Genomic DNA, 72089 nt, shown 5'->3' on the forward strand with positions numbered 1-72089 from the left:
AATAGAATCTTGACATTTGGGAGTTGTAGTTGCTGGGATTTGTAGTTCACCCAGAAACACAGAGCATTCTGAACCCCTCCAATGATAGAATTGAGCCAAACCTCCCACACAGAACCCCCATGACCATCAGAGTTGGCCACAGCAATGTGTGGCAGGGGACGGCTAGTATAGTAAATAAATCTATATAAATAAAAATGTAATGTTCGTTTGTGGTATTAACATAACTCAAAAACCACTGGACGAATTGACACTAAATTTGGACACAATACACCTATCAGGCCAACGAGTGACTATAAAACACTGAAAAACACAGAAGAGGCTTAAAAACCTTAAAAAAAATACATTACAAAGCATGCACAAAACCACATATATACACAAACCCACATATTTACATATACACAAATATATATACACATGTATGCATATATACACACACAAACACATATACACAGTCTGGGCCACAGTAATGCATGGCAGGGGACGGCTAGTAATAAATAAATCAATTTTGCCTTGAATGATCGTCTTCTTCTTTTTACTATTATTGCTATTATTTTTTGGATTGTTCACATTCCACATCTGAGAGCGGGAATGATATGATATGTAGTTAGTTAGCTAAGGATTAGAACTGAGCAGTATATGTTTAATTAGGCTTCAGAAAGCTTATGCCACTCTTAAAACCCACTATCAAACTTGATTGCACGCACCTACCGGAGTTTGAAAATCAACAATATTATGGAGTCTGTGTATTATAGCTAAAGGATGCTCCTAGATACAAATTTATAAGAGCAGGGCTTACATTTCAGGAGCAGGAGGTGGGAATTATTTACAGCTTTGAAACAGGTCATCTAATCTGTTTGCTTGAGAAGATTTGCCCGCCGCATATTCAGCCCGAACATTAGCTTCATGATGAGTCATTACCTCCCGAATCCTTGTCTCTTCACCCAGACAATCATATTGGAACCCAATTTTGTTTAAGCAAGTAACATTCAGTTTCCAAAAACCAAAGGCGATTGGCATGAGTATTAACAAAGATGAAGTCGAAACATTCCTGGATAACAACTTGGATTTTGCCAAGCAATATTTTGAGAAGAAACTGGGGGACAAAACCCTGTGTGCCACAGCAAACAGGATTTGCAATCAACGCTCAGAAGATTGTGCGGACTTTGAAGGGCTGGGCCAGAATGAGACCGAAACCCTATTTGAGTTGATCCAAGACATGCAAGAAAGCATCAACATGGAGAAAGTGGTCTTCAAGACCCTAAAAAGGATCAGTGCTCTCATACAAGCTGATTGCTGCAGCCTCTTCATGTACCGGCAGCGTAACGGCACCCCTGAGCTGGCAACTCGGCTGTTCAACATTCGTAAGGATAGCACAATGGAAGATTCCCTGGTAGCCCCAGACTGTGAAATTGTTTTCCCTTTGGATATGGGGATAGTGGGTTACGTGGCCCAGAATAAGAAGACTGTGAACATCCAAAATGTCGACGAGGTAAGGTGATCTAATTTCTTGCCCTACTGCTAAAAAATGAGATTGTAGCATTATTTATATCTCAGGCAAAGGTAAAGGTTTTCCCCTGACATTAAGTCCAGTTGTGTCCGACTCTGGGAGTTGGTGCTCATCTCCATTTCTAAGCCGAAGAGCCGGCGTTGTCCGTATACACCTCTAAGATCATGTGGTCAGCATGACTGCATGGAGCGCCATTACCTTCCTGCATGTATCTCAAACAGGTAATAAATTCATTTCACAGTGTTGAGTAATTCCACTGTTTTCTTATCCGACCCTCTCACTAGTTATACCACTTTCTATCTATCTCACCCACGGGTTTTTATCAGTTCTGCAGGCACAAGGGTTTAACCCACTGTGCCACCAGGGGCTCCATTGAACAAGTGGAAACCAGGACTAAGCAACATCAGGATGTGGTTGCGATGGCAAAAGTTATAAATGGGGAAGATCACAAGAGCTGGGGAAAGCTGCAGCAATTTGCTTTTGACTGAGCTTACTAGGAATTGTACACTAATAATTTATTTATTTATTTACAGTATTTATATTCTGCCGTTCTCACCCCGCAGGGGACTCGGGGCGGATTACAATGTACACATATATGGCAAACATTCAATGCCAAGACACACAACATAGGCAAGGAAGTCAGAGGCTATTTAACGTTTTCTGGGCACCAGGGGAGCTGTCGCTTTCATCGTCCATCTGCGACACTGATGAAGTACTTCCGCATTCCCTGCATGCTTTTGCTGGAGTGCATTGCTGGAGTCTTTTTATGGCCTCGTAAATTTTGTTAAATTAGCCTCCCCACACATAGGTGGTACCTAAATTTCCTACTTGACAGATGCAACTGTCTTTCGAGTTGCAAAGGTCGACAACAAGCTACACAATTGGTTGGAAGCTCACTCCGACCCGGGCTTGCTTCGAACTCATGACCTCCTCCTCTCCTTTCACTTAACTAATTGATGTTTGTATTTTGCATTTAATTTAAGTAGACTGAGGACAAAGGAGGAAAGTGAGAAGAAGAGAGAGAAACCGGGACATTTCTAAAAAAAAATCTGAATTATGGAAATGACAGGCAATTAACTGGGACTCTCCCCACCAAACTGAGACAATTGGAGGATTACCAAGTAAAGCAGTTTCTGTGTTGAGGGAAGAAAGAAAAACGCTAGACTAACTGTTGCTATTTATTCAACAAGGTGATCTGTTTTAAAGGTGCAATGCAGTTAACTCTGAATGTGTCTCTTTCTATATCAGTGTGACCATTTTAGCACTTTTGTTGACGAACTCACTGGCTACACGACAAGGAATGTCCTTGCCACCCCAATCATGAACGGCAAAGAGGTGGTTGCTGTAATCATGGCAGTGAATAAGACTGGAGCTCAATTTTTCAGCACTGCAGATGAAAATGTAAGTACAGGTGGCAGGCATGTAGCCGGGGGGGGGGGGACTCGGGGGGCTTAAGCCCCCCCCCCCCCGAAATTTTCATGGTGGTTCGCGAAAAGGCCTTACTGGTGCATTATTTAAACTGTTATGTTTATTCATATCATGATCTGATCACCATACTCAATATATTCCATATGCATGGGGGTATTGGGGTAACGATACAAAAGGTTTGCTAGGCTAGACCTTCTTTCACTCAGACTCAGCCCCCCCCGAAACTCAGCCCCCCCGAACCCCCCCCCCTGAAAAAAATTCACACCCCCCCCCCCTGAAACGAAATCCTGGCTACGGGCCTGACAGGTGGGATTGTTGAATGAAGAACTTCAGCCGTGGTGCTGGTGAATTCCATATCAATGAGGAGGTGAATTTAATCTAGCCTTTAAAGAAGCTCTCCAACGTGCTGAATCCTATTTCTAAATAAAAGTTCCTTGAAGGCTTGGCAAAACCTTTTGATTCACTGTCTTTCTGTCATGGGACCACCAGCTAGTGCTACCACTGGATTTCAGGCCATGTCTACACAGTCACATAATGTGCATAGGAAATGGATGACACTCCCATCTTATTCAGTTTAACCTGATTGTCCAGTTTTATTCTAGGTTAAAAAGTACTTGCAAAGGCCTGCATTTTCCTTGCTAAGCTCCATGTTGCTGGGAAATTTATTTATTTATTTATTTATTTATTTATTTATCATGTCACGAGCAAACCAAACAGTTGTATTGCATTTTTTAACAAACAAACATACAAAAAACAAAGTTTGCAAGCTTGGTAATTGATTAAATGTCCTTTGTCCAGTAGCTGGCCACTTGGAGTGCCTCTGGTGTTGCTGCAAGAAGGTCCTCCATTGTGCATGTAGCAGGGCTCAAGTTGCATTGCAGTAGGTGGTCAGTGGTTTGCTCTTCTCCACACTCGCATGTTGTGGATTCCACTTTGTAGCCTCATTTCTTAAAGTTGGCTCTGCATCTCATGGTGCCAGAGTGCAGTCTATTCAGCGCCTTCCAAGTCGCCCAGTTTTCTGTGTGCCCAGGGGGGAGTCTCTCATTTGGTATCAGTCATTGATTGAGGTTCTGGGTTTGAGCCTGCCACTTTGGACTCTCGCTTGCTGAGGTATTCCAGCGAGTGTCTCTGTAGATCTTAGAAAACTGGGAAATGATAGAACAGAATTGTGGAGAGAGAATGCCTCCCACCTCTGCAAAGCTCCATCACATCATTTCCCAACAACAATGAGCTCCGTAAAGCTTTAGCATCTGTAAGGAGGATGTTTCTGTTATTTGGGGGCACAATGGAGAGTATTTTGAATTGTCACAGGTAGGTATTTGGCCTCCTTCAACCATAAAGGTGGGGTCCATCCCCCCCCCCCCAACAGTCTGGCCACAAAATGCAACAGGAATCAGCATTTAAAATGCAGATTCTTGTCACATTTGGGACAGTGTAGACAGGCCCTCGGTTTGTATACTCTGCCTCTTATGTTGTTGAACTGAACAGAGCTTTCTTATGTTCTCAGCTTTTCCTGAAGTATCTTAATTTTGCTGCTTTGAATCTGAAAATATATCATCTGAGCTACCTTCACAATTGTGAAACGCGAAGAGGTCAGGTGAGGAAACTGTTTCTGGAAACAAATTGTTTTCTTTCCAGTTTTGTCCTTGATCAGTGTTGGAATCCAACTAAATATATAGTTGCCTAATTTGGTAGTAGCTTTTCAGAATTAGAATAAGATAGATGTCACAAGTGTGGATAACCCAAATAGTTTGAAAGCAGTGCCCAGACACAAATCAAGGAACATGAAAGGCACTGTAAACTAATTCAACCAGAGAAGTCAGCCATAGCAGAGCACTTGATGAACCAACCTGGACACAGCATATTATTTGAAAACACAGAAATGCTGGACCACTCTCACAACCACCATGTCAGGCTACACAGAGAAGCCTTTGAAATCTACAGGCATGTAGACAATTTCATCAGGAGGAAACCATGAAAATGAACTAAATCTGGCTAGGTAAAGGAAAAGGTTTTTCCCTGGCATTATGTCCAGTTGTGTCCGACTTTGGTTGGTGGTGCTCATCTCCATTTCTAAGCCAAAGAGCCAGCATTGCTCATAGACACCTCCAAGGTCATGTGGCCAGCATGACTGCATGGAGTGGCGTTACCTTCCCGCCAAATGGTACCTATTGATCTACTCACATTTGCGTGTTTTCGAACTGCTAGGTTGGCAGAAGCTGGGGCTAACAGCGGGAGCTCATGCCACTCCCTGGATTTGAACCTGCGAACTTTCAGTTAGCAAGTTCAGCAGCTCAGCTCCTTAACTCACTGCACCACCAGGGGCTCCAAATCTGGCTACCAGTTTTTTAAAAACTCTAAAATCAGGACAGTGAACAAAGAGCAACACTCAGAAAACAGGGGAATTCCAGACAGAAAACAATCAGGGCCAGCTAACATGTCCCAACAAAGGATTTCCCCAGGCAGCAACCAGCTAGGCTTTGAAGCTGCATTAATTGGATTATGTGAATCTCTGATGCTAGATTGCACGACAGTGTAGATCCACCCTGAATCTGCTAGAGTGCCTGGGCAAGTTACATTTCAGTTTTCCATCCTGTAGGTTTTGCTTTGGTCAGCGAATAAAGTGTTTGAGGAATTAACTGACATTGAGAGACAATTCCACAAAGCCTTTTACACCGTCAGAGCATATTTGAACTGCGACAGATATTCTGTAGGCCTTCTGGATATGAGCAAACAAAAGGTGAGTTCCTAATTATATCATGCCTTTCAATGGCCGCAAAGAAAAATCTATGAAAGGAAATGTTTTGCAAGCAAATAGGTTCAGTCCTCACTATCTCCTTATTTCGGTCTGATATCCTAGATGTAGTTTATATCCTGTCTTTATCCCAACTGGAACTTAAGGCATCTCACTTTGAGCTCACTTCTGAAATAAGCAATCAATCATATATTTTTTAAAATATAAATGCAAGGTTTTCATGAGATATGTTGTCTCCCCAACACATTTAATTATTACAATGTATGTATGCATCTGTATCTCTTATAATGGGTTGATTTAAAGCCATACTAAGAACAATTTGAAAACAATGTGGCAAAGATCTTTCTAAAAAACCATCAAATAGTTGTTCAAACAAAATAAAAAGACTACTTCTGATACCAATCTAAATCAGAGTCTGAATACAAATTCTGATTTCACAGTTATTACAAACACAAAATTTATTTCATCTCCTTCCAAACCGGTTCTACTTCCCAGAATCACTATGGGCCTGATCACACTGCACAATTCCAATGCTATGCTTCCACTTTAATTGCCATGACAACATCTTATAGAATCCTTGGGTTTGCAGTTTAAGGAGGTGCCTTTAGGATTCTCACCAACAAAAAATGCAACAAAAAGCCTGCCTTTTCTTTTAGAGAACACCTCTCTAAGTGTCTCCAATGGAGGTCCAAGAGACTCCTTGAGAGAACACATTAATTAAATCTGCAAAAAATCAAATAAAAAAATCAAATATAACAAAAATCCACAAAAGTTAAACTTGTCAAGATGGAGGGACGACTGTATGACTTTCTTCTTGTAAAGTGTGTTCTCTTCCATTGAGCAATGGCTCCTCAAGAATACCTCATCACATTACAGAAGCCAAGTCGTCAAATACAGTTACGATTCATCACCATCCTTCCGTATGCACAGGGTTATTGACTCACTCGTCAAATGCCATATTCCAAAGCCAGGTTTTTAGTAGCTTTCTAAATGACAGGAGGGAAGGGGCAGATCTAATTTCTAGTGGAAGGGAGTTCCAGAGCCGGGGAGCCACCACCGAGAAGGCCCTGTCCCTCGTCCCCACCAGACGCTATTGCGAAGGTGGTGGGACCAAGAGCAGGGCCCCTCCTGAAGATCTTAATAACCTTGATGGTTCATAGGGGAGAATCCGTTCGGACAGGTAAATTGGGCTGGAGTCGTTTAGGGCTTTATAGATCAAAACCAGCACTTTGAATTGTGCTCGGAAGCTAATTGGCAGCCAGTGGAGCTGGCGTAACAGAGGAGTTGTATGCTCCCAGTACCCCGCTCCTGTTAGCAATCTGGCTGCCACTCATTGGACTAACTGAAGCTTCAGGGCAGTCTTCAGAGGCAACCCCACGTAGAGAGTGTTGCAGTAGTCTAAACGGGATGTAACCAGAGAGTGGACCACCGTGGCCAAGTCAGACTTTCCAAGGTTAGCAAGTTCAGCAGCTCAGTGTTTTTACCCACTGCAGCACTGGGGGCTCTGTAATAATAATAATAATAATTATTATTATTATTATTATTATTACTATATTAATATAATATGGTATATAATATTAATATTAATATAATATAAACACTTTATTGATATTCCGCCCTTCTCCCCAAAGGAACTCAAAATGGATTACAGCATTTAAACAGACACAGGCAAACATTCAATTTCTTGTTACAATGACATACAATGAGACACAAATACACAGACAAAGGCAAAGGCATCTCCTTTCATTTACGGCTCTGGAGGCGGTGCTCATTTCCAGCTCTGGGGGAGATGCTCTTTCTCAGTTTCCAAGCTGATGAGCCTGCGTCTGTAGACACCTCCTGGTTGTGTGACCAGCATAACTGCTTACAGCATCTTTTTGCCTTTTACCACCGAAACGGTACCTATTGATCTACTCTGATCAAACTGCTAGCTTGTCAGGAGCTGGGGCTAACAGTGGGAGCTCACCCCATCCCACGGATTTGAACTGCCAACCTTCAGGTCAGCAGTTTAGCAGCACAAGGATTTAATGCATTGTGCTACCATAGCCCTTATGTGGTATTATGAAATGTCCTTTCTTTCCAGGAGTTTTTTGACTTGTGGCCAGTACTCATGGGTGAAGTTCCACCATATTCCGGTCCTCGAACTCCAGATGGAAGAGTAAGTAATTATACAGACAAGAAATATACACTTTCCTCAATTACTCACTTGTCACTAATGCTCTATTTTCGGTCTTTTCATAGGAGATTGCATTTTATAAAGTCATTGATTATATCTTACATGGAAAGGAAGACATTAAAGTTATCCCGTAAGTGGTAATTGCATGACTAATATTTTTTGTCTAACCTCATTCTCTCTCGTCTTTCAACGTCTTTTGGGATGGACATCCATTCCATATCATTTCACCGTCTTCCCCTATCTTTCCTCTACTTTACCCCATTTTTCTCTATCAGGAGTCAATTGACACCTGACTCCTGATAGTTGTCTTTAGGCTCAATTTCCATACACTTGGGACATGGAGCACATGGAGTCCCACTGGAAGTGTCCTTATGCCATTGACGAAGGTTTTCACGCCTGGAATCACTGGAGTGTTGTGTGTGATTTCCAGGTTGTATTGCCATGTTTTAGCAGCATTTTCTCCTGATGTTTTGCCTGCATCAAATCCTCTGAAGATGCCAGCCACATATGCAGACAATTAGGGAATATTGGAGGAATTGGGAGTTAAAAAACAATTTCCAAGGGTAGAAAACCCACAAAGGGCAAATGAATTCTTCTAATGACCTTTTTAAAAAATGTAAAGGGTCTTCTTTGTGCCCTATTAGATTTTTAACTTTATCAAAAGAGCTATGTAAAATGATGATAGAAATGCTGAAAATGCAACAATTGCTGTACTTCCTTAGAAAGTCACCTCTTCCTTTTACTTGTTTAGATTAATAGCAATATATTCAGCATTTAACTGTTCATTACTAATTTAAGTACAGTAAAACCATTTAATTTAATTTAGTTCATTGGTTGGCAAATCTAATCTGGTCATTTTCCTTTCCATTTAGTAATCCTAAACCAGAACACTGGGCCCTGCTTAGTGGACTCCCAACCTATGTAGCAGAAACTGGTTTTGTAAGTAATAATAATAATAATAATAATAATAATAACTTTATTTATACCCTGCTCTCTCTCTCTGGAGGGGCCAAGGGCTGTTTTCAAAGTATAACAAAAATGGCAAACATTCAATGCCAGGAGCAAATAAACAACAGTCATAATGAAACATGAAATAAAGTTAACTAAGTATAACATATAAACAACAAAACTTAAACCAAGGATAATCTAAATACCAGTTAAAACACAATACATTAATACATTAAAAACCTAATAAATTATATCACAACAGTGGGCTGAGGTAGATCTGGCCGGGGGGTCCATGCCTTGGTCACCTCTAGATTGGACTACTGTAATGCGCTATACGTGGGGCTGCCCTTGAAAACGGCTTGGAAATTCCAACTGGTCCAATGGTCGGCGGCCAGGCTGTTAACTGGCGCACCTTACAGAGAGAGGTCAACCCTCCTGTTTAAGGAGCTCCATTGGCTGCCGTTCATCTTCTGGTCGCAATTCAAGGTGCAGGTGCTTACCTACAAAGCCCTAAACGGTTTGAGACCCGCCTACCTGCATGATCACATCTCCATATATGAATCCACATCTGGAGAGGCCCTGCTCACAATCCCACCTGCGTCGCAAGCGCGTTTGGTGGGGCCTTCTCTGTGGTGCCCCCCCCGACTCTGGAACTCTCTCCCCAAGGACATCAGACAAGCCCCAACGTTGGCAGTCTTTAGGAAGAGCCTGAAGACCTGGCTGTTCCAGTGTGCCTTTCCAGATTAGGAAACTCCCGGCATCATGTCCCAAATGCACTTTATTAGAGACTAGGATTGTCCGCACATTGTACCTACCTCCAAAAACCTCTACATACCTCCTGTCAAGTTCAGCACTTTTACTTTTATCCATTACACTTGGCCCGGCCTTTAGGTTTTTAAATGTGTCATTGTGTCATTGTTTTTAGAGTTTTATTGTTTTGCTTGATCTTTTATTATTTGCTTATGAGTTTTACTGTTACATTTGTATGTTGTTGTTTGTTGGTGGCCTTGGCCATTGTAAGCCACATCAAGTCCCTCGGGAGATTTTGCGGGGTATAAATAAAGTTAATAATAATAATAATAATAATAATAATAATATCAGATATCTAGGCGAGGACATGTGTATAGCATACTAATCCTCCTCCTCTACATAAACTAGATTATACAGGTAAGTCTTTAAAAGCCTTTTAAAGGAGAGGAGAGAGGGGACCACCAGAGTCAGGGAGTGGCCACAAAGAAGGCCCCCTCTTTCGTTCCCACCAACAGTGCTTGAGATAGGGGTGGGACTGAGAGCAGGGCCTCCTCAGCTGACCGCAGTGCTTGTGCTGGTTTGTAAGTAGAGATGCAGTTTTTCAAAGAGTCTGGGCCTGAACCATTTAGGGCTTTATAGGTAATAACCAGCACTTTGTATTTAGCTCGGAAGCGGACCGGCAGCCACAACATGGGATTGGCTCTCTCCCTGTACAGTGCTCCAGTTAGTAACCTAGCTGCTGATTGTGAAGAACCCTTACCTTATTTACTGCCAGGATGCAGGGCCAGGAAAAGCCTGTAAGACTAGAAAGATAGAGAATGGGCAAGGCGAAGCATCAGCAGCCATTTTGGAGAAGGGAGACGCCATCTTGAGTGTAGTTCAGAGCAGGGGGGGGCATGTCCTAGGTATTAGACAGCAGAGAATGGCCAGGACTGGTGTAGAGAAAGGGGGCGGAGTTTTGGAGAAACTGAGAGGAAACAAGGAGCGTTTTAAAGAGGAGTTTGGAGTTTGGGGTTTGAAGAGAAAGGGAGTTTAGGAGTGGAGTGGTGTTAAGGGTTAGAAGAAAAGGCAAAGGCTTAGGCAGAAGTTTGCCAGCAGGGTAGCTAAAGCAAACTGACAGCTATTAAGAGAATAGCTGGGTAGTAGCAGGATAGAACTAGGATAAGTTTATCTGGGCTACTGAAGAATTTCTGACAGAGATTCAGTCCTGTTAGGATTTCTTGTTGTTGGAGGGAGAGAAGAATCTCTTAAGTAACAAAAACAGAACTATTCATGTAACCGTCACGCTTTTAAGACACAACTTTCTGAAACAGCCCAGATTTTAACTGCATTTGTTCCTGTTCTAATTAATAAACTTTGTTGATTATTGTTCATCAAAACCTGACTCAAGTGTCCCTCTATGCTTGAAGATTTCCAAAGCAACTTTAATCAGTTTTGAAGAAACTAATGGTGGCAGCATTGATTAGTGATCTCAATAGAGCTTTGTAATTTGGTCTCCAGCGACTGAGATCGATTTGTTAGATTCTTTATACCGATCTCGGAACTAATTGCAACTTATGAACTATCTTCAAAGGCAGCCCCACATAGACATTGTTGCAGTAGTCCAGGCAGGAAGTAACCAAGGTGTGGACTACCATGACCAGATCTGGCGTCTCAAGGTATGGCACAGCTGGCGCACAAGTTTTAGTTGTGCGAAAGTGCTCCTGGCCAACACCGACACCTGGAGTTCCAGGGTCGGTGATGAGTCTAGGATCAGCCTCAGACTGCAGGCCTATGTCTTCAGGGGGAATGTGACCCTGTCCAGCACAGGCTGTAATCCCACAACCTGATCCGCCTTCCAAATGACTAGGAGTATCTCTGCTTTGTCTGGATTTATCTCCAACTTATTAGCAAACTTATTATGTTTGTATATTTTCACAATAAACCAAGACAACATATCACTGCTTTGTCTGGATTTATCTCCAACTTATTAGCAAACATTATGTTTGTATATTTTCATAATAAACCAAGACAACATATATGACATATTCCACATGTGCCTTAGCGAGCTCTGGACATATTTTTCTCAGGTAGGAATCTCCCCATGAAAATTAGAGACATTTTAAAAGCATTTTGTAATATGGTATGGATGTGAATGGTCAGATGTTCAAAGAGGGAGATTTGCAAATGTACACAAAGACAATGCTTTAGCTATATTGCTAACTGCCAGTAACCTGTGCATGTAAACAAAACGTCTCTGTAATTTTTTTCCAGATTTGCAACATTATGAATGCAGCTTCAGATGAAATGTTTGCATTTCAGGTATTGTAATAGTGTGATCACAACTGTTCATTAGGTTTCCCCCATTTGTATGCCCTGGGAAAAGGAAATTAACTCAAATGTGTTTGGAACTGTTCTGCAGACAATATCCTAAGCTGTAGTGTAAATATGGTATTGAGCATACAATCTCTTAATTGCAGATTTACAATATGTAAACATATTATAGCTATTTCTATTGAAAGATCATCCATTTAAGCCTATGACGTGTTTCACGTCTCAATCATGCTTTTTTAAGGAAGGTCCTGTTGATGAATCAGGTTGGGTCATCAAAAACGTCCTCTCCATGCCAATAGTCAACAAAAAAGAGGAAATTGTTGGTGTGGCTACCTTTTACAACAGGAAAGACGGGAAACCCTTTGATGAACAGGATGAAATATTAATGGAGGTAGGTGTCTTCAGTCCAGCAGAGAACACAATACATGTTTTCCAAAAGATAGTGATTGCTAAATGCTCACAATATGCAATATGCTTATAGTATTGTAAGTTGATTAGTACTGCAAAGACTAATCCAACCCGTTCAACTCAGGCTGGATCTACACTGACATATAATGTAATTTCAGAATGCAGATTAACTGCATTGGACTGGATTATATGGCAGTGTAGATTTATATAATCCAGTTTTATGCAGTCACTCTGCATTCTGAAACCGTATTACTGTGTCCAATTCTGGACATTGTAATTAAAGGGAGATGTTGACAAGCTGGAATGTGTCCAGAGGAGGGCAACTAAAATGATCAAAGGTCAGGAGAACAAGCCCTATGAGGAGTGGCTTAAAGAGGTGGGCATGTTTAGCCTACAGCTCTTTAAGCCACTGCATGCCTGCTCTTCCCTCCCCACTTGGAGCCTCAGAAACAGCCATTACCTTGGCACAGTGAAGGAGGGCTTTTGGTGAGAGGATTCATCTTTTGTTTCCGAAAAGGAAGAGAAGAACAAGCAGAGAGATCTTCAGCCTTCTCTGCCAAAGGGTTCCTAAGACCATCAGCAATATTTGTTTTGATGGTGACCCCTCTGAAATCCCATCATGACCCCTCCCCCAGATGTCCCAATCCCTAGGTTGAGATATGCTGATCTACTTGCATTGCATGCTTTTGAACTGCTAGGTAGGCAGAAACTAGGGCTGACAGCTGGGAGTTCACCCCGACTCATGGCTTCAAACTGCTAACCCTCAGGTCAGCAGATTTCCTTCAGCTAGCAGTTTAGCCACTGTGCTATCGCAGCTCCTTGACACATTGTCATTTTGATCAAGATTAATAATATTTATCTGTTGTTTAGCTATACCAACAACTTTTGTTTTATTTCCCAAGTCTCTGACACAGTTTCTTGGGTGGTCTGTGCTCAATACCGATACTTACGATAAGATGAACAAACTGGAATATCGGAAAGACATCGCACAGGATATGGTGCTGTACCATATAAAATGTGACAAGCATGAAATTCAAACAATCCTGGTATGGCATTTAAAGTTTTCCCTCATGCTCTTTTATTCCTTTCGCTCTTCTTGGTTGATCTCATCTGTAAATAGATTAGAAAGCTTTCAACAACAGTAGACTCGGCCATTAGATAAGTGAAACATTTTGGAGTTACCTGAAAGGGGAGACATTTGACAAAATGTGTTTATATTATAATACTGGCTGGGAGTAGAATGTCAAATTTCTGCATTGCTTCATCTGAATGCCATAACTTTTGACTTGCGCTTGTCTCCACAGCCCACAAAAGAAAAGCTTGGAAAAGAAGTGTCTGAATGTGATGAGGAAGAGTTGGGGGCAATTCTGGTGAGTCTCCATAAGGCTTAGCGTGGAATAGGGATATAAAAAATATTTGTAAATGTCCTCATCTTCTATGACATGGCACAGTTTGACATGTGTAGCCCGAAGAAAATGGTCATAGAATCATATAGCTAGAAGGGATCCCATGACTCATCTAGTCCAGTCCTCTGCCATATAGCTAAGGGTGCATCTAGAACAGTGGTTCTCAACCTGGAGTCCCCAGATGTTTTTGGCCTTCAACTCCCAGAAATCCTATCAGCTGGTAAACTGGCTGGGATTTCTGGAAGTTGTAGGCCAAAAACATCTAGGGACCCCAGGTTGAGAACCACTGATCTAGAATGAGTGTAGTTTGACACCAGTTTAACTGTCATGGCTCATTTCTATGGAATCAAAGAAACTGTAGCTTTAAAAGGTCTTCAGCCATCTCTGCTAAGGAATACTGGTGCCTCACTAAACTATAACTCCCTTGATTCCACAGTGTTGACCCATGGCAATTAAAGTGGTGTTAAACAGTGTAGATGCACCCGAAATCATGAGAGATAGCAATCTGATTTCTGTTCCAGGACTTCCAAAGAAGACTTTCCCAACCTTTGGGACAGACTACCCAACTGTCAAATAGGGTAGAACATTTCACTAAATGTCTCATTGGAATATTTGTCTTGGAATTTGAAGCTCTTGGTCCTGTCTTTGGAGCAGCTGAAAGCAAGCTCCATCTTCTACATGCCATCTGTAACAAAGGATAGACTGCCAGCCCGTGCAGATATCCCACCAATGCTTTGGATATCCCACCGCGGGCACCATAAAATGTAAAAGGATGAATCAGTCAAGCTAGGGGTTTAAAATATCTTTGCCACCAAAAATATAAAGGATTCAGGTGTTCCCCGACTCCAACTATCAGAAAGAGAGAGAAAGTAAGGGAAAAGGCATGGTAAGTACGTGGGATGGTTGGCCATCCCAGAAGAAGGGGAAAAATGGAAGGGAATGGGTTAAGATGGTTCCCCCCACCTTTCACCACTTTTCCACACTCTCCCCTGTTCCATCTGGTGAAGTCCTGTATGACCACAAAGTCCTTCTCCTTGTTTGGGAGAATTCACAAGCTTAAGACTCTGCTTGAGCTTGCTGGAGCTCATACACCTAACACCAAACCATAGTTTAGCACAGGCATGGGTAAACGTTGGTCCTCCAGATGTTTTGGATTTCAACTCCCAGAAATCACAGCCAGCTATCTGGCTGTTAGGAATTGTTGGAGTTGAAGTCCAAAACATCTGGAGGGCTGAAGTTTGCCCATACCTGGTTTATCATGACACATAAAGAAAATGAATGACCATATGAACCCATTGTAATAAATAACATTGCAGGCACAGGTTACAGGAGCTTTATACATGCTTGTTGATTTGGCGATGAATCATCTACCATATGAACATGTTGTGTAATTCTTTTCCTGAAGAAAGCACAGCTCCCAGATCCTGAAGAATATGAAATCTATCACTTCCATTTTTCTGACTTGGAATGGACTGAATTTGACCTTGTGAAATGTGGCATCCAAATGTACTATGAACTTGGAGTGGTGAAAAAATTCCAGATTCCACAGGAAGTAAGTGACAACTTTAATCTGGAGGCGAATTCCTACAGTCATATATACTGAGAAGTGTGTTTCTTGAATGGTATGCCTTCTGGGAATTTCTACTCACCTATTTTTCAACAGAAAAATCTTTTTCAGACTCAAAAGCAACACATTCTTGTTTCCAAATGGCACAATGGTATTCTAGAGTGCTAAGTGGATGAATGTATTATGTTTATGCCAAATTGACATTTAAGGTAAATGTTTGTTGGAAAGAATGAAACACTGTTATTTTACTACATTTGCTCATTCTTGTTTCTCCTCAACTTTGAACAAAAAAGGAAAAAAGTTGCTTGATTTTTTGAAAACTTCTTTTCTCTTCTGTCCTACCAAAATCCCTTGTTTTAGTATCCTTTTGCTATCCCTTATAATCTGATTCCAACATTTGTTTTATTAATTCCCACATTAATATCAACAAAACGTCAAGAGTTAAGAGCTTCAAACTTCAATTTCTTAGATGCCTCTGTACACATATCCAGAGGTTACTTGGATTCAGACAGGAATTTAAAAAAAATTAAAATTAACTAATAGGACTTCCGACCTTTGAAGCAGTTTTGAACCATGCAGGAAAAATGGTGGTGGTGGAGGAATCCGAATATGAACCACTAAACTTTCCCCCCCGGAAATATTCCATAATGTTCAGATGTCTCCCAAGGTTATTTTAATTTTCAGAACCATTAAGCAACTTTGGTAAAGCCTAAAAAGTTTTAAAATCTCATGTTTTCCCTCCCCCAGCGATGCAAGGGAGGGATGAGGTGGGCATGGCTAAGCACAGCAATTGTAGTTTGTGAAGGCCAGGCCCCCAATGGTAAAGATTGCAAAAGGCCCTGCTGTTAGACTACATATCCCACACTGCCTTGCTGCTTATTAGCCAAAATGGCTGAAGGACCCCTATAGCTGTCTGTAGCAGTCTTCATCTAAATATAAAACAAAATGAGTGAATCTACAAAGAGGTCTAAAGAAGGCAGCAAAGCAATAAGCAACTGTTGCAAAGCCAAGAGTACATAAACTGCTTAAAAACCAATCATTTGACCTGATTGCCATGAACAAGGCATTGGGGAAGCCAAAATAAAATGATTGATTACATTTTCAAATAGGAATAAATAGATGGCTGTGTCTTGAGGGTCACCTCCAACTCAGTAGAGGAAGGAAATGAATGTCAGGAAAGTTTGTATGGTGCCTTTCTGCCCAGAAGTAGGGGGTCAGTCTAGATGTCCCTTGATGGGTCCTGTACTATGATTTCTGTTCTCCACCAATTTAACAGTTTGTGCCAGACAAACAAAGTTTCTATAGTAGAACAATTATTTTCAAAGTAAAGACCACCCAATGAAACAGGAACAGATTTTCTTTATTATTAAAAACATGTTTTTATAAAAACTTTGAAAATTCACCAAAAATACATGGATAAGTCAAAGGTTATGAACAGTGGTCCATGTGTTCTACCACTGTAGCAAGTTTCATCAGGATTGGCCTAAAAATGAGGGAGGAAGAATCCCCTGAAGTTTCCCCAGTGCTAGTGTGCTTTTTTTTCTACTGCACATGCGTGTCTGCCATTAATGAAGCAATTCGGAAGTTTTGGAAAGTTTTGAATTTAAAAAAAAATCGGAAGTGACTCTAGAATTGAACCATCAGTGCCCCATATATCCGAAATGAGTTTTGAACCATTTTTGGACCAATGAAGCCTATTAACTAATCTATCTAAGAGTGACCAAAATAAACAAAAATGCTTTGAACCTCATACCATCAACATTGTTTTATAAAACAAATAACTAGTGGAGGCTTGAAGAAAATTGCTATTTCCAACAATGCTCACTACCATTCTGTTTTCACAGGTGCTGGTGAGATTCATTTTTTCGGTCAGCAAGGGGTATAGAAAAATCACTTATCACAACTGGCGCCATGGCTTCAATGTTGCACAGACCATGTTCACACTTCTTATGGTATGTCTTTACTAATAAACAAATAAATGTTCCCCAAAAAATGTCACTGGGGTGAAAGTAAATGTTCCTCGCAATCAATCTGTCTTCCCTCCTCCATTGGCATATAAAATCCAGATTATCTGTTTTAAACTGGATTACATTATATGGCAGTTTGGGCTTATTTATTTATTTGCAGTATTTATATTCCATCCTTCTCGCACCGCAGGGGACTCAGGGACATATACATGGCAAACATTCAATGCAGGCATCCTTAGAGGTTATGAGGTGTGTTGGAAACTAGGAAAATTGGACAAAAAGTCAGGAGAGAATGCTTCTAGTACATAACCATACAGCCCGAAAAACCTACAACAACCCACTAATGTATTGTTTTAAAACATCCTAGAATGCCTGCCATTGATGTGGGTGAAACATCAGGAGAGAATGCTTTGGAACATGGCCATACAGCCTGGAAACTCACAGCAACCCAGTGATTCTAGCCATGAAAGCCTTTAACAACACGTCCTAGCATTATCTAGTATTTGTAAAATATTATCTAGTATTTGTAAAAAAAATAATTATATAGTAACAATTAGCATAACACTGAGGTTACTACTGGAAACACTACCTGGGTTCAAATTTGATTACTTGGAATTTTATTGCTCTTTGTTTACCATTCTCCATGTGGTCAATTAAACAAATAAAAAAGGTGGAATACATTTATTTTGCCTGCACTGATAATTTCTCCAGACCGCCTTAACTGACAACTAGAGTAATATCTTAAGACAAAATGTGAGCTGTGACTCTAATCGTCACTTCTGTTCTGTTTTTTAGTTGGTCTAATAAAGGCATGGGCTTCTTTGTGAATTTCGGATTTGTGTTCTATTTTGCTGCATGAATAACACCATGCTAGCCCTGAATAAGTTTACTAATTGCGGTGTGTGGTTCTGGCTTTCCTATGTAGACAGGCAATCTGAAGCAATACTACACCGATCTTGAAGCACTGGCTATGGTTACTGCAGCTCTGTGTCATGATATTGATCATCGAGGAACCAACAATCTTTATCAGATGAAGTAAGTACATCTCTATTCATAGCCATGCGGTTTTTACTTGATGCGGTGAACAGGAGTGTTGCTGCTTCTTTCCATCCAGGTGGCATTTCTTCTCTCCCACTAGCTGTTTTGTTCGATTCAATTGTTTATAACTTCTTTAAAACAGGACTACTTAAACTTTTTCCACTTGTGACCCCTTTTTGCATGAAAAGATTTTTTGAGACCTCAGGTAAATAAGTATATGAAATAGGTATAAATGTCAAATATTTACTGATAATTAATCAGCATTTGCAAGGCTTGCTAAACAAGCTGATTTTCCTTTTTTTATGAAGTACAGCTGGAGCATTTTCTGCAGAGTCTGCTTCGAACACTGCACATTGTTACTAACAGATGTGTGTAAATGTCTAAAACAGCCACTAATAGCAGCTAATAGTGACCCCAACATTGACCTAAAAGGGATCCCATTTCGGGTCCGGACCCACAGTTTAAGAAGCAGTGCTTTAAACTACATTGTGGAACACAACGTGCACACTAACCATGTTCAACTTTTCAAGAATACTTGTCTTTTTTATTGTCTCTTTCATCTTTTCTTCAACATAGAGATCTAAGTGCATCATCCAAACAGAATCTCCATTTGTTGGATGCAGAGGTACCCTGTTACTAGGTGTTATAACAGTGGTTCCCAACTTTTTTTTTGATCAGGGACCACTCTCTACCAAAAGAGTTACGAATCAGTTTTTGGTCAACTTTAGATTTGGTTTGATTACTTGGAGTGCTGATTCAGAAAATTGCATTGGATAGACCACATCAGCTCTAGTTTCTGATACAGAACACATGCCATCCAGTAGTCACCATCTGCTTGCCCACAAAAACCCATATTTAATCATCTAGAGTAGATGTGGTCTGTCTAATGCAATTTTCTGAATCAGCACCCCAAATAACCCCAGGAACAGGCCTAAAAATGAAGGTGCCACATGGAACGACTCGGGGATGGAGGAAGAGGAGAAGCAGCACTCAGAAGGCTTGTTGTCGTGCCTTTCATTGTCAGTCAGCCTCTTCCCCTCTTGACATCCCCGTTGCGTCAGCACTATAAGATGGTTTCACACAACCAGTCACTCTTGTTGCAACGATGTAGTAATGGTGAGGCTGCAGACCATATTTTAGTTCTTGGGGACCACTGGTGGTCCACGGATCACAGCCTGGGAACCACTGTGTTATAAGCTATGCAGAGAGGGGCAAAATAAGGATACTTTAACACCAAATAAGAATCTCCCATTATGAATTTTCCTTCTTGCAGTACAGAGATTTAAAATGTTAGCTGTGCATTTAGAAATCCAAATACAAGAGACAGACAAAGTTAGCAGGAAAAGATAAATATACCAAATACAGGAGATCTAGTTTGCAACAGTTTTCAATATCTTGCTTTCTGCAATTCTAAAAATTTAGGGACTGAAAGAAAGATTTCATGGGAGTGGGAATGATTAGAGGGGCAAAGCACCAATTCTGACCACCCTACTAGCTGCACCTCTGTATATAGTACATCTAATTGCTCAAGGATATAAGCATTTTGCACATTGCTTTATTGAAAAGTTATTTGTAGAAAAGGCTTACATTATGAGGATTTCTATTTTTTTTTTAAGTAAATGTTTGGTTGCTATTTCATTCTTCTAATCCCAACATAATGTTTTACATACATAGTATTTTTCAGAAATTGATCTTCTTCTAACTATTCCTTCTTTCATTCTCCTAAATATTTGCTAATAGATCTCAACATCCCTTAGCAAAACTTCACGGTTCATCAATTTTAGAGAGGCATCACTTGGAATTTGGCAAATTTCTGCTTTCAGAAGAGGTTTGTGAGTAGATGTATCCTTTTACGGTCATTGGTTGTCTTTATTTTATGCCATTAAAAAGACAATACAAGGCACTCCACTATTCATAGTTATCAATTTCAACACATTTATGGTGTGATCAGGATTTTTTTTAAAAAAATGTATTGTATCAGAAGCAACTTGAGAAATTGTATTAGAAATTAGATGTTTTAAGCGGTGTACATATCAAGGAGTTTTAATAGGTTGAACCTCCAACCTGTTCCTTTTTTAATGAGAGACTAGCCGTGATATCCAAGATGATACCAGCTTCCACTTTCATATGTTCTTTTGTCTTCTTTTAGTCCTTGAACATTTATCAGAATCTCAACAGGAGGCAGTTTGAGCATGTGAATAACTTGATGGATATTGCCATTATAGCTACAGACTTAGCACTGTATTTCAAGTAAGTGAGAAGTGGATTTGTTCAGTACATTCAGAATGATAATTTCTCTCCTTCAACCATTCTTAGGTGTTCCTGGGCAGAAGGAGTTCGTAGCATCTGTCTCATCATTTTTTCTCAAGGAAGTTGATTGTAACTCCAGCCTGTCTTCATTCCAAGCAGACGTTGGGGAAAAAGCAGCCAAATTCTGTTATTTCAGGGTCAAAATAGGCAAAATAATAAATCTATAGTGTCTAACTTCCAAAGATTTTTAAAACGTCCCAATTAAGTACCTGATTTCCCAGGCTGGGTAGGGTCCACTCTGCATAAATAAGGAAGTAGGAGTAAGGGTTTCCCCTTGACATTAATTGAAACTGACTCTGCGTTACGGTGCTCATCTCAATTTCTAAGCTGAAGAGCCAGCGTTGTCCATAGACGCCTCCTAGGTCATGTGACTGGCATGACTTCATGGAGCGCTGTTACCTTCCCATCAAAGTGGAACCTATTGATCTACACATATCTGCATGTTTTCGAACTGCTAGGTTGGCAGAAGCTGGGTCTAACAGTGGGAGCTCACCCTATCCCATAGATTTAAACTGTCAACCTTTGGGTCAGCACACTCTGCAACTAGGGATAACAATGAGAACTCACCCTCGCCCATGGCTTCGAACTGCTAACCTTCCGGTCAGCAAGATTTTCTACAGCTAGCAGTTTAATCCGCTGTGCTACTGTGGCCCCTAAGTACCCTTTCTAGAAAAGAGGGACATTAAATTATAGTATACCCTGCAATATTTCACAGATTAAAACCCGAATGCAAGGCCAAACACCATGAGAGTGGGTCAAAATGGCAGAGGTTATTAATGAGGAAGAACAGCCAAGCGTGGATAATAATAATCATAAATAAAACTTTATTTATATACCGCTCTATCTCCGCGAGGGGGACTCAGGGCGGTTTCCAAGTAACATCACCAAAACATATAGAGTAAACAGTATGACATAAAATTAACAAAACAACATAAGCATAAAATTTTCACAATAACACATATATATTAAAATAATCCTGCCTGTGCTGCATCAGTTTGTTTTTGCCTGAGTGTTCTGGGAAGGACAAGATTTTGCCCCTCTTCTCTTCTCCCCAAGGTAGAGTTAATGGAGTACAAACTACAAGCAGCCCATAAATTACAAACAACCGACTTACAAACGGCTCATAAGAACGGGGGTGAGACAAAAGAAAGCGAGATAAATTTACCTCTTGGAAATTCATTCCTGAAAGGTTATTATGGGGAAAAGGTGTCTCCACTGAAGCTTTAGCACTAATCCTTGCTCCCAAATTTTTCAAAATCCCAGGGACAGAAAGTGTGGCATGGAAAAACTTTATTGCTTTGATACAGATACACACTTTCCGTTCATGTTATTCATATTTTTCCACAGGAAAAGAACAATGTTTCAGAAAATTGTTGATGAATCCAAAACCTACCACAACGAGAAAGAGTGGGTTGAATATTTGTCTCTGGAAGCAACAAAAAAAGAGATTATCATGTAAGTGAAGTTTAATGAACAAATGCATGGTGATGATGGATGAGCCAAAACAGAATTGTACTTGAATACTTCATGCAAATATTTATCTTGAGACAAACTGTTTGGTAATTTTTTATTTGTGTCTTGAAGATTGGAAGTAGCTCTCTATAATTATTATTATTATTATTATTTATTTATTTATTTATTTATATTCTGCCCTATCTTCCCAAGGGGACTCAGAGCGGATTACAGCATATATACAAACATAAACACAGGCAAACATTGAATGCCTTGATACAATTAACAGCAATTCACAGAGATTCACAGACAAACATAAAGGCAAATGCTTCCCCTTTCGTCTCTGGCTTCTGGAAGCAGTGTTCAACTTCTGGCTCACTTAGCTAGTTTTATATTGCACCCTATGTATTTAAATTTGGGTATGAAAGCTATGCTGCTACTACGTCTTTTCTAAAGAGTATCAATCCAGGATTAAAAGAGATTTGAGCACAAGATCAAATGTGATGGTTATATTACCTGTCTATATTACAGACTGACACATGCAGTTCTGACTAATTCACATTAAATTCAGAGAGAAATATTTGAAGGAATGATTCCAAATTCTGACATACAACCTAATGGACTGAGGTCTCCAAACTTCCTGCAGACAAGTGACTCATCTTTTACATTAGCATTTCACTGTTTTCCCTCTTCCCTGAAAATTTTGATCCATTTATTTTCTTCTGGTTTTTTTTTGATAGGGCTATGATGATGACTGCTTGTGACTTATCTGCTATTGCAAAACCCTGGGAAGTGCAGAGTAAGGTCAGGTGCCAGATATACAGTGTCTATTCTTTAGTAGCAAATTTCACTAACGTACAAATCTGCTGTGTTGTGCTTTATATTGGTGTGCAGAAAGTGCAGTCCTCTAGGTGTTGCTGATCTACAACTACCAACATTTCTCAGTCCTGGTTGGGAGATTTTGGAAAACCAGAATCTCCATAACCTTTTGGAGAAAAATGGCACTTGTAACCTTTTGAAAATCACAACCTTTTGTAAAAGTATGATCTTCTAGAGAAGAGCCAAAAACTCGTTTGAGTAAAATCTTCTCTTCAGTGGTATATATCCACATGTACTTATGCAAGGCAATCTGACTTCCAGTTGTTAGATTAATAACCTAGTTGTCTCTGATTTGTTAGAAACAAATATTATACCAAAGAATAAAATATAGGAGTTTTTCAGAAGTGTTTTCTTTAGTGCCCCAAAACCTGTCTAATCTCTCATAAAATATCTTAAAAAAAGTTTCTATATCATGCGCTCAAGAGACAAAAATAAAGTAGATTTCGTTAAAAGTAACATATTTGGTTTACTCACAACTTTCATATATTCTGCATACAGGTACATAACTTGTTAATCCAGAAGTAGTTTCTCTGTGCAGATAACACAGGGCATCTTTCTTACAATCAACAGCAACATCTTTACATTTTGAGAGTCTAATGGAGTCTGTCCTCTAAAATGGAGTCTGAGCTCTGAGCAGTCTCAGATCAGATTATGTGGTCTTCAGCCCCTCCTACAACCTCAAGAAAACAGATCATAAAGAGAAAGCTGCATACCAAAATGTGATGATGATGATGATGATGATGATACTTTCTTTATATTCCGCCCTTCTCATCCTGAAGGGGACTCAGGACGGATCACAGTACATATACACAGCAAACATTCAATGCCACTTTGTATAGACAATACACAGACAGACAGAACAGAAAGAGGTGTTTGTTTCAGCTGTTTTTGGTGCCATGGACGGTTGGGCTCGAGTCCAGGGGGTGCTGTTGCTCTATCCTCTATGACAAAGAGCCATGAGAACTTCCTCCTTCCTTTTGGTTGCCCAGCATTTTCTGATCTTCTTTCTTTTATGGCGTCGTAAAACAGCTCCCCCACTTTTAGCAGTACCTAATTTCTCTAATCACAACTAAAGCTGTTTTGTAATTGCTTAGGTAAACAATGAGCTAGGCAGACAGTTGGCAGCTCACACCAACCCAGGGCTTTGAACTAGCAACCTTTAGGTTGATAGGCCTTATAATTGCTGATGATTTACCAGCTGTGCTAAACCTCTGGCCCACACAGTAAGCAAAACAGAATCATATGCAAACAAATTACTAGTGGAGGCTTGAAGAAGGTTTCTATTTCCAACAGGAGATGGAATTGCAGTAAATATCTTCTAGAGGGCCATACTTTACACATCCCTTCTTTAATTAAAAGCTGGGTGGGGTGGGGGGACATGGTGGCTGCCATAGCCTGGTAGTGTTGTGAATACAGATGCAGTAGTGGAGGAGCTGGAATGGACCATCAGGTCTATGGTTCAGTCCAGAGCTATCCAGTGCTGACATTGCATGCCTGATCAAATCTGACAGCCTTGTACATGAAACCTCAGGACAACTTGGCCACTTCTTGAGCCCAGCTATAGCCCTGAGATAGGCTGGTCTCCTCTAAGAGGCCCAAGTCCTCAGAGATAGTATTCTAACATAGTGGTGCCATTCAAAGTAACTTAAAACTGGTTCAGTCTATTGTTTTGCTCAAATGTGTACATGGTAACCAATTGTTCTATAATTTACCATTGGAGACATGGTTATCGATGCCCACTTGCCTGTAGCAGAGGGGATGAATGGGAGCGGGGTCAGGGACTCCATGGATCAGCCTTCCTTCCTTCCTTCCTTCCTTCCTTCCTTCCTTCCTTCCTTCCTTCCTGGCAGTGACCAACTCCATTTTTTCTTCTTCCGTAGTCTTTCTTGGCCACTGTAGCAGAGTCAGGAGAGCTTTGGGCTTGCTACTGCTCCTGTTTCTGGTGAGGGTGGCTAGGAATAAATCATGCATGCACCAGTTGAAGTGGAGAGACCAGTGGGAGATTTTGTCTTCTGTCCCCACCACAAACAGTTCAATGCACCTAACAAATTGTAACAACGACTTCAGTCAAATTGAAACAACTACTTGGTGCAAGATGGCTGAATGGCACCATTGCTCCAAACCTGGTAATGTCTCACCAGCACCTTCTGGAGAGATGAAGGGTTAGGCTTCAAACCAAGTATTTGTCCCTTGAGGTTTTAAAGATGTCATGCATGGAGCCTGAAGCAAGTTAGCCTTGGACCAACAGTATAAGTCCTCTTCCATGCTGCCCCTATATCCCAGGATCTGATCCTAGGTTATCTATTTATCCCAGGTTATTTGACAGTGAAGACTCATATAATCCAGTTTAAAGCATATCAACTGGGATCAAATCCTGGGATATAGGGGCAGTGTGGAAGGGGCCTACGAAGCCTCCGTAGTTTTTCTTTAGCTGTTGTCTTCTGGGAGCTGTCTTTGGTGCTGCTCGGTGGATGTGCCTGGCTAGCTTGATATGACATCAGTGAAGAAATAACTTCCACTGACATGTGGTTTTGCAGAGTGCTTTTAAAAGGGACTATCAACATTGATAAGGCAATTTCTGATCTATCATGCAAGCTACTAAAATAAAATCAGGAAAAAACTTCAGTGTTATTGTTTTTTCTCCCTTGGGCACAGGTGGCATTGCTTGTAGCTGCTGAGTTCTGGGAACAAGGAGACTTGGAGGTATCTGTACTTCAGCAACAGCCTATTGTAAGAGAAATATTTTCATTTACTTGTTTTATACTTCCTGATTCCTCACCTTTCCTCCCCACTTTCCTGGATTTTTTTAATCTTAGTAAGCGTAAGCTTAGATCAGGCATGGGCAAGCTTTGGGCCTCCAGGTGTTTTGGACTTCAACTCCCACAATATGAGGAAGCATTGGTAAAGCACAATTTCCACACTAGAAAAGGACAGGACAAGTCTAGAATTCTGAATTTTCGTTCTGCTGCTCTAGAAACTAGGACACGGAGCGATGGATTCAAATAGCCAGAAAAAGTATCGCACCCAAATATTTGAAAGAACTTCCTGATGGTAAGAGCTGTTCAGCAGTGCTGATTTTGTGTGTAGTGGAGTCTCCTTCTCTCAAGGTTTTTAAGCAGAGGCTGGCTGGCCATCTGTTGGGGGTGATTTGATTCTATATTCCCACCTGGCAGGGGGCTGGACTGGATGGCCTATGTGGTCTCTTCCAACTCTATGATTCTGTGTGGAAAATAACAGATTTTCTTCTCTACTGTAAGATGAGGAAAGGACTATCTCCTCACTGTGATGGTCAGAATAGTAGGGTAAGAATCATAGAATCATAGAGTTGGAAGAAACCTTGTGGGCCATCCAGTCCAACCCCCTGCCAAGAAGCAGGAAAATCACATTGAAAGCACCCCCAACAGATAGCCATCCAGCCTCTGTTTTAAAGCTTCCAAAGAACGAACCTCCACCACACTCTGGGGCAGAGAAGTAGAATAGGCCTATGTAGTACAAAGACACATTATGCTTCTCTCTGTGGCTTCCTTCTATGGGATGACAAGTGATCTAATTTAGGTGATGGAGTAGATTTGGTCCTCACTTGAAAGACCTAAATGGACTTGAGGGTTTTTTTTCTTTAAAGAAATGCCAGTTTTGACCCTTCCCCACAGTCTTCTTCATCAAACATAATGAACTGAGTATATTGAGGTTGTGGTGGTGCAGCAGGTTAAACTGCCGAGCTGCAGAAGCTCCCTTCATTAACTCCAGCTTTTGCCAACCTAACAGTTCAAAGCCATGTAAATGTGAGTAGATCAATAGGTACCACTCCAATGGGAAGATGACGCTGCTCCATGGAGTCTTGCCGTCCACGTGACCTAGGAGGTGTCTACAGACAATGTCAGCTCTTTGGCTTAGAAATGGAGATGAGCACCACCTCCCAGAGTCAGACTTGACTAGATTTAATGTCAAGGGGAAAGCTTTACCCTTACCTTATATTGAGAGTAAGCAGCTTATCACACGAAGAAAAATTGCAAATACAGCAGGACAACAGTGCCTCTGACTGCTACTTATTATAAAACATTGTTTCTTTCCCTTCTGGAATTTTGAGTTTGTATTTATTATACAAACACAAATAGCAAAACAAATTTAAAAAAACAATTCGTGCTTTGAAAGTCTTTTTCCTGTTTAATTGTGTGGTGCTTACTTTGAAAGTAATTGTTATACTCCAGAAACTTCATTTTTGTGACTGCCACAAACTATGTTGAATTGGTTGAGACTCTGTGATATATACATTGAAAAACTATAGCAAAATGTGCTGGACAGAAACAAATTTTTGCCAGTGTAATAAACGTTTCCCATGTTTTTATGATAGAACCAATTAGGAAATGACATTTATAACCCAGGAACAAAAAATGTGTTACATAGTGTAACCCATTAATGACCCTTTTCACCTTCTCCCATGCTTTCTGGAGGACAACAGAAGATAATTGACTCCACATGATGAGTCCTGCTGTTATCCTGCTATAATTGTGATGCACCCGCTTTGTGTGATAAGGCCTGAAATGTGTTCTTGTAACAAAAAGACAGAACTTGAGAAATAGATTACTTCAACATTGTTCTATTGTTTTCTTCTAGCCAATGATGGACAGAAGGAAAGCTGCCGAACTTCCAAAACTTCAAGTTGGGTTCATTGACTTTGTGTGCACATTTGTATACAAGGTAAGCATTTAACCTTTAAAATGTGTTAGGTCCATAAACTGTACCTAATACTTTAAAAAGTTTTGGCAAAGAATTTTTAATCCAAGCTAGCATTTTCTACCTCTACGATTTCTATGTATTTAGAGCAGTGTTTCTCAACCTGTGGGTCCCCAGATGTTTTGGCCTTCAACTCCCAGAAATCCTAACAGCTGGTAAACTGGCTGGGATTTCTGGGAGTTGTAGACCAAAACACCTGGGGAACGACAGGTTGAGAACCACTGGTTTAGAGGATATTATTAGGCAGAATTTTAATATTATGACATAATTTAGAACATAGCGATTCTTCTATGTAGCCATATCTTCAGCAGTTTCCACCTGTTGCTCACTCCTCTTTTTTGGATAATCTAACCAATGTTAATCAATTCAAGTGTTTTCTTATTCTGAATATTTTTAGGATTGATATGTGGCTACTTTTCATCTATTGTATCTAGCTATCTATCTCCCATCTATTATCCAGTTGCAGAAGTGGAGACCGCCAAAGTGTTACTGAGAGTTCTAGATTTCTAGGAGTTTGGTAATTAAAAGTGACCTCCTTGCAGTTTCTGCTCATTACTAGCTAAGCACAGCTATGTCCCAGATCAGGAAAAAGATGGGGCATGTTCAAATGTATTTTTAAATTTAGTCAATGATGAATTGACCCATGTGTCTAAAAAATAAGCTTGCCATATTTTCATCCCCACCATGCAAACGAGGAATATATCTTGTAAATTGGATCCCAGTGATGCCATACAAACATGTTAATTGTGCGTTTTCTACTTGTTCTTCTTTAAAATCTTAGACTGGATTCCTTTTGTAAGATTGGTGGAGTAGAAAGCCCCACTGGTGTGGTAGCAATGCAGAACTGCCATGGCCCTCCTTGCCAATACAGTGATTTCTATTCGGATGAACTCTCCTCCCCTTTTGCTACCAGCACCTGGATAATGGGTTGCACAAGTGTGGAAAATGTCAGATTGCTAAGGGAAAGGTTTATAGGGGAAATTATTGAACAATTTAGTATGTAGACATCAATCACCAGTATTATTTATTTATTCTGTCAGAAGGTAATTCAAGGTACAGTTATAACGTATTTAAAAAACACAAAGTTAAAAAGTTGGCATTATGCTAAATGTCCTTTGACCTGAAATTGGCCACTTGGAGCGCCTCTGGCATCACTATGAAATGGTCCTCCATTGTACATGTGGCAGTGCTCAGGTCTCAATGTAGTAGGTAATCTGTGGGTCTTCTCCACACTTGTTGTGGACTCCACTTTGTACCCCCATTTCTGAAAATTGGCTCTGCATCTCGTGGTGCGGGAGTGCAGCCTGTTCAGTGCCTTCCAGGTCGCCCAATCTTCTTTGTACCCATGAGGGAGTTTCTCATCTGGTATCAGCCACTGATTGAGTTTCTGGGTTATTGCCTGCCACTTTTGGACTCTCACTTGCTGAGGTGTTCCTACGAGCATCTTTGTAGACCTTACTTGATTTAAGGCATTGGCTTGCTGGCTGATATCCGAATAGAGGATGGAGATTCAATGCCTTGGTTCATTCATTACAGGCTGCTACTTCCCAATGTAATCCCCAGTACCAAATATATGTGTGTGTGTGTGGATAAATATAGATATTTGAAAAATCTAGATTTCCCCTAATATTTTTGATGAAATTTAATGATTAGAAACAAAAATTACTGCTAATCAGCTGAAATAAGACACACAGCTGACTAGAAAAAAATCTTAATGATTTCAGTAAACTTTCATTTGTTTTCTCAGTGTGGACAGGACAGCATTATAGCCATTGCATTCCTATTACTTTCCTTCAGATGTACGTATATTCTATTTAGGGAGCTGTAGTTGTAAACGCCCATAATCTGATTCCCATTATGATGGAATAAGAATTGATTTTATCAACAGCTTTAAACATAAAACTGAAAACCGCAATGTTGACAGGATTGAGACAATGTACAAGCCCATATCCCTGGCTGACTGGTGGGACAGTAAACTAGGTTGATGCAGAATCCTAGCAATTACACTGAAAAAAGGCAAAGGAAACAATAATTTGTTTTAATTAATACATTTATTTTTAATTGACTTGAATGTGCCACCGGATGTGGCCAGTGACTCCTGCTCAATGCCCAGGAGAAGGCGAAAAACCTCCAGGGTTTCAGGCCAATCTGCCCTGGAGGAAAATTCCTTCCCAACCCCAAAAGTGGCAGTCAGCACTACTAGCCCTGGGCATGCTATGAGCAAGAGCCATGCGCAAGCGCCCCCTCCCCACCATCCCTCTCACAAAGCTAAAAACCACATCACCCCCTCTATTTCTCCTTCTTTCAGATAGGGAATGAACTAATTTCCTGAACAAGGATTAGCACTCGTGCCTGAAGGTCCAGATAATTTCTTCATTATTTACCCCTTCATAAAACTCACCCACTTTTCTATATACCTTACCTGACTTATGCCTTCTTCCTTACCAGACTATTCATATAATTATCTTTGCCACCTATCATCATATAATGGATCATCAAGAGATCTTTTTGCATTGAAAAATTGCATCCAAATCTGCAAAGAAGTAACTAAATCACCATATAACTGTCAAAGCATCACAGGGAGGATTTTCAAAATTCCCTTCCAACCTGATAAAAGGAAAAGAAATCAACCAGTATCTAAAAACCTACATCACATTATTCATTTGAAAAGACTTGGGGGCGGGGGGGGGGGGGCAGAAAAATACAAACTTGCAATGTTTTATACTTAGTTCTCTTTGAAGAAGCACCAGTACGAGAAGTAATTTTTCTTACCTCACTAGATGTTTTGTTGTGCTTTGATTCTTGATCTTGCCAAGCTATTAATATAATTATCCATATCGTCAGATCATTGGTTACCAGCAGATCTATTGTGTACTGGACAATCACTTCCAAAGAAGTCACTAAAACCATCCAATATCCATTGATCCATCACTGTGACATCTTCAGTGAGTCAGCAAGGGAAAATGAAGCAACTCTCTCTTCTTTAGCATTTAAAACTACTGAAAACACATAGAGTTTAAAATCTTGTTAAAACACACAGATGTCTTCATTCCTTTCAGCTCACTCAATCTTCAAAGCTTTTGACTTGTAGATCTCTTAAGAATCTGGAAAGAAGGCCATAAATGATCAAACAAATGTTAAACATCTGAGTTGCATCCGGAGCTTTTTTTTGAAGAGGGCAGCGAGCAGGAACGGAATAATGACCTTTATCTATTTTTCTAATAAATGATCTATTGCATAAATGATAAAATTTCAATTACAATCTAACCTTTAATTCTTTTAGCCAATGCTTGACATCAACTTCAACATATTGCTTCTATTTGTATCTAATGGAAACAAGTGTGTTTCCATTAAAGTTGTGCATTTGGGGTAAACCTTGCTGACGTTTTGTGTCCTGGCTTTCAGTGGAGGCCCCAATCCGTTTTTAGGAGCGTCCTGAAATTGGGAGGGTAGATATATGTTTCGCTGTCTGGTGCTGAAATATCTATTTTCTATTGGCCCATTATTGGGAGGGGGGACTTTCGACCCAGGCATGCACTTTAAGGAAGTTTAAAGATGGCAGCGAGCATCTTTAAACCTCCTTAAAGTGCATGCCTGAGTCGAAAGTTTTAAAGGAGGTTTAAAGATGGCAGCGAGCATCTAAAATCTAAAATCCCTCACAATCCTAACCATCTATGATTGGATGCCTCTTATCTGGGGAGTGGAAAGGCTCCCTGGCTGGGGCTGAAGACACCCTGAGATAGGGATACAGCGGAGAACAGGTATTGCACTCGGGATGAAAACTATCCAGCTCCGCCACCATTTTCCACTGCCGTTTCCCCCTTCAGTTGGGAAACCTACCTTGTGCCACTCCTGAGGTCTTCGTCGTTGGCTGACCTGTTCCATCTGACCTCCTTGAACTGGAAACTAGGGGCAGACCCACGATGGGATCCTTGGCATGGGGCTGGGATACGCCGTGTTCACTGGCGGCTTGCTGGGACTTGCCCTCCATTGCATTTGCTGGTGGTCTTCCTGGGGCTCCGTGCTCCCTTGCTTCCTGGGGCTGTTGTTGCCACCTGGTGCTGCTGGACTCCATCTCAACCAGCTTCCATCCCTGTGGTGCTGCTCCATCAAGCTGCACCGCCGGGATGGAAGCCAGTCGAGAAGGAGTCCAGAAGCACCAGGTGGCAACAACAGCCCCAGCAAGCAAGGAAGCATGGAGCCCCAGAAAGGCTGCTGGCAAACGCGACGGGGGCAAACCCCGGCAAGCCACCAGTGAACGCAGCACATCCCAGTCCTGCGCCAAAGAACCCACTGTGGGTCTGTCCTTAGCTCCTAGCTCGAGGAGACTAGGTGCAACAGACCAGCTGATGATGAAGACCTCGGCAGTGGCACAAGGTAGATTTCCTGATTGAAGGGGGAAATGACAGTGAGAAATGGTGGTGGAGCTGGCTCATTTTCCACCTCAGGGCAATCCCTGTTCTCTCCTCTGTCTCTGTCTCGGGGTGTCTTCAGCCCTGGCAAAGGAGCCCTTTGACTCCCCAGATGAAAGTGAGGCAATACTCGATAAAATGAGGAGGCATCCAGTCTTTGATGGTAAGGATTGTTTGCTCGGAGATTAATAAAAAGATTAAACTGTGATGCCGAAAAGCAGGCTTGGAGCCAGTACCTGCACCTGCTTGCTTTCGTGTCAAGTTTATTTTCGTACCTGGAGGGGCCTTCCTCTTCTGTGCTCCCGAAGGAACGAAAGAAAGGAATGAAATGGGAGAAACGAATTCTGCACACAATTCTAGTTTCCATTCTGAATGGAGAAATAATACTTAGCTACAGCAATCAGTCCTGACAAAATCTTGTAGAGAGAGCCAGACCAAAAAAATAAAGTGCCAGTCTTTAGGTATTAGAAAGAATAAAAAACTTACCTCAGCTCCTTGATTTCTTTCTTAAGCAACTTACTTCATAGACTTACCAACATGTTTGTTAAATTCACTGGATTAACCTTTTACTTTCCTGACACTCGCCTTGTTCTTTGCATTATATCAGTTTTTGTTACATGTTCCTTCCTTCTTGAAGGTTGTCAGATGCCAGAAATTTCATATTTTTCCAGTAAAAAAAAAAACTAGGCAAAATTAAAAACAGACATAAAACTTTCTGTTAGAGAAATGAAGACTGTTTCTTACTTTTTTGAATTGCCGTCTTTACCAAACATTTTTTTTTTTTGCAAAAGCCATACTTTTTGTACAAAGAGCACACTTTTTGATTTATCCCACACAGTTGTCTTTCTCCGAAGCAAGAGACACCAAATTGAAGACCGACTTCACATTGCTGATATTCATCTCTGACACTTCTCTCTTCTTGGATCATGTCAATTATTGTCATCCTTTAAATTACTGCTTATTTTACAAAGCCTTTTGGAATCCATAGTTTTCTTTATTAATTTTCAGCACACTCACTTAAAATTTCTTTGAATTCTGGAAAAGAAGTCCATATATGATATAATGTTAAACATTGTAATTTGAAGATAACAGCTAACAGGAAAAGAACAATCACCTGGTTACTTTCCAAGAAATGATATATCATATATTTTTATAAGAATCGAAATTTTCCAGCCAATTCCTGAAGTTGAGGTTTCCAGATTGCTTCAGTTTGTCTCCAATTCTTCTTCCCTATACCTGGGTGTTTGTATCCTGAATGGAGAAATACCTTAACCACTGTGATCGATTCTGACAAAATATTGTTGAGCCAGGCAAATAAATAAAATGACAGACTTTAACAATTGGGAATAATGAAATGCTTACCTCAACTCTTGGATCCCTCCTTCTATTCTCCTTCAGAAAGTGCAACCATCATAGTTAGAAAGTCACGCTTTAAAAAGGCATAGGCATTAGTCACCGTTAAATATTAAAATACTTCACCTGCAGGATTGATTTGTTCAAACCACTTTCCGAAAATACTTTTTTATATATCTTCTTAACAAATCAATTTATGGTTGTTTTAAAATTCCCTTTCAACTCTACAAAGAGATTACATGTGAGTCCAAAGTTAAGAAATAAACTGTTACAGGTCCTATGATTATTATTTTTTCCATTAAGAAACTTACCACATGGAAACCTACCATTATATTGGTGAAGTTCACTGGAGAGGCATTTCCCTTTCCAGAAAGCAGTCTTGTTCTTTATCCCATATAGGATTTTATGACATGTTTGTTGCTTCTTTATGATGGTCTGAAACATAAAATCTCATATTTTTCCAGCTAAAAATATAGGCAAAGTTAGGAAATTTTGGCATACCTACCTCATCTGCTGCTTCCTTTTTTTCCCGTCTCTTTCAAACAATCAAAACCTCTCTTCTAGAACGGGCAGGGCTTCTTTCCCAACTGCCAGACTTACCACGTTCTTTGGGCATTGAGTGCAAAATTCAAATCCTAAAACTGAAGGTTGTTTCTTACCTCTCATCTGCATATAGTATACATTCTTTTTTAAATCTCATATACCCTTCACATAATTTATCCCAAGTTCTTTGACTAACATGAATAGCAGGAGGTTCAGACTTTGACCATGTTCTCTCAGTTTCCCTAATAAGAGATACACGAATGAGAAACTTACCTGGGAATCTCATGTTCTGAAACCTTTACAGGAAAATAAGCACTTGGTTTGCTATGTACTTTTATATTACACTTTTTACAGAGCCATATATGACTGATCTTTTCTTTCCCCCCATTTTCTTCATCAAGTCAGAGGAACTTAGCTGTTTACATGGGAAGCCTTTGCTTTTCTAGCCTTGGCTTAACCAATCACCCAAAGACCCATGAATGCATCATAATGGAAACATCACAGGTTGCATCATAGTCTTCACAGTGAGGGCAGTTGACCAAAACTTTCATTTATTCATTTAATTCATATGCCAGCTTTCTCCCAAAGTGGGACCCGAGGATGCTTCCAGGAATCACCAATTAAAAATATTTACCATAAAAATTACAAGCTGTTAAAAGCACTATGTAAAATCTTTAAACAGATTAGAAATAACTGTTTTCCTTTGGATGTGCACTGACTCTCCAGTACTCAAACCAGATCAGTGTGTGTGTGTGTGTACACAAACTCAGACCAAGAAAATTTCATGGAGTAGCCTAGTCAAATCCCTCTCTCATCTCAATGCAATGCTATCCCTATTTTAAGCTGGTTTCTGTAGTTCAGGTCTGATAGTGAAATGAGTCAACAAAGAGTATAAAGCAGTGCTTCCCAACATTTTTTGACCAGGGAACACTTGACCAGGGACCACTCTCCAACATTAGTAACAAAAGGGTTACAAATCAGTTTTTGGTCAACTTTAGATTTGGTTTGGTTATTTGGAGTGCTGATTCAGAAAATTGCCTTGAATAGACCACATCAACTTTAGTACCTAATACAGAACATATGTCGTCCAGTAGTCACCAGAAAACTATATTTAATAATCTATAGTTTATGTGGTAGTAGTAATCTTTCATGGGTAGTCAGCCTCTTCCCTCCCAACATCCCCGTTACCTGGGCACCATTAGAGAGTTTTGCAAGACCAGTCACTCCTTTTTCTGCATGGTTTTGAGGGAACAGTGTAGTAGTGGTGAGGCTGTGGACCATATTTTCCTTTCTTTTGGACCACTTGTGGTCCACTGACCACAGGTAGGGAACCACTGGTATAAAGAAAGGAAGTGCATCAGGATAAAGCATTGGAGGATACAACTTTCACTCAGTATCAGATGCTAACCAGCCTACTCATTCCAGATACAAAGATCAGCTAGACAGGGAGCTAAGTCTTTCCCCCTCATTGGTGATGGGATGACTGGAAGAAAATAGTCTAGCTCAGGGACCTCATCACACTAGAGCAATTATCCATTTTAAAGCCTGTGGTTACCTACAGCAAAAAAAAACTAGGCAGAATTAAAAACAGACATAAAACTTTCTGTTAGAGAAATGAAGGATGCTTCTTGTAGTTTAGGGAGGGGTCTTTAAATTGCTTATCCAGAGAGATCCTGGATGCCACTCAACTACAAATCCCAGAACTCCGCTGGAGGCAACCACAGGCTTTAAAATGGATAATTGCTCTAGTGTGATGAGGTCCACGCTGTGCTCACTCCTGTGCGGCTCTCTCCAATCTCCTTTTGCCTTCTTCCCAGCATCTGCCACCTGAGGCAACCACTTCTACCTGAGAGTGGGTAGAGGGCTACCCACCTTTTTTGGCCTTAAAAGTCAGTCTGTATTACTCTGCGAAAGAAGCCAAACCATGGGTGTCGCTTACTGTAGCACTCTAGAGGTATAAAAGCACTAAACTTGTCATGGCATCATCCTTCAGTCTCCTGAGATCTGTAGTTTGATGAGGTACTTTTTGCTGAACTTCAAGGGAGTTCTAAGTCCCTCCTCAAACTACAGGATTATACAGAGTGGAACCTAAAACTTTGTAGTATAAATTTGCTATGACTATATAGATAAGATACCCATTAGGGACCTCCTCACACTGCAATCACAGGTGAAAGGGAATGTGCGCAGGGTGGCTTCGGATGCCCAATGCGCCCTCTCTCCTCCTCTCATTACACAGTGTGGTGGGAGAAGGTGCTTTGGCACCCTTTAACTCCCCCCATCAGATGGCAGAATGTGCATTGCCTTGCAACCTTTTCTGCCATCGCACGACAAAAAGGGGAGAAAAGTCTGGTTAGCTCCATTGGTTCATGTAATTAAGGTTCGTAATCTGGAGGTGGAGGTGCGTCAACCAGTTCTGGATGGGGTTACAGCCCCCCTGTACAGAAGTGTTTATTATAAAGTGTTTATTATTATGTGTTTAAAACTGTATTTGTGTTTTACATTGGTGGCCTATGGCCCAGCTGTGAAAGATAGGTTGCCATGGAGACAAGGCTGAAGAGGAGGTGGGAGGAGCTTAGAGAGAAAAAGGTTTAGAAAGTGCCAGTTAGTTTGAGTCAGGAGGAAGAGACCCTGAGAAGAGGAGCAGAGTCAGATAGGACTCTGGGAGAGTAGCAGAGTCAGGAAGGGACTCTGAGAAGTGAAGCAGTGTAGACTCAGTTAGTTTTAGTGTGTTAGTGAATATTTCTTCAGCAAGGGAGCTGAAGGGAAAAACTCTGTTAGGTTGCTTGAGTTAAAAGAGCTAACAGAGGGGTTTTAGGATCGCCAGTAGTGGAAGACTGGAGATCAGTGGTTTGATCCAGTATAGGACAAACAGTGAGAATATTCACAACAGGGAACACTGAAATAATAAAGCGCTTCACTAAAGAAAGAGTTTATAAGTTGTAACATCAATAGCCTGAATGTATCTCAACCAAGGCATATTGTAACCATCAAGCATATGCCAAGCTCAACATCTTTTTATTGCAACAATAAGCTTTGTTTAACAATAAACTTGTTCTCTTTGTTATTTTAAAACTGCCTCATCTCTATTGATTTTACGTTCGGTGCACCCACTCTACCAAAGTTACCTCACAACACAACAGAGATTATAATACCAGTGTCTCTATACATTATGGTGGCAGTTTAATTTAGCATTCTCGGAACAACCTTACAATTTTGGTGGCATTAATACTTCTTCGCATATTTTGGTGGCAGACGACGGGATTCGTTTAACAACTGATCGAGTGCCTTAAGATTAATTTAGGATTAAGTTGTGAGGTAAAAGTTGTTGGAATATGGCTACCAGGCGGCAGAGAAAGCTTGCTGAGGAAACAGAGGGAGACCAAGAAGCAAGTTCGGGCTCTGAAGCAGAGACAGAGCCGGTGCCTGTGTCAGAAATGGCTTATAAGTACAAACTAGAGATGAAACGATTGGAGATGGAGGAAAGACAAAGAGAGAGAGAACAGGAGATGGAGAGAGAGGCGAAACAAAGAGAATTTGAGGAAAAACAAAGAGAAAGAGAATTGGAGATGGAAGAAAGACAAAGAGTGAGAGAATTAGAACAGGAGTTAGAATTGAAGAGAATGGAGTTTGAGCTGCAGAAGCAAAGATTGGCTTTGTCTCAAACATCCAGTGACATCCAGGAAGGGAGATCTGGAGTGGATACCCCAGATTTGACGAAGAAATTCCCTAAATTTACCAAGGACGATGATCCAGAGAAATTTCTAATCTCTTTTGAGAGATGTTGTAGAGATTTTGGGGTGGCTAAGGAAAAATGGATGACATACCTAAGGCCTCAGATAAGTGGGAAACTTTTACAGATTTATGGACAGATGCCTGAGGAGTCTTATGGAGACTATGATCTGTTTAAGAAACAGATTCAACAAGAGTTTAGATTGACTCCTGAATATTACAGATTTAAGTTCAGGACATTAAAGAGAGATAAAACCCAAAGTTTTGCTCAGGTGGCCTCAAAATTGTCTCAACTGTTCGATAGTTGGCTAAGGACGTCTGAGGTAGAAGATTTCCAACAGCTGAGAGAACTTTTAAAGCTGGAACAATTTTTCCAATTAGTGCCTTATGATATTCGCTGGGTGATTCAGGATCGCAAACCATCCACTATTGTAGAGGCAGCGGTTATGGCAGATCAAATAACAACCCTAAAAGAAGGATTCAAAAGGGAAGATCTGCCAAGTGACAAAAGAACAAACAGGCAGCCATTTTATCAACAACAAACGCGCCCACAGCAAGAAAAGGGTTCTGACTTAGAAAACACCATCTATAGGAGGCAGAGTGTAACAAGACAAACTGCTCCTGAGGTAAAAAGAAGGTGCTTTCAGTGTGGAAAATGGGACCATATAAAGTATCAATGTCCCCTGTTAAGAAAAGAGAAAACAACCCTCTTTATGAATAAAATAAAAGAAACACCAAAGGCAGAACCAGATACTGTGTCAAAGGAGAGTTCAGGCTCAGAGCCTCAAGAGAAACAATGTTTGTTCATCTTGTCAAACAGCCCATCTAAGGATTACTTAGAATCCATTTCTATTGACAACAAAGTCATGAAAGGACTTCGAGATACAGGCTCCGAAGTATGTATAGTGCATCCAGAAATAATACCTCAGAAATTTCAGCAGCCAACCTCTGAAATAAGATTAAAAGGTTTGGGACCTGCGATACCAACAGCAGTAGTGACTTTGCCAATAGAATATGGAGGATGGAAGGGTATGTGGGATTTTGCAGTCAGTCCTGACATACCATACAAATGTTTAATTGGAAATGATTTGGCTAAGAAGATTGAAAGCTGGAGGATGACGTGTGAGGAGGAAGAATATAACAACGAAAGCCCTGATCAAAAAGCCATGTGTTTTGCCATACAACAGGATGGGGATGAGAGTCCGGAATCCAGCGCTACGGTTGCTGAGCTTGTTAAGAAGACGGGAGGAGTTGAGGAAATTCGGCGGGAACAAGGAGCTGATGAATCTCTTAAGCCTCTATTCGCTTTGACTCAAAACCCCACAATATCGGCAAAAGAACAGCCCTCCGAGTTTGTGTTAAAGAATGGTGTTTTATATAGAGAAACCAGAAATGTGAAGTCGACAGAAGGATCAGTGACATGTAGTCTTCGCACCCCCAAAAGACTGTGTTTACAGCTTGGGACACTCCTGGATCCATCTCTCCAGATGTCAGTCCAGGTAGATTCAATGATCAGGAGTGCTTACTACCAGCTTCGGCTGATATGCCAGCTGCGCCCCATCCTAGGTTTAGAGGACCTGAAGATGATAGTGAATGCACTGGTAACCTCAGGGTTGGACTTCTGCAATACACTTTATGTTGGGCTACCTTTGTACTAAATTTGGAAACTCCAGGCAGTTCAAAATATGGCAGCCAGATTGGTTACCGGAACATCTAGGAGTAAGCATATAATTCCTATCCTAAAGTCATTCCACTGGTTGCCAATTAGTTTCTGGCTAAACTACAAGGTGTTGATTTTGACCTTTAAAGCTCTACATGGTTTGGATCCAGATTACCTACAGGATTGCCTTCTACCATACAATCTACCCCAAACACTTAGGTCAGAAGTTCTCAACCTGTGGGTCCCCAGGTGTTTTGGCCTACCAGCTGTTAGGATTTCTGGGAGTTGAAGGCCAAAATATCTGGGGACCCACAGGTTGAGAACCACTGTCTTAGGTCCTCTGGGGAGTGTCTACTCTAGCCTGCCGGAACCTGACTGGCAACCTTCACCCAGATGACCTTTTCATCAGCCACCCCAAGACTGTGGAACAACCTGCCGGAAGAGCTCCAGCAACTATATGAGCTGTTGGAATTTAAAACACATTTGAACACCTATCTCTTCCAGTAGGCATACCCAGCCAGTTTTAATGTTTGTTCTGTGTATTTTAATAAGAACTTGTATAAATATGTTTCGGTGTGTGTATGTTTACAATGAGAAGAGATGGGTAAGAAATAAAATAATTGTTGTTATTGTTGTTGTCATCATCATCATCCTCCAATATGTCAGTCACAGTTCAAAATGCACCACATAGTTGTACTATAAGGTGGTAGTAATGAATAGGGAAGTATTTGATTTTCTACTTAGGCAGAAAAAAAATGAAATGCAAAGATACAGAATGGGGAACACCTGGCTTGACAGAATACATGTGAAAAAGATCTTTGAGTCCTTCCGAGGAGGAAGGTAAACATGAGCCAGTAATGTGATGCGGCAGCTAAAAAAGCCAATGGGATGTTTGCCTGCATAAATAGGAGCATAGCGTCTAGATCCAGGGAAGTCATGTTCAGAGGCGGCCCTAGGTAATTTTCAACAGTAAGCAAACAGTATTTCGGCACCTCACCACCAATCACTGATATATATTTTCTGTTCATTGTGGGAGTTCTGTGTGCCATATTTGGTTCAATTCCATCATTGGTGGAGTTCAGAATGCTCTTTGATCGTAGGTAAACTTTACATCCCAGTAACTACAACTCGCATATGTCAAGGTCTATTTTTCCCCAAGAGCGCCTCAAGAGCGCCCCTGGGCAAAATCAACTATACGGCAAATGCTTACTTTGCGTAATGGGTTGAGCCGCCCCTGGTCGTGTTACCTCTGTATTCTGCCTTGGTCAGACCACACCTGGATTACTGTGTCCAAATCTGGGCAGCACATTTTCTGCTTCCAATTTGTCAGAGTCATTATATGGAAACCACCCAAGAAAAGTATCTTTTACAATATTGCACTACAATCTCCCTGTTTCCTTTTATAGGCTTTGACAGCTTGCTAAGTGTTTTTTGATTTTGCATTTCCACGGCCTTTATCTTTATTCCATTAGGAATTTTCACGCTTCCATCCACAAATTCAGCCAATGTACGACCGACTGCTGAACAACAGAAAAGAGTGGAAAGCCCTGGCTGATGAGTACGATGCAAACATGAAAGCTTTAGAAGAAAAGCAAAAGGAAGAAGAAGGGAAAACAGTTAATAGTAAAGGTTAGAAAAGAAATATCAATAAGATATTGTAAATATCCCCCCCCCCCCCTTTGAGGCTACTGGTTTACAATCATCAGTATTTTTATTGTGTTAGCCAGAAGCCATGAGAAAAAAGGTAAGAAAAGGATACTGGGGTTAAAAAAAAGGACAAAAGACACCAAATAAAGTGTTAACTGGCTTTCAGTAAGGACCTCATCACATTACCTTTGGGCTCCATCCTAGGACACTTCCAGGATAGATCTCGCCGGAGGCCATCACATGATGCAGGGCTACCTCTGGTGGGGCTCCATCCTGGAAACATCTAAAGATGGAGCCCTGAGAACCTGGGAAGTTCCCCATATTCTCATTAGGTAAGTTGAGGAAAGTGCGGGGAGAAGTTGGGCAGTGATAGTTTCCCCTGTGGTATGAGGAAGGGGGCAATGCAGGGTGTGGGACAATGGTTTTGCCCCACTGCCCCACAAATGCCCCCACTGCTCCCTGGTTTGAGGACTTCAGTGTGATGAGGTTCTTAGTCTACCTGATAGCAAGATGTACCTGGATAAAAGTACAATCTGGAATATCAAGTTTTAGTTTTAATGCTAATGATGTCTGTTCTTTCTCCCATAGGAGCCATGCCAACTTGCAATGGAGAAAGTGTCCCTCCATCTACAACATGTTGCATAATTTAAGACCCACCTCAGCTGTTTCAGGCATGATGTATTACAGAACCTAGATTTTTTTGAAAAGCATTTTTAGGCTTAGTTGTCAAACACCAAAAGTAAATACTGTAACCAGAAGATAGTTATTGGGGACTCTGTTGCTTCAAGAGGAAGGAAACCAGTACAGCCTCAAAGTTTTGGAAGCTGCCTGATATTCAATAATAGTTTTGGGGTCCAAAGTAAGCGAGTCTTGCATGAAATAAAGAAAATCAGCCCCTTATGTTTATGTTTCCACAAAGTAGCACCGATACAAAAAAAAATAAAGCAGATTCTGAAGCATTTTCTCCATGTGCTTTTCTGCTCCATTGGGGCCCCTTCTACACTGCCATATAAAATCCAGATTATCTGCTTTGAACTGGATTATATGGCAGTGTAAACTCATATAATCCAGTTCAAAGCAAATGAGGTGAATTATCTGATTTGACAATCTGGATTATAAGGCAGTGTAGAAGGGCCCATAGTTTTCTCTTTCTACACAACACAGGACTAGGAACTATTCAGAGGAAGAACTGGCACTTATTCATCAACAGAGTTTCTTTTCATGCGATGAAATGTTCAGAGACAGACTTATCAGACAGGCTTAAGAGAAGGTAACATTTTAAATTTGGGATGGGAGCAAATGGTAATTTGATGCAATTAGATGTGTTCATTGTGGATTTAAACTGAATGTAAATACATTATTTTCTAATTCTATAATGTCCACATTAAAAGTTACCTGTAGGAAAAGTTATATTTTCTATTTGTGGGCTATTCAGAATGAGAAATAAAATTAAAACTAGCTCAGTTGTTCTTTATTTACATATTTATTTATTTACATTTATTTACATAGCAAAACTGTCCAACTGAAATGAATGCATCTCATCTTGAGGGGAGATCCAACTGAAATTAATGGCATTGAAAGAACTGAAATTTAAAATAATCACATTTAATTTGCCCTCCTGATTTCAAAAAGTATTGCATCACAACAAACATTATCTGGATCAGAGGGCATATATCCAGTGTCAGAGCATACAGTTATGTTTTCTCTACTTTAGAAGATTTTATATGCTTGTACACAAATGTAACTTGAATCAAATTGTTTTGGCAAGAAAACACATTTAAAAACTTTGAAGTGAACAACTGAACCGAAAACATACCATCTTTAGTCATCTTTTATTCATTGTATATTTTAAGTTCCCGGGTCCAGATTATAATAGTCTACCTTTCTCCCACCCTTTTGTTCCTTTTGTCCATGTATGTTGCAGTTCGTCTGCAGCTCAGGCTGAATCTACACTGCCATATATGACCACATCAGATGGGGCAATTTGCCCATCATAAGCCACTTGCTCTCCTTTTTTGTCACGGAGCCCAGTACATGACACACTACTACTTCTAACCAGATTCCATGGTGAAAAGGAAGAGCAAGCAGCATATACTGCTACTGCGACAACACAAGAAGCTTCCCTTGTTGCCTTTGAAGCAATGGGTGGACGTCTGGGTGGCGGACGCTTCCCCCCTGTGGGATGAAGCCCAATGTAAATCAGGTGATGCGGGGCGTGGAGCAACAGGTTCTCCATGCCCTGCCAGTGTCTTGCTCAGTGCCGCAGTGATGGCAAAAAAAAAAAAAACCCTCCAGGATCTCAGACCACTTCATCTCCCTCAAGATGGGCTGCATAAGTCATGCCTTGGGTACATATAATCTCAATATTTATGGAGATAACTTTAACATTTGGCTTCCTGTAAAAGATGGATGAATTTAAAATTCATCTTGTTGCCTAAGACTCATTTTCAGAGACTAGCTAACTAATTTCCCAACAGACTGAGTTTGAATCTGCTTTGAGAACAAGATTCCACTGATTTCATTTTTTAAAAACCTTCTGGGATTTCCTCATTTTGCTGTCCACAGGGATATTCTTGTTGTTGCTGGAGAAACATTTAGAGGAGTTGTGGTTTTTATGAAACTTTTCCTTGATTGAAGTCTGCTGGGAGGAGGCTGAAAGCTAAACAGTGGGTTGCTTTCATAGAGTTCAACCTTATTTCTCTTGCAATTTGTCACAATTTCCCATCGCACATTGGGTGGGGGGGGGGGGGGAGGGATGCCAGCTAGCTTATAAAGTCTATCAGCAGGTGTAGGTTTAAGACATCCTGTGATTTTATTTTATCGTTTGAGATAAAAGATGGGTTGATGTCCATTTGCACATGTCTGACTTCAAAAATATAGCAGCGATTTTAGTCAAGCTTCTTTGGCTTTCATTTTAATCTCAATGTCAACAGCATTATAGCCCTAGCATTCCTCCCCTTTCCCATCCGATATATATCTTCTTTTTTTTCAATATAGAATTTGAAATTATTTCACCAAAACAGAGGCCCTAGATATAAAGCTAAAAACTGCAGTGATGACAGAATCAAGACACTTCAAGTAGAAGTCCATATCCCTGGCTATCTGGTGGGACAGCAACCATGTTGACACAGAACTGATGCAATGACAATGAGAAAAAGCAAAGGAAACAAGAATTCATTTCAATTAATATATTTATTTTAAGATGCTGCTTTAATTGACCTGAATGTGCCATCTAAACATGGCCGGTGACTCCTGCTCAATGCCCAAGGGAAGGCGAATAACCTCCAGGGTCTCAGGCCAATCTGCCCTGGAGGAAAATTCCTTCCCGACCCCAAAAGTGGCGGTCAGCACCACTAGCCCTGGGCATCCCAAGAGCAAGAGCCATGCGCAAGTGCCCCCTCCCCACAGTCCCTCTCACAAAGCTAAAAACCACATCACTATTCCTTCTTCTTTCAGATAGGGAATGAACTAATTTCCTGAACAAGGATTAGCACTCGTGCCTGAAGGTCCAGATAATTTCTTCATTATTTACCCCTTCATAAAAATCCTTCCCATTTTTGATCTCCTGATCAACCTTATAAACATCACTCATTTTCCTTCCTTTGAAAGAAGACGACGTCCCTTTGGATTCAGGGTGTTTTCAGGGCTGTTTTCTTCCTTGCATAACACATTGTGCTGTAAGTAAAGATACACAAAATTAGTAAAGGCACCAATGTTTTAATTACTCAACGGGATGAATTCCTTCCTTACCTACTCATATCATATCGGTTTATCTTACTTATAATCAAAGAGTTACACTTTTGTGTTCTTAGATTGCACCACATTAAAACTTCATTGGTGTTCTCAGTGATTGGTTTGAACAGCAAGGAAACAAGTTCAAGAACCTCTTTGCTTTTCCAAAAAGACCTACCTCTTAAGTATCTATTACCATCCCTGTGTTGCCGTTGCACATCTCTCTAGAATCATACTATTTTGACTTGCCCTTAATTATATTTTTTTTTCTTACAAGTTGTTGATTTTCTCTCTCAGTAAATAAAAAAATTGAAAATATTCTAGCCATTTCCAAAAGTGAAGGTCCAACATTTCTCTAAAACACCACTTTGAACCTGTTAAAGAAATAGAAAAAGAAAAAGAATGCCAGAAACACAACAAAACAGTCGGTCTTTAGGAATCAACACAAACTGGTGATGCTTGCACTTTGTTCTCTCAGAAGACAACGCAATGTAAAAAATATTATTTCTTGTTGTGTTTAGTGTCATAAAACAATCCATCCCTCTATAGCAGAAAACTTGAAGTCCAACTGCAGTGTCCTTGAAGATAAAATGACATTAGGGTGGCAGTAGGTTTGTGCAAAAGGAATATTCCTTTATAGCAGAGAAGAAAATAAGCAGCTTTATCCAGATGCAGCAGAAAATATAGTTCATCATAATTCAAAATAAAATATAGCTTAATTCAGAGACTTACATATAAAACAAATGGTCCTTTCCAAAGATCATTGTATCAACAATCTGCAGGAGAAAAATAACAAAGTTCGACACCCTTGACAGCAGTTTGGAAAGAGCTCCAAACTTCTTTCTTTCTTTCTTTCTTTCTTTCTTTCTTTCTTTCTTTCTTTCTTTCTTTCCACATACATCTACCTTAACCTTGGTGTTGATCCTTGCAAAAACTTTTCTATATGCCTTACCTGACTTATGCCTTCTTTCTTACCAGACTATTAATATGATTATCTTTGCCACCTGTCATCACATAATGGATCACCAAGAGATCTGTTTGCATTGAACAATTCCATCCAAATCTGCAAAGAAGTAACTAAATCACCATATAACTGTCAAAGCATCACAGGGAGAATTTTCAAAATTCCCTTCCAACCTGCTAAAAGGGAAAAAAATTAACCAGAATCTAAAAACTTACATCACATTATTCATTTAAAAAGACTTGGGGGGGGGGGGGGGGAGAAGAAAAGTGATGATCAATACAAACGTGCAATGTTTTATACTTAGTTATCTTTGAAGACGCACCAGTACGAGAAGTCTTGTTTCTTACCTCACTAGACGTTTTGTTGTGCTTTGATTCCTGATCTTGCCAAGCTATTAATATAATTATCCATATCATCAGATCATCGGTTGTCAGCAGATCTTTTGGGTACTGGACAATCACTTCCAAAGAAGTCACTAAAACCATCTAATACCCATTGAGCCATCACCGTGACATCTTCAGTGAGTCAGCAAGGGAAAATGAAGCACACCTCTCTTCTTTAGCATTTAAAGCTACTGAAAACACATAGAGTTTAAAATCTTGTTAAAAGACACAGATGTCTTCATTCCTTTCAGCTCACTCAATCTGCAAAACTTTTGACTTGTAGATCTCGTAAGAATCTGGAAAGAAGGCCATAAATGATCAAACAAATGAGTCTGGAGCTTTTTTTGAAGAGGGCAGCGAGCAGGAATGGAATAATGACCTTTATCTATTTTTCTAATAAATGATCTATTGCATAAATGATAAAATTTCAATTACAATCTAACCTTTAATTCTTTTAGCCAATGCTTGATGTCAACTTCAACATATTGCTTCTATTTGTATCTAATGGAAACAAGTGTGTTTCCATTAGGGTGGAGCATTTGGGGTAAACCTTGCTGACGTTTTGTGTCCCGGCTTTCAGTGGAGGCCCCAATCCGTTTTTAGGGAGCCTCCTGAAATTGGGAGGGTAGATATATGTTTCGCTGTCTGGTGCTGAAATATCCATTTTCTATTGGCCCATTATTGGGAGGGGGGACTTTCGACCCAGGCATGCACTTTAAGGAACTTTAAAGATGGCAGCGAGCATCTTTAAACCTCCTTAAAGTGCTTGCCTGAGTCGAAAGTTTTAAAGGAGGTTTAAAGATGGCACCAAGCATCTAAAATCTAAAATCCCTCACAATCCTAACCATCTATGATTTGATACCTCTTAATTCCTCAGGGTTTGCCTCACCTTTATCTGGGGAGTGGAAGGGTTCCCTGGCTGGGGCTGAAGACACCCCGAGATAGGGATACAGGGGAGAACAGGGATTGCACTCGGGATGAAAACTAGCCAGCTCCGCCACCATTTCCCACTGCCGTTTCCCCCTTCAGTCGGGAAACCTACCTTGTGCCACTCCTGAGGTCTTCATCGTTGGCTGGCCTGTTCCATCTGACCTCCTTGAACTGGAAACTAGGGGCAGACCCACAATGGGATCCTTGGCATGGGGCTGGGATACGCCGTGTTCACTGGCGGCTTGCTGGGACTTGCCCTCCATTGCATTTGCTGGTGGTCTTCCTGGGGCTCCGTGCTCCCTTGCTTGCTGGGGCTGTTGTTGCTACCTGGTGCTGCTGGACTCCATCTCAACCAGCTTCCATCCCTGTGGTGCTGCTCCATCAAGCTGCACCACCGGGATGGAAGCCAGTCGAGAAGGAGTGCAGAAGCACCAGGTGGCAACAACAGCCCCAGCAAGCAAGGAAGCATGGAGCCCCAGAAAGGCTGCTGGCAAACGCGACGGGGGCAAACCCCGGCAAGCCACCAGTGAACGCAACACATCCCAGTCCTGCGCCAAAGAACCCACCGTGGGTCTGTCCTTAGCTCCTAGCTCGAGGAGACTAGGTGCAACAGACCAGCTGATGATGAAGACCTCGGCAGTGGCACAAGGTAGATTTCCTGATTGAAGGGGGAAATGACAGTGAGAAATGGTGGTGGAGCTGGCTCGTTTTCCGCCTCAGGGCAATCCCTGTTCTCTCCTCTGTCTCTGTCTTGGGGTGTCTTCAACCCTGGCCAGGGAGCCCTTTGACTCCCTAGATGAAGGTGAGGCAATACTCGATAAAAAGAGGAGGCACCCAGTCTTTGATGGTAAGGATGGTTTGCTGGGAGATTAATAAAAAGACTAAACTGTGATGCCGAAAAGCAGGCTTGGAGCCAGTACCTGCTCCTGTTTGCTTTCGTGTCAAGTTTATTTTCGTACCAGGAGGGGCCTTCCTGTTCTGTGTTCCCGAAGGAACGAAAGAAAGGAATGAAATGGGAGAAATTAATTCTGCACACAACTCTAGTTTCCATTCTGAATGGAGAAATAATACTTAGCTGCAGGAATCAGTCTTGACAAAATCTTGTAGAGAGAGCCAGACAAAAAAATATAAATAAAGTGCCAGTCTTTAGGTATTAGAAATAATAAAAAACTTACCTCAGCTCCTTGATTTCTTTCTTACTGTCTTCTACATACTGCGTAACTGATATAGTTAGAAAGCAAGGCCAAATAATATACAGACTTTGGTCACTGTGAAAGATTAAAATATTTCAGCTGCTGTATTTTTTCCCAACCACTTTTAGAGTACACTTGTTTACAAAACGTGTTGATTTGCATTTATTTAAAAATATGAAAACTCTTTTTTATTTCTAAAAAGACATTATGTACAAGTACAAGGTGAAAAAGAAAGCCTTTAACAAGCCTAACTATTTTCCAGGCTAGGAATTCTTCCAGTTAAGCAACTTACTTCATAGGCTTACCAACAGGTTTGTAAAGTTCACCAGAAAGGCCTTTTACTTTCCTGACACTCGCCTTGTTCTTTGCATTATATCAGTTTTTGTTACCCGTTCCTTGCTTTTTGAAGGTTGTCAGATGCCAGAAATTTCATATTTTTCCAGCAAAAAAAAAACTAGGCAGAATTGAAAACAGACATAAAACTTTCTGTTAGAGAAATGAAGGCTGTTTCTTACTTTTTTGAATTGCCGTCTTTACCATACATTTTTCTTTCTTTTTTTTTTTGCAAAAGCCATACGTATTGTACGAAGAGCACACTTTTTGATTTATCCCACACGGTTTTCTTTCTCCGAAGCAAGGGACACCAAATTGAAGACCCACTTCACATTGCTGATATTCATCTCTGACACTTCTCTCTTCTTGGATCACGTCAATAATTGTCATCCTTTAAATTATTGCTTATTTTACAAAGCTTTTTGGAATCCATAGTTTTCTTTATTAATTTTCAGCACACTCACTTAAAATTTCTTTGAATTCTGGAAAGAAGTCCATATAGGATATAATGTTAAACATTGTAATTTGAAGATAAAAGCTAACAGGAAAAGAACAATCACCTGTTTACTTTCCAAGAAATGGTATATCGTATTTTTTTTTATAAGAATTGAAATTTTCCAGCCAATTCCTGAAGTAGAGATTGCTTCAGTTATGTCTCCAATTCTTCTTCCCTATACCTGGGTGTTTGTATCCTGAATGGAGAAATAACTTAACCACTGCGATCGATTCTGACAAAATATTGTTGAGCCAGGCAAATAAATAAAATGACAGACTTTAACAATTGGGAATAATGAAATGCTTACCTCAACTCTTGGATCCCTCCTTCTATTCTCCTTCAGAAAGTGCAACCATCATAGTTAAAAAGTCAAGCTTTAAAAAGGCACAGGCATTAGTCACCGTGAAATATTGAAATACTTCACCTGCAGGATGAGATTTGTTGAAACCACTTTCCGAAAATACTTTTTATATATCTTCTTAACAAATCAATTTATGGTTGTTTTAAAATTCCCTTTCAACTCTACAAAGAGATTACATGTGAGTCCAAAGTTAAGAAATAAACTGTTACACGTCCTATGATTATTATTTTTTCCATTAAGAAACTTACCGTATGGAGACCTACCATTATATTGGTGAAGTTCACTGGAGAGGCATTTCCCTTTCCAGAAAGCAGCCTTGTTCTTTATCCCATATAGGATTTTATGCCATGTTTGTTGCTTCTTTATGCTGGTCTGAAACATAAAATTCCAGCTAAAAATCTAGGCAAAGTTAGGAAATATTGACATACCCACCTCATCTGCTGGTTCCTTTTCTTTCGGTCTCTTTCAGACAGTAAAACCCTCTCTTCTAGAACGGGCAGGGCTTCTTTCCCAACTGCCAGACTTACCACGTTCTTTGGGCATTGAGTGCAAAATTCAAATCCTAAAACTGAAGTTTGTTTCTTACCTCTCATCTGCCATACAATATACGTTCTTTTTTAAATCTCATATACTCTTCACACAATTTATCCCAAGTTCTTTGACTGACATGAATAGCAGGAGGGAGGATTCAGTCTTTGCCCATGTTCTCTCCGTTTCCCTAATAAGAGATACACGAATGAGAAACACACCTGGGAATCTCATGTTCTGAAACCTTTACAGGAAAATAAGCACTTTGTTTGCTATGTACTTTTATATTACCCCTTTTACAGAGCCAAATATGATTGATCTTTTTTTGCCCTCATTTTCTTCATCCAGTCAGAGGAACTTAGCTGTTTCCATGGGAGTACATTGCTTTTCTAGCTTTGGCTTAACCAGTCACTCAAAGACCCATGAATGCATCATAATGGAAACATCACAGGTTGCATCATAGTCCGGGCAGGATCATCTCTCTTTGGGAGAGGCAGTTGGCCAAAACTTTCATTTATTCATTTAATTCATATGCCAGCTTTCAGAAATCACTAATTAAAACTATTTACCATAAAAATTACAAGCTGTTAAAACAGTTTAGAAATAAGTTAGTTTTACACTGATCTGATTTTGGGAATGTTATGTTGATATGTAGGTTGAGTGATTGCTGTAGTGGACATACATGTTCATGCTCAGATTTCACTTTGTGGATGAGAGTAGGTTAAACTGTTTCCCTTTGGATGTGCACTGACTCCCAGCACTCAAACCAGATCAGTGTGTGTGTGTGTGTGTGTGTGTGTACACAAACACAGACCAAGAAAATTGCATGGAGTAGCCTAGTCAAATCCCTCTCTCATCCCAATGGAATGCTACCCCTGTTTTAAGCTGGTTTCTGTAGTTTGGGTCTGATAGTGAAATGAGCCAACAAAGTGTATAAAGCAGTGGTTCCCAACCTTTTTTTGACCAGGGATCACTTTGACCAGGGACCACTTGCGAAAGAAACCAAACCATGGGTGTCGCTTTCTGTAGCACTCTAGCAGTATGAAAGCACTAAACTTGTCATGGCATCATCCTTCAGTCTCCTGAGATCTGTAGTTTGATGAGGTACTCTTTACTGAACTTCAAGGGAGTTCTAAGTCCCTCCTCAAACTACAGGATTATACAGAGTGGAACCTAAAACTTTGTAGTATAAATTTGCTATGACTATATAGATAAGATACCCACTAGGGACCTCCTCACACTGCAATCACAGGTGAAAGGGAATGTGCGCGGGGTGGCTTTGGGTGCCCCATGCGCCCTCTCTCCTCCCCTCATTACACAGTGTGGTGGGAGAAGGTGCTTTGGCACCCTTTAACTCCCCCCATCAGATGGCGGAATGTGCATTGCCTTGCAACCTTTTCTGCCATCGCACGACAAAAAGGGGAGAAAAGTCTGGTTAGCTCCGTTGGTGCATGTAATCAAGGGTCGTAATTTGGAGGTGGAGGTGTGTCAACAAGTTCTGGATGGAGTTACAGCCCCCCAAAATACAGTATTTACAGCTTGGGAGTCTCCTGTATCCATCTCTCCAGATGTCAGTCCAGGTAGATGCAATGATTAGGAGTGCTTACTACCAGCTTCGGTTGATATACCAGCTGCGCCCCATCCTAGGTTTAGAGGACCTGAAGATGATAGTGAATGCATTGGTAACCTCAGGATTGGACTTCTGCAATACACTTTATGTTGGGCTACCTTTGTACCGAATTTGGAAACTCCAGGTAGTTCAAAATATGGCAGCCTGATTGGTTACCGGAACATCTAGGAGTGAGCATATAATTCCTATCCTAAAGTCATTCCACAGGTTGCCAATTAGTTTCTGGCCAAACTACAAGGTGTTGATTTTGACCTTTAAAGCTCTACATGGTTTGGATCCAGATTACCTACAAGATTCCCTTCTACCATACAATCTACCCCAAACACTTAGGTCAGAAGTTCTCAACCTGTGGATCCCCAGGTGTTTTGACCTACAAGTCACAGAAATCCCAGCCAGTTTACCAACTGTTATGATTTCTGGGAGTTGAAGGCCAAAATATCTGGGGAACCACATGTTGAGAACCACTGTTTTAAGTCCTCCGGGGAGTATCTACTCTAGCCTGCCAGAAGCTGACTGGCCACCTTCACCCACATGACCTTTTCATCAGCCGCCCCAAGACTGTGGAACAACCTGCCGGAAGAGCTCCAGGAACTATATGAGCTGTTGGAATTTAAAACATATTTGAAGAACAAACTCTTCCAGTGTATTTTAATAAGAACTTGTATAAATATGTTTCAATGTGTGTATTTTTATAGAATGTTTACAATGAGAAGAGGTGGGTAAGAAATAAAACTATTGTCGTTGTTGTCGTCGTCATCATCATCCTCCTCCTCCAATATGTCTGTCACAGTTCAAAATTCACCCTCATAGTTGTACTATCAGGTGATAGTAATGAATAGGGAGGTATTTGATTTTCTACTTAAGCAGAAAAAAATGAAATACAAAGATACAGAACGGGGAACACCTGGCTCGACAGAATACATGTGAAAAAGATCTTGGAGTCCTTCTGAGGAGGAAGGTAAACATGAGCCAGTAATGTGATGCGGCAGCTTAAAAAGCCAATAGGATCTTTGCCTGTATAAATAGAAGCATAGCGTCTGGATCCAGGGAAGTCATGTTACCTCTTTATTCTGGTCAGACCACACCTGGATTACTGTGTCCAATTCTGGGCCGCACAATTTCTGCTTCCAGTTTATCAGAGTCATGATATGGAAACCACCCAAGAAAGGTATCTTGTACAATGTTGCACTACAACCTCCCTGTTTCCTTTTATAGGCTTTGAGAGCTTGCCAAGTGTTTTTTGATTTTGCATTTCCACTGTCTTTATCTTTATTCCATTAGGAATTTTCACGCTTCCATCCACAAATTCAGCCAATGTACGACCGACTGCTGAACAACAGAAAAGAGTGGAAAGCCCTGGCTGATGAGTACGATGCAAACATGAAAGCTTTAGAAGAAAAGCAAAAGGAAGAAGAGGGGTAAACAGTTAATAGTAAAGGTTAGAAAAGAAATATCAATAAGGCTACATTGTAGGATATCCCCCCCCCCCCCTTTGAGGCTACTGGTTTACAATCATCAGTATTTTTATTGTGTTAGCCAGAAGCCATGAGAAAAAAAAGGTAAGAAAAGGATACTGGGGTTAAAGAAAAGGACAGAAGACACTAAATAAAGTGTTAACTGGCTTTCAGTAAGGACCTCATCACATTACCCTTGGGCTCCATCCTAGGACACTTCCAGGATAGATCTCTCCGGAGGCCATCACATGATGCAGGGCTACCTCTGGTGGGGCTCCATCCTGGAAACATCCAAAGATGGAGCCCTGAGAACCTGGGAAGCTTCCCATATTCTCATTAGGTAAGTTGAGGAAAGTGCGGGGAGAAGTTGGGCAGTGATGGTTTTCCCTGTGGTATGGGGAAGGGGGCAACGCAGGGTGTGGGACAATGGTTTTGCCCGGCTGCTCCACGAATGCCCCCGCTGCTCCCCGGTTTGAGGAATTCAATGTGATGAGGTTCTTAGTCTACCTGATAACAAGATGTACCTGGATAAAAGTACAATCTGGAATATCAAGTTTTAGTTTTAATGCTAATGATGTCTGTTCTTTCTCCCATAGGAGCCATGCCAACTTGCAATGGAGAAAGTGTCCCTCCATCTACAACATGTTGCATAATTTAAGACCCACCTCAGCTGTTTCAGACATGATGTATCACAGAACCTAGATTTTCTTGAAAAGTATTTTTAGGCTTAGTTGTCAAACACCAAAAGTAAATACTGTAACCAGAAGATAGTTATTGGGGACTCTGTTGCTCCAAGAGTAAGGAAACCAGTACAGCCTCAGAGTTTTGGCAGCTGCCTGATATTCACCTTTACAACAATAGTTTTGGGGTCCAAAGCAAGCGAGTCTTGCATGAAATAAAGAAAAGCAGCCCCTTATGTTTATGTTTATGTTTCCACAAAGGAGACTCAAAGTGGCACCTATCCAAAACATTAAAGCAGACACTGAAGCATTTTCTCCATATGTTTTTCTGTACGGTCGGGGCCCCTTCTACACTGCCATATAAAATCCAGATTATCTGCTTTGAAGTAGATGATGTGGCAGTGTAGACTCATATAATCCAGTTCAAAGCAAATTCGGCGAATGAGAAAATGAGAAAAAGCTATCAAAATATTATGTTGCTTTTATGCAAATGTGGCATTGTTACTTCTATTTGATAATCTGGATTATAGGGCAGTGTATAAGGGCCCATAGTTTTCTCTTTCTACACAACACAGGACTAGGAACTATTCAGAGGAAGAACTGGCACTTATTCATCAACAGAATTTATTTTCATGTGATGAAATGTTCAGATACAGACTTATCAGACATGCTAAAGAGAAGATAACATTTTAAATTTGGGATTGGAGCAAATTGTAATTTGATGCAATTAGATGTCTTCATTGTGGATTTAAACTGAATGTAAATACATAATTTTCTAATTCTATAATGTCCACATTAAATGTTACCGGTAGGAAAATTGATATTTTCTATTTGTGTGCTATTCAGAATGAGAAATAAAATTAAAATTAGCTCAGTCGTTCTTTATTTACATATTTATTTACATTTATTTACATAGCAAAACTGTCCAACTGAAATGAATGCATCTCATCTTGAGGGGAGATCCAACTGAAATTAATGGCATTGAAAGAACTGAAATTTAAAGTAATCACGTTAAATTTGCCCTCCTGGTTTCAAAAAGTATTGCATCACAACAAACATCTGGATCAGAGGGCATATATCCAATGTCAGAGCACACAGTTAAGTTTTCATTACTATAGAAGATTTTATATGCTTGTACACAAATGAATCAAGTTTTGTCAAGAGAAAACATTTAAACACTTTAAAGTGCCCCATTGATCTGAAAACACACAACCTTTAGTCAGCTTTTATTTGTTGGACATTATAAGTTCCTTGATCCAGATTATAACAGTCTATGTTTCTCTGACCCTTTTGTTCCTCATGTCCATGTATGTTGCAGTTCACCTGCAGCTCAGGCTGAATCTACACTGACATATATGACCACATCAGATGGGGCAATTTGCCCATCATATGCCACTTGCTCTCCCTTTTTGTCATGGAGCCCAGTACATGACACACAACTACTTTCTAACCATGGTGAAAAGGAAGAGCAAGCTTTGAAGCAATTGGAGGGGGGGGAGCCTGGGTGGCGGACACTTCCCCCCTGTGGGATGAAGCCCGCTGTAAATCAGGTGATGTGGGGCATGGAGCAACAGGTTCTCCACACCCCGCCCGTGTCTTGCTCAGTGCTTCAGTGATGGCAAAAAACATCCAGGATCTCAGACTATTTCCTGTCCCTCAAGGCTGCATAAGTCATACAGATGCTGAGTTTGTTCTGCTCCACAGTCACACAAGTCGGAGGATTCTTCTAGTTAGCGCCATTTTGCCAGATTGTCTTTTGATCTGCCCACTCCACTTCTGAGTCTGTTCAGGCACTTCCAAGTTGCCCAATCTTGCTTTGCCCTGGAGGAAGACCCTCATGGGGCAATCCAATTGGAATTTCCTCATTTTGCTGTCCACAGGGTTATTCTTGTTGCTGGAGGGACATTTAGATGAGTGGTGGTTCTCATGAAACTTTTCCTTGATTGAAGTCTGTGGGAAGAGGCTCATAGCCACACAGTGGGTTGCTTTCACAGAGTTCAACCTTATTTCTCTTGCAATTGGCCCTCACTTTCCCATCACACATCGGTGGAGGGGGGGGGGGGGTGCCAGCTAGCTTATGAAGTCTATCAGCAGGTGTAGGTTTAAGACATCCTGTGATTTTATTTTATCATCTGAGATAAAAGATTGGTTGATGTCCATTTGCACATGTCTGACTTCAAAAATATAGCAGCTATTTTAGTCATGCTTCTTTGGCTTTCATTTTAATCTCAATGTCAACAGCATTATAGCCCTAGCATTCCTCCCCTTTCCCATCCGATATATATCTTTTTTCAATATAGAATTTGAATTGATTTCACCAAAACAGAGGCCCTAGATAATAAACTAAAAACTGCAGTGATGACAGAATCAAGACACTTCAAGTAGAAGTCCATATCCCTGGCTATCCGGGGGGACAGCAACCATGTTGACACAGAATTGATGCAATGACAATGAGAAAAAGCAAAGGAAACAAGAATTCATTTTAATTAATATATTTATTTTAAGATGCTGCTTTAATTGACCTGAATGTGCCATCTAACATGGCCGGTGACTCCTGCTCAATGCCTAAGGGAAGGCGAAAAACCTCCAGGGTCTCAGGCCAATCTGCCCTGGAGGAAAATTCCTTCCCGACCCCAAAAGTGGCGGTCAGCACCACTAGCCCTGGGCATCCCAAGAGCAAGAGCCATACACAAGTGCCCCCTCCCCACAATACCTCTCGCAAAGCTAAAAACCACATCACTATTCCTCCTTCTTTCAGATAGGGAATGAACTAATATCCTGAAGAAAGATTAGCACTCGTGCCTGAAGGTCCAGATAATTTCTTCATTATTTATCCCTTCATAAAAATCCTTCCCATTTTTGATTTCCTGATCAACCTTATAAACATCACTCATTTTCCTTCCTTTGAAAGAAGACAGCGTCCGTTTGGATTCAGGGTGTTTCCAGGGCTGTTTTCTTCCTTGCATAACAAATTGTGCTGTAAGTAAAGATACACAAAATTAGTAAAGGCAACAAAGGTTTAATTACTCAAAGGGATGAATTCCTTCCTTACCTACTCATCTCATATCGGTTTATCTTGTTTATAATCAAAGAGTTACACTTTTGTGTTCTTAGATTGCACCATATGAAAACTTCATTGGTGTTCTCAGTGATTGGTTTGAACAGCAAGGAAACAAGTTCAAGCACCGCTTTGCTTTTCCATAAAGACCTACCTCTTAAGTATCTATTTCCATCCCTGTGTTGCCGTTGCACATCTCTCTAGAATCATATTATTTTGACTTGCCCTTAATTATATTTTTTTCTTACAAGTTGTTGATTTTCTCTCTCAGTAAATAAAAAAATTGAAAATATTCTAGCCATTTCCAAAAGTGAATGTCCAACATATCTCTAAAACACCACTTTGAACCTGCTAAAAGAAACAGAAAAAGAAATAGAATGACAGAAACCCAACAAAACAGTCGGTCTTTAGGAATCAACACAAACTGGGGATACTTGCACTTTGTTCTCTCGGAAGACAACGCAATGTAAAAAATATTGTTTTTTGTTGTGTTTAGTGTCATAAAACAATCCATCCCTCTATAGCAGAAAACTTAAAGTCCAACTGCAGTGTCCTTGAAGATAAAATGACATCAGGGTGGCAGTAGGTTTGTGCAAAAGGAATATTCCTTTAAACTTTATAGCAGAGAAGAAAATAAGCAGCTTTATCCAGATGCAGCAGAAAATATAGTTCGTCATCATTAAAAATAAAATATAGCTTAATTCAGAGACTTACATATAAAACAAATGGTCCTTTCCAAAGATCATTGTATCAACAATCTGCAGGAGAGAAATAACACAGCTCGACACCCTTAACAGCAGTTTGGAAACAGCTCCACATGGTACACCCAAAACTTTGGATTGCAGCAAGAGAAATCACTTGCCTCTGTTAACCCATGCAACACCTTTCTTTCTTTCTTTCTTTCTTTCTTTCTTTCTTTCTTTCCACATACATCTACCTTAACCTTGGTGTTGATCCTTGGAATAACGCACCCACTTTTCTATATACCTTACCTGACTTATGCCTTCTTTCTTACCAGACTATTAATGTAATTATCTTTGCCACCTGCCATCACATAATGGATCATCAAGCGATCTTTTTGCATTGAACAATTCCATCCAAATCTGCAAAGAAGTAACTAAATCACCATATAACTGTCAAAGCATCACAGGGAGGATTTTCAAAATTCCCATCCTACCTGCTAAAAGGAAAAGAAATCAACCAGTATCTAAAAACCTACATCAAATTATTCATTTGAAAAGACTTGAGGGGGAAAAACAGAAAAAGTGATGATCAATACAAACTTGCAATGTTTTATACTTAGTTCTCTTTGAAGAAGCACCAGTATGAGAAGTCTTGTTTCTTACCTCACTAGACGTTTTGTTGTGCTTTGATTCTTGATCTTGCCAAGCTATTAATATAATTATCCATATCATCTGATCATCGGTTATCAGCAGATCTTTTGTGTACTAGACAATCACAAAGAAGTCACTAAAACCTTTCAATGCCCATTGAGCCATCACTGTGACATCTTCAGTGAGTCAGCAAGGGAAAATGAAGCACACCTCTCTTCTTTAGCAATTAAAACTACTGAAAACGCATAGAGTTTAAAATCTTGTTAAAAGACACAGATGTCTTCATGACTTTCAGCTCACTCAATCTTCAAAGCTTTTGACTTGTAGATCTCTTAAGAATCTGGAAAGAAGGCCATAAATGATCAAACAAAAGTTTAAACATCTGAGTCTGGAGCTTTCTTTGAAAAGGGCAGCGAGCAAGAATGGAATAATGACCTTTATCTATTTTTCTAATAAATGATCTATTGCATAAATTATAAAATTTCAATTACAAGCTAACCTTTAAATCTTTTCGCCAATGCTTGACATCAACTTCAACATATTGCTTCTATTTGTATCTAAAGGAAACAAGTGTGTTTCCATTAGGGTTGTGCATTTGGGGTAAACATTGCTGACTTTTTGTGTCCCGACTTTCAGTGGAGGCCCCATTTCGTTTTTAGGGAGCCTCCTGAAATTGGGAGGGTAGATATATGTTTCGCTGTCTGGTGCTGAAATATCCATTTTCTATTGGCCCATTAATGGGAGGGGGGACTTTCGACCCAGGCATGCACTTTAAGGAAGTTTAAAGATGGCAGCGAGCATCTTTAAACCTCCTTAAAGTGCATGCCTGAGTCGAAAGTTTTAAAGGAGGTTTAAAGATGGCAGTGAGCATCTAAAATCCCTCACAATCCTAACCATCTATGATTGGATGCCTCTTAATTCCTCAGGGTTTGCCTCACCTTTATCTGGGGAGTGGAAGGGCTCCCTGGCTGGGGCTGAAGACACCCCGAGATAGGGATAGAGGAGAGAACAGGGATTGCACTCGGGATGAAAACTAGCCAGCTCCGCCACCATTTCTCACTGCTGTTTCCCCCTTCAGTCGGGAAACCTACCTTGTGCCGCTCCTGAGGTCTTTGTCGTCAGCTAGCCTGTTCCATCTGACCTCCTTGAACTGGAAACTAGGGGCAGACCCACAATGGGATCCTTGGCATGGGGCTGGGATACGCCGTGTTCACTGGCGGCTTGCTGGGACTTACCCTCCATTGGGCTTGCTGGTGGCCTTCCTGGGGCTCCGTGCTCAATTGCTTTCTGGGGATGCTGTTACCTCCAGGTGCTGCTGGACTCCATCTCAACCAGCTTCCATCCCTGTGGTGCTGCTCTATCAAGCTGACCATTGCTGTCATTTGTTGGTCAGTGTGGCTTTTTGCAGAGCCTTCCATCGCTGCCCTGCTGTCTGGACTAGAGCCTCCATCGCTCCGCGACTGTGAAGGCCCAGGGAGGCACTGGCAGGTACAACCGCTTTCTGGGCCTGCAGGCCAGTGTGTGCCTGCAGACCCAGAAATGACCCCTTCTGCCAGTGCCTTTTTGGGCCTGCACAGTCACAGAGCAATGGAGGCTCTAGTTTTGGTGGTGGGGGAGCGATGGAAGGCTCTACAAAAACCACATTGACCAACAAATGGCAGCAACAGACAGTTTGACGGAGCAGCACCGCCGGGATGGAAGCCAATCAAGAAGGAGTCCAGAAGCACCAGGTGGCAACAACAGCCCCAGCAAGCAAGGAAGTATGGAGCCCCAGAAAGGCTGCTGGCAAACGTGATGGGGGCAAACCCCGGCAAGCCACCAGTGAACGCAGCACATCCCAGTCCTGCGCCAAAGAACCCACCGTGGGTCTGTCCTTAGCTCCTAGCTCGAGGAGACTAGGTGCAACAGGCCAGCTGATGATGAAGACCTCGGCAGTGGCACAAGGTAGATTTCCTGATTGAAGGGGGAAATGACAGTGAAAAATGGTGGTGGAGCTGGCTCGTTTTCACCCTGAGAGCAATCCCTGTTCTCTGTGTTGGGGTGTCTTCAGCCCTGGCCAGGGAGCCCTTTGACTCCCCAGATGAAGGTGAAGCAATGCTCGATAAAATGAGGAGGCATCCACTCTTTGATGGTAAGGATTGTTTGCTCGGAGATTAATAAAAAGATTAAACTGTGATGCCGAAAAGCAGGCTTGGAGCCAGTACCTGCTCCGGCTTGCTTTCGTGTCAAGTTTATTTTCGTACCAGGAGGGGCCTTCCTGTTCTGTGCTCCCGAAGGAACGAAAGGAAGGAATAAAATGGGAGAAATTAATTCCGCACTCAACTCTAGTTTCCATTCTGAATGGAGAAATAATACTTAGCTACAGCAATCAGTCCTGACAAAATCTTGTAGAGAGAGCCAGAGAAAAACAATAAAGTGCCAGTCTTTAGGTATTAGAAAGAATAAAAAAATTACCTCAGCAACTTGATTTCTTTCTTAAGCAACTTACTTCATAGACTTACCAACAGGTTTGTTAAATTCACTGGATTAACCTTTTACTTTCCTGACACTCGCCTTGTTCTTTGCATTATATCAGTTTTTGTTACATGTTCCTTGCTTCTTGAAGGTTGTCAGATGCCAGAAATTTCATATTTTTCCAGCAAAAAAAAAAAACTAGGCAAAATTAAAAACAGACATAAAACTTTCTGTTAGAGAAATGAAGGCTGTTTCTTACTTTTTTGAATTGCAGTTTTAACATACTTTTTTAAATTGCAAAAGCCATACTTTTTGTACCAAGAGAACACTTTTTGATTAATCCCACATGGTTTTCTTTCTCCGAAGCAAGGGACACCAAATTGAAGACCCACTTCACATTGCTGATATTCATCTCTGACACTTCTCTCTTCTTGGATCACGTCAATCATTGTCATCCTTTAAATTATTGCGTATTTTACAAAGCTTTTTGGAATCCATAGTTTTCTTTATTAATTTTCAGCACACTCACTTAAAATTTCTTTGAATTCTGGAAAGAAGACCATACATGATATAATGTTAAACATTGTAATTTGAAGATAACACCTAACAGGAAAAGAACAATCACCTGTTTACTTTCCAAGAAATGATATATCGTATATTTTTATAAGAATCGAAATTTTCCAGCCAATTCCTGAAGTTGAGGTTTCCAGATTGCTTCAGTTTGTCTCCAATTCTTCTTCCCTATACCTGGGTGTTTGTATCCTGAATGGAGAAATACCTTAACCACTGTGATCGATTCTGACAAAATATTGTTGAGCCAGGCAAATAAATAAAATGACATTCTTTAACAATTGGGAATAATGAAATGCTTACCTCAACTCTTGGATCCCTCCTTCGATTCTCCTTCAGAAAGTGCAACCATCATAGCTAGAAAGTCAAGCTTTAAAAAGGCACAGGCATTAGTCACCGTGAAATATTGAAATACTTCACCTGCAGGATGAGATTTGTTCAAACCACTTTCCGAAAATACTTTTTTATATATCTTCTTAACAAATCAATTTATAGTTGTTTTAAAATTCCCTTTCAACTCTACAAAGAGATTACATGCAAGTCCAAAGTTAAGAAATAAACTGTTACACGTCCTATGATTATTATTTTTTCCATTAAGAAACTTACCACATGGAAACCTACCATTATATTGATGAAGTTCACTGGAGAGGCATTTCCCTTTCCAGAAAGCAGTCTTGTTCTTTATTCTGTATAGGATTTTATGATATGTTTGTTGTTTCTTTATGATGGTCTGAAACATAAAATCTCATATTTTTCCAGCTAAAAATATAGGCAATGTTAGGAAATATTGACATACCCACCTCATCTGCTGGTTCCTTTTCTTTCGGTCTCTTTCAGACAATGAAACCCTCTCTTCTAGAACGGGCAGGACTTCTTTCCCAACTGCCAGACTTACCACGTTCTTTGGGCATTGAGTGCAAAATTCAAATCCTAAAACTGAAGGTTGTTTCTTACCTCTCATCTGCATATAGTATACGTTCTTTTTTACATCTCATATACCCTTCACATAATTTATCCCAAGTTCTTTGACTAACATGAATAGCAGGAGGTTCAGACTTTGACCATGTTCTCTCAGTTTCCCTAATAAGAGATACAGGAATGAGAAACTTACCTGGGAATCTCATGTTCTGAAACCTTTACAAGAAAATAAGCACTGGGTTTGCTATGTACTTTTATATTACGCTTTTTACAGAGCCATATATGATTGATCTTTTCTTTCCCCCCATTTTCTTCATCCAGTCAGAGGAACTTAGCTGTTTACATGGGAAGCCTTTGCTTTTCTAGCCTTGGCTTAACCAATCACCCAAAGACCCATGAATGCATCATAATGGAAACATCACAGGTTGCATCATAGTCCTCACAGTGGGGGCAGGATCATATCTCTTTGGGAGAGGCAGTTGGCCAAAACTTTCCTTTATTCATTTAATTCCTATGCCAGCCTTCTCCCAAAGTGGGACCTGAGGATGCTTCCAGAAATCACCAATTAAAAATATTTACCATAAAAATTACAAGCTGTTAAAAGCACTATGTAAAATCTTTAAACAGATTAGAAATAACTGTTTTCCTTTGGAGGTGCACTGACTCTCCAGTACTCAAACCAGATCAGTGTGTGTGTGTTTGTGTGTGTGTTTGTGTGTGTGTGTGTGTGTACACAAACTCAGACCAAGAAAATTTCATGGAGTAGCCTAGTCAAATCCCTCATCTCAATGCAATGCTACCCCTATTTTAAGCTGGTTTCTGTAGTTCAGGTCTGATAGTGAAAAGAGTATAAAGCAGTGCTTCCCAACATTTTTTGACCAGGGAACACTTGACCAGGGACCACTCTCCAACATTAGTAACAAAAGGGTTACAAATCAGTTTTTGGTCAACTTTAGATTTGGTTTGGTTATTTGGAGTGCTGATTCAGAAAATTGCCTTGAATAGACCACATCAACTTTAGTACCTGATACAGAACATATGTCATCCAGTAGTCACCAGAAAACTATATTTAATAATCTATAGTTTATGTCTCCAGCAAAGGATCACCGCCTTGTCGGGGCGCTGGAGCTTGAGCACCTCAATGATGTCATGAGCGAAACCGTGAAGGGCCACCCAAGACGGGACGGTTGTGGCAGAGAGGTCAGACCAAGCGTGATCCCTGGGGAAGGCAATGGCAAACCACTCCAGTATCCTTGCCAAGAAAACTAAATGGATCAGTACAACCAGAGATATGTCGGTATGCCATTGGAAGATGGGACTCCCAGGTCGGAAGATGGCCAAAATGCTACTGGGGAGGAGCAGAGGATAAGTTCAACTAGCCCCAGATGTGATGACGCAGCTAGCTCAAAGCCGAAAGGAAGGCTAGCGGCCGACGGTACTGGAGGTGAACGACGAATCCGATGCTCTAAAGATCAACACACCATAGGAACCTGGAATGTAAGATCTATGAGCCAGGGCAAATTGGATGTTGTTATTGGTGAGATGTCAAGACTAAAGATAGACATTCTGGGGGTCAGCGAACTGAAATGGACTGGAATGGGCCACTTCACATCAGATGACCACCAGATCTACTACTGCGGACAAGAGGAACATCGAAGAAATGGAGTAGCCTTCATAATTAATAAGAAATTCGCTAAAGCGGTGCTTGGATACAACCCAAAAAATGACAGAATGATCTCAATTCGAGTGCAAGGAAAGCCTTTCAACATTACAGTGATCCAAATATACGCCCCAACCACAGCTGCTGAAGAAGCAGAAGTAGATCAGTTCTATGAGGATCTGCAGGAACTACTGGATAATACACCAAAAAGAGACATTATTTTCATTACAGGAGACTGGAATGCCAAGGTGGGAAGTCAAATGACAACTGGGATCACAGGCAAGCATGGTCTGGGAGAACAAAATTAAGCGGGATAGGCTGATAGAATTTTGCCAGGAAAACTCGCTGTGTATAACTAATACTCTCTTCCAACAACCTAAAAGACGGCTTTACACATGGACCTCTCCAGACGGTCAACACCGAAATCAGATTGACTACATCCTTTGCAGCCAAAGGTGGCGGACATCCATCCAGTCGGTGAAAACAAGACCTGGGGCTGACTGTAGCTCAGATCACGAACTTCTTATTGCCCAATTTAGAATAAAACTAAAGAGATCAGGGGAAATACACAGACCAGTTAGATATGATCTCACTAACATTCCTAGCGAATATACAGTGGAAGTGAAGAACAGATTTGAAGGACTAGATTTAGTAAACAGAGTCCCAGAAGAAGTATGGACAGAAGTCCGAGACATTGTTCAGGAGGCGGCAACAAAGTACGTCCCAAAGAAAAAGAAAACCAAGAAGGCAAAATGGTTGTCTGCTGAGACACTGGAAGTAGCCCAAGAAAGGAGGAAAGCAAAAGGAAACAGGGATAAGGGGAGATATGCCCAGTTAAATGCGCAATTCCAGAGGTTAGCCAGAAGAGATAAGGAACTATTTTTAAATAAGCAATGCATGGAAGTGGAAGAAAACAACAGAATAGGAAGGACAAGAGACCTCTTCCAGAAAATTAGAAACATTGGAGGTAAATTTCAGGCAAAAATTGGCATGATAAGAAACAAAGATGGCAGGGACCTAACAGAAGCTGAAGAGATCAAGAGAAGGTGGCGAGACTATACAGAAGATCTGTATAGGAAGGATAATAATATTGAGGATAGTTTTGACGGTGTGGTGAATGAATTAGAACCAGACATCCTGAGGAGTGAGGTTGAATGGGCCTTAAGAAGCATTGCTAACAACAAGGCAGCAGGAGATGACGGGATCCCAGCTGAACTGTTTAAAATCTTAAAAGATGATGCTGTCAAGGTGATGCATTCCATTTGCCAGCAAATATGGAAAACACAAGAATGGCCAACAGACTGGAAAAAATCAACTTATATCCCCATACCAAAAAAGGGAAATGCGAAAGACTGCTCAAACTTCCGTACAGTGGCCCTTATTTCTCATGCCAGTAAGGTAATGCTCAAGATCCTGCAAGGAAGACTCCAGCAATACATGGAGCGAGAGTTGCCAGATGTTCAAGCTGGGTTTAGAAAAGGCAGAGGAACGAGAGACCAGATTGCCAATATCCGCTGGATAATGGAGAAAGGCAGGGAGTTTCAGAAAAACATCTACTTCTGCTTCATTGACTATTCTAAAGCCTTTGACTGTGTGGATCATAATAAATTGTGGCAAGTTCTTAGTGGGATGGGCATACCAAGCCACCTTGTCTCTCTCCTGAGGAATCTGTACAAGGACCAAGTAGCAACAGTCAGAACTGACCACGGGACAACAGACTGGTTCAAGATTGGGAAAGGCGTACGGCAAGGCTGCATCCTCTCACCCAACCTTTTTAACTTGTATGCAGAACACATCATGCGATGTGCGGGGCTGGATGAATGCAAAGCTGGGGTGAAAATTGCTGGAAGAAACATTAACAACCTCAGATATGCAGATGACACCACTCTGATGGCCGAAAGCGAGGAGGAGCTGAGGAGCCTTCTAATCAAGGTGAAAGAAGAAAGCGCAAAAGCCGGGTTGCATCTAAACGTCAAAAAAACCAAGATTATGGCAACAAGAATGATTGACAACTGGAAAATAGAGGGAGAAACCGTGGAGGCCGTGACAGACTTTGTATTTCTAGGTGCAAAGATTACTGCAGATGCAGACTGTGGCCAGGAAATCAGAAGACGCTTACTTCTTGGGAGGAGAGCAATGTCCAGTCTCGATAAAATAGTGAAGAGTAGAGACATCAGACTGGCAACAAAGATCCGCCTAGTCAAAGCCATGGTATTCCCTGTAGTCACCTACGGATGTGAGAGCTGGACCTTAGGGAAGGCTGAGCGAAGGAAGATCGATGCTTTTGAGCTGTGGTGCTGGAGGAAAGTGCTGAGAGTGCCCTGGACTGCGAGAAGATCCAACCAGTCCATCCTCCAGGAAATAAAGCCCAACTGCTCACTGGAGGGAAAGATACTAGAGACAAAGTTGAAGTACTTTGGCCACATCATGAGGAGACAGGAAAGCCTAGAGAAGACAATTATGCTGGGGAAAGTGGAAGGCAAAAGGAAGAGGGGCCGACCAAGGGCAAGGTGGATGGATGGCATCCTTGAAGTGACTGGACTGACCTTGAAGGAGCTGGGGGTGGTGACGGCCGACAGGGAGCTCTGGCATGGGCTGGTCCATGAGGTCACGAAGAGTCGGAGACGACTGAACGAATGAACAACAATAGTTTATGTGGTAGTAGTAATCTTTCATGGGTAGTCAGCCTCTTCCCTGCCGACATCCCCGTTACCTTGGCACTATAAGAGAGTTTTGCAAGACCAGTCACTCCTTTTTCTGCCTGGTTTTGAGGGAACAGTGTAGTAGTGGTGAGGCTGTGGACCATATTTTCCTTTCTTTTGGACCACTTGTGGTCCACTGACCACAGGTAGGGAACCACTGGTATAAAGAAAGGAAGTGCATCAGGATAAAGCATTGGAGGATACAACTTCCACTCAGTATCAGATGCTAACCAGCCTACTCATTCCAGATACAAAGATCAGCTAAATAGGGAGCTAAGTCTTTCCCCCTCATTGGTGATGGGATGACTGGAAGAAAATAGTCTAGCTCAGGGACCTCATCACACTAGAGCAATTATCCATTTTAAAGCCTGTGGTTACCTACAGCAAAAAAAAAAAAAAAAACTAGGCAGAATTAAAAACAGACATAAAACTTTCTGTTAGAGAAATGAAGGATGTTTCTTGTAGTTTAGGGAGGGGTCTTTAAATTGCTTATTCAGAGAGATCCAGGATGCCACTCAACTACAAATCCCAGAACTCCGCTGGAGGCAACCACAGGCTTTAAAATGGATAATTGCTCTAGTGTGATGAGGTCTGTAAAGATCCCTTACCTTGCCAGCCTGGATGGCAGGGCCTAGGAGAAGCAGGCCAGTTAGTTGCAGCTTTAGTAAGGCCTGGCAGAGGGCAGCAGGAGCCATTTTAGTTTAGGGAAAACACCCTTTTAGAGAGGGGGAGTGTCCTAGGCCTGAGTTAGCATTAGAACAGCCAGGATTGGTTTAAAAAAGGGGGCGGAGTTTAGCATGGTTTGGAGGGAAAGAAAGAGGCTTTTTCAGTCAGTCTGTTGTTGTTAGAGAGTAGGAATAGGAAGGTAGTTTTAGGAGTTCGTGTTAAGAGAAGGCAGTTTGCCTTAGGTTTGCCAGCGAATAGAAGCTGTAGCAAACTGGTACAGCTATTTAGGGAGAAATAGCTGGATTTGTAGTTAGCTAGGCCACAGTTGAGGGTAGCTAAGCTACAGTTGTATCTTGGTAGAGATTCAGATCCTGTCAAGTGTACGTGGTTTTAAAGAGAAGAAAATCTCTGCGTTGTAACAAAGAAAGAACCATTTACATGTAACCATTACGCTTTAAAGACAAGAACATTTTCTCTGTAATAGCCAAGCTTATTAAACAGCATTTACTTTCTCTGTATTTTCATCAATAAACTTTCCTTGTTTATTTTAAAACTCAAAAAGCCTGAGTCCAGTGTGCCTTTGTGGCTATAGTTCTTTTCCAACAACCTCACCTGTTTTCCTTTAAACAAATAAGAAGACACAGTGCTTGGTGATCTTAAAAAACCCTTTTTATTATTTTAAATCGTTAGGGTGTTCCTGTGCATTGCAGTTTATGGTGGCAGCAAAAGTTAATTAGAGCGACATCCCCTCAAACGTTATATAGGTGCCAGTGAATTCTTTATATTGGAGGGACAGTTGGTGGGATCTGTTTTTCCCCTGTCCAGCTGTTGTTTGCCATACTCGTGCCTTTATAAGGTCCACGCTGTGCTCACTCCTGTGCGGCTCTCCTCCAATATCCTTTTGCCTTCTTCCCAGCATCTGCCACCTGAGGCAACCACTTCTACCTGAGAGTGGGCAGAGGGCTACCCAGCTTTTTTGGCCTTAAAAGTCAGTCTGTATTACTCTGCAAAAGAAGCCAAACCATGGGTGTCGCTTACTGTAGCACTCTAGCAGTATAAAAGCACTAAACTTGTCATGGCATCATCCTTCAGTCTCCTGAGATCTGTAGTTTGATGAGGTACTCTTTACTGAACTTCAAGGGAGCTCTAAGTCCCTCCTCAAACTACAGGATTATACAGAGTGGAACCTAAAACTTTGTAGTATAAATTTGCTATGACTATATATATAAGATACCCACTAGGGACCTCCTCACACTGCAATCACAGGTGAAAGGGAATGTGCGCAGGGTGGCTTCGGATGCCCAATGCGCCCTCTCTCCTCCTCTCATTACACAGTGTGGTGGGAGAAGGTGCTTTGGCACCCTTTCCCTCCCCCCATCAGATGGCAGAATGTGCATTGCCTTGCAACCTTTTCTGCCATCGCACGACAAAAAGGGGAGAAAAGTCTGGTTAGCTCTGTTGGTGCATGTAATCAAGGGTCGTAATCTGGAGGTGGAGGTGTGTCAACCAGTTCTGGATGGGGTTACAGCCCCCCAAAAGACTGTGTTTACAGCTTGGGAGTCTCCTGGATCCATCTCTCCAGATGTCAGTCCAGGTAGATGCAATGATTAGGAGTGCTTACTACCAACTTCGGTTGATATGCCAGCTGTGCCCCATCCTAGGTTTAGAGGACCTGAAAGTGATAATGAATGCACTGGTAACCTCAGGGTTGGACCTCTGCAATACACTTTATGTTGGGCTACCTTTGTACCAAATTTGGAAACTCCAGGTAGTTCAAAATATGGCAGCCTGATTGGTTACCGGAACATCTAGGAGTGAGCATATAATTCCTATCCTAAAGTCATTCCACTGGTTGCCAATTAGTTTCTGGCCAAACTACAAGGTGTTGATTTTGACCTTTAAAGCTCTACATGGTTTGGATCCAGATTACCTACAGGATTGACTTCTACCATACAATCTACCCCAAACACTTAGGTCAGAAGTTCTCAATCTGTGGATCCCCAGGTGTTTTGACCTACAACTCCCAGAAATCCCAGTCAGTTTACCAGCTGTTAGGATTTCTGTGAGTTGAAGGCCAAAACAGCTGGGGACCCACAGGTTGAGAACCACTGTCTTAGGTCCTCCGGGGAGCATCTACTCTAGCCTGCCGGAACCTGACTGGCCACCTTCACCCAGATGACCTTTTCATCAGCCGCCCCAAGACTGTGGAACAACCTGCCGGAAGAGCTCCAGCAGCTATATGAGCTGTTGGAATATAAAACATATTTGAACACCTATCTCTTCCAGTATGCATACCCAGTCAGTTTTAATGTTTGTTCTGTGTATTTTAATAAGAACTTGTATAAATATGTTTCAGTGTGTGTATGTTTACAATGAGAAGAGGTGGGTAAGAAATAAAATAATTGTTGTTATTGTTGTTGTCATCATCATCATTCTCCAATATGTCAGTCACAGTTCAAAATGCACCTCATAGTTGTACTATCAGGTGATAGTAATGAATAGGGAAGTATTTGATTTTCTACTTAGGCAGAAAAAATGAAATACAAAGATACAGAATGGGGAACACCTGGCTCGACAGCAATACATGTGAAAAAGACCTTGGAGTTCTTCTGAGGAGGAAGGTAAACATGAGCCAGTAATGTGATGTGGCAGCTTAAAAAGCCAATGGGATGTTTGCCTGCATAAATAGGAGCATAGCTTCTAGATCCAGGGAAGTCATCATGTTACCTCTCTATTCTGCCTTGGTCAGACCACACCTGGATTACTGTATCCAATTCTGGGCTGCACAATTTCTGCTTCCAATGTATCAGAGTCATGATATGGAAACCACCCAAGAAAGGTATCTTGTACAATGTTGCCCTACAACCTCCCTGTTTCCTTTTATAGGGTTTGACAGCTTGCTAAGTGTTTTTTGATTTTGCATTTCCATGGCCTTTATCTTTATTCCATTAGGAATTTTCACGCTTCCATCCACAAATTCAGCCAATGTACGACCGACTGCTAAACAACAGAAAAGAGTGGAAAGCCCTGGCTGATGAGTACGATGCAAACATGAAAGCTTTAGAAGAAAAGCAAAAGGGAGAAGAAGGGAAAACAGTTAATAGTAAAGGTTAGAAAAGAAATATCAATAAGGCTACATTGTAGTAGCCCCCCCCCCCCCCCCCCCCCGAGGCTACTGGTTTACAATCATCAGTATTTTTATTGTGTTAGCCAGAAGCCATGAGAAAAAGGTAAGAAAGGGATACTGGAGTTAAAGAAAAGGACAGAAGACACCAAATAAAGTGTTAACTGGCTTTCAGTAAGGGCCTCATCACATTACCTTTGGGCTCCATCCTAGGACACTTCCAGGATGGAGCTCACCGGAGGCCATCACATGATGCAGGGCTACCTCTGGTGGGGCTCCTTCTTGGAAGCATCCAAGAACGGAGCCCTGAGAACCTGGGAAGCTTCCCATGTTCTCATTAGGTAAGTTGAGGAAAGTGCAGTGTGGAGTTAGGCAATGATGGTTTCCCCTGTGGGATGAGGAAGGGAGCAATGTGGGGTGCAGGACAACAGTTTCCCCCCGCTGACTGCTGGATTTGCTCCATGAATGTCCCCGCTGCTCCCCGGTTTGAGGAATTCAGTATGATGAAGTTCTTAGTCTACCTGATAATAAGATGTACCTGGATAAAAGTATAATCTGGAATATCAAGTTTTAGTTTTAATGCTAATGATGTCTGTTCTTTCTCCCATAGGAGCCATGCCAACTTGCAATGGAGAAAGTGTCCCTCCATCTACAACATGTTGCATAATTTAAGACCCACCTCAGCTGTTTTAGGCATGATGTATCACAGAACCTAGATTTCCTTGAAAAGCATTTTTAGACTTAGTTGTCAAACATCAGAAGTAAATACTGTAGCCAAAAGATAGTTATTGGAGACTCTATTGCTCCAAGAGGAAGGAAACCAGTACAGCCTCAGAGTTTGGCAGCTGCCTGATATTCAACAATAGTTTTGGGGTCCAAAGCAAGCGAGTCTTGCATGAAATAAAGAAAATCAGCCCCTTATGTTTATGTTTCCACAAAGTGGCATCTATCCAAAACATTAAAGCAGATTCTGAAGCATTTTCTCCATGTGCTTTCTGTACGGTTGGAGTCCCTTCTACACTGCCATATAAAATCCAGATTTCTGCTTTGAAGTGGATTATATGGCAGTGTAGCCTCACATAATCCTGTTCAAAGCAAATTAGGTGGATTATCTGATTTGATAATCTAGATTATAGGGCAGTGTAGAAGGGCCCATAGTTTTCTCTTTCTACACAACACAGGACTAGGAACTATTCAGAGGAAGAACTGGCACTTATTCATCAACAGAGTTTCTTTTCATGTGATGAAATGTTCAGAGACAGACTTATCAGACAGGTTAAAGAGAAGGTAACATTTTAAATTTGGGATTGGAGCAAATTGTAATTTGATGCAATTAGATGTGTTCATTGTGGATTTAAACTGAATGTAAATACATTATTTTCTAATTCATATCATGTCCACATTAAAAATTACCTGTAGGAAAAGTTATATTTTCTATTTGTGTGCTATTCAGAATGAGAAATAAAATTAAAATTAACTCAGTTGTTCTTTATTTACATATTTATTTACATTTATTTACATAGCAAAACTGTCCAACTTAAATGAATGCATCTTATCTTGAGGGAAGATCCAACTGAAATTAATGGCATTGAAAGAAATGAAATTTAAAATAATCACATTTAATTTGCCCTCCTGGTTTCAAAAAGTATTGCATCACAACTAACATTATCTGGATCAGAGGGCATAAATCCAATGTCAGAGTATACAGTTAAGTTTTCATTACTATAGAGGATTTTATATGCTTGTACACAAATGTAACTTGAATCAACTTGTTTTGGCAAGAGAACACATTTAAACACTTTGAAGTGAACAATTGAACCGAAGACATACCATCTTTAGTCAACTTTTATTCATTGTACATTTTAAATTCCCAGGTCCAGATTATAATAGTCTACTTTTCTCTGACACTTTTGTTCCTCATGTCCATGTATGTTCCA

At 40.9% G+C, this 72089-nt stretch overlaps 1 protein-coding gene and 1 long non-coding RNA gene across 2 annotated transcripts; both read left to right on the forward strand.

The window, feature by feature from the left end:
• The first annotated feature begins 877 nt into the window (after nucleotides 1–877).
• PDE6B (phosphodiesterase 6B) lies at nucleotides 878–41942 on the forward strand. The gene is made up of 22 exons (XM_067463972.1): nucleotides 878–1489; nucleotides 2756–2908; nucleotides 4443–4532; nucleotides 5535–5675; nucleotides 7774–7848; nucleotides 7932–7996; nucleotides 8739–8805; nucleotides 11818–11865; nucleotides 12119–12268; nucleotides 13188–13331; nucleotides 13590–13655; nucleotides 15097–15243; nucleotides 17103–17210; nucleotides 18151–18260; nucleotides 20004–20091; nucleotides 20413–20513; nucleotides 21921–22028; nucleotides 22766–22829; nucleotides 25560–25634; nucleotides 27519–27602; nucleotides 40808–40964; nucleotides 41571–41942. The coding sequence occupies exons 1-22, from the start codon at nucleotides 1016–1018 to the stop codon at nucleotides 41630–41632; spliced, it is 2577 nt and encodes an 858-aa protein (XP_067320073.1). The 5' UTR covers nucleotides 878–1015; the 3' UTR covers nucleotides 41633–41942.
• Nucleotides 41943–52662: 10720 nt separating this feature from the next.
• On the forward strand, nucleotides 52663–54265 carry LOC137096085 (uncharacterized). The gene is made up of 3 exons (XR_010909251.1): nucleotides 52663–52700; nucleotides 52814–52970; nucleotides 53583–54265. It is a non-coding gene; the product is annotated as an uncharacterized lncRNA (long non-coding RNA).
• The last annotated feature ends 17824 nt before the right edge of the window (nucleotides 54266–72089 follow it).

This window comes from Anolis sagrei, chromosome 2 (genome assembly GCF_037176765.1).
Source record: "Anolis sagrei isolate rAnoSag1 chromosome 2, rAnoSag1.mat, whole genome shotgun sequence".
In the NCBI taxonomy this organism is placed as follows: Eukaryota; Metazoa; Chordata; class Lepidosauria; order Squamata; family Dactyloidae; genus Anolis; species Anolis sagrei.

Excerpts from the sequence above, each read along its gene's own strand:
- PDE6B (XM_067463972.1), top strand. The coding sequence starts at position 1,016 with ATGAGTATTAACAAAGATGAAGTCGAAACATTCCTGGATAACAACTTG. Across the intron at positions 4,533-5,534 it reads GTGAAACGCGAAGAGGTCAG|GTTTTGCTTTGGTCAGCGAA; the intron begins GTGAGGAAACTG and ends TCCATCCTGTAG. Across the intron at positions 17,211-18,150 it reads CCATGTTCACACTTCTTATG|ACAGGCAATCTGAAGCAATA; the intron begins GTATGTCTTTAC and ends TTTCCTATGTAG.